The sequence below is a fragment of the Malania oleifera genome, chromosome 10 (genome assembly GCF_029873635.1).
Source record: "Malania oleifera isolate guangnan ecotype guangnan chromosome 10, ASM2987363v1, whole genome shotgun sequence".
Lineage (NCBI taxonomy): Eukaryota > Viridiplantae > Streptophyta > Magnoliopsida > Santalales > Ximeniaceae > Malania > Malania oleifera.
The window spans coordinates 50356674-50428762 of NC_080426.1; the positions used below are offsets into that span (position 1 = coordinate 50356674).

Genomic DNA, 72089 nt, shown 5'->3' on the forward strand with positions numbered 1-72089 from the left:
GACACCGGATTTTTTTGGTGTCTTGAAAAAGGCCTAGAAATGACCCTAGGACACTCACTCATGCATATATTTGAATGGTCATTTAAATAGGGTGTTTGCATGATTAAATGGGACCAAAATGCTCTAAATGGGTACTTTCGGTCGACCGTACTTCACAATACAAATACTCCCGGTCGACCGAACCCGGACCTGGTCAACCGTTTGACCATAGTACGATCGACCGAATCGTTATAGTTCAAAATCCCCGGTCGATCGAAACCTCCCTAGGTCAAACAATTTGACCATCTAGTCAACCGAGCCAATTTTGTACTCCAACTACCTAGTTGACCGAGGGTCCTCGGCAGATGCCCCAACGGTCTAGTCGATCGAACCATTTAGTTCAAAATCTCCTGATCAACCGAACCGCACTAATTTGAAAAATCGCCTATCCCGGTCGACCGACCATTTAGTTCATTTTCTCCTGGTCAACCGAACCTAGAAAAGTTGCCCTTGACACATATATATGGTCGACCGAGCCTTCAGTTCAAAATCACCCTGGTCGACCGAACCATATGAGACCTGGTCGACCGAACCTCTCGGGTTGCCCCATATTTTTTTACCGCAGTTAACTTTTTAAAATAAGGTTAATTAGGGTTAAATTGGTTTAAAATAATATTAATAATACCCTACATGTCCTAACGGCTATAACTTTTCTTATCTCTATATATAGGGCTTCATTTGCAAAAATTAGCAAGCAGATTAGAAAAATAATTAGCAAAAATCCTCTGATTCTCAAAAGCTCTATTTCTCACATCCAAGCCTTATTTCTTCATTCTTACTCATCCTCATTGCAAATCTTGCTAAGTAAGAGTGCTATTGTGAGTATCTAGTAAAGCTTACACTCTCACTAGTTTTAGATTCATTGATATATATATATTTTTATCCGAGAGTAAGCTTGAAGTTTTTCTAGGAGACTTCATTAATAAGTCTTCCGTAGGAAAACTTCGTAGAGCTTGTGAGTTTTGCATAATCATTGCAATACTCAAGAGTTCGTATTGCTTCTTGTTTGTGAAATAAATTTTTACGAACCATTCTCGAATATCCTGTGTGCTTATTTTTGAGAAATACTTTTGGGATATTTTGCTTGTGAAGATCTTTGTTATTGCACCTTTTGATTGATAATATTATTGTTAGAATTGGTGTATTCCCAAGAGGGGGGGTGAATTAGAGTTTTAAACTTTTTCTCCTAGGTTAATATATCCAACAACAGTATATGCACAACCTAGAGCCTGTCTATGCAATTTCCAAATGTGTAGTTAAATATAATGTGGAAATTAAGTCATACGCATCATTCACCCATAACGTACATGTGCGGTAAATATAAAGTGCGGAAATGTAAGTGAACACACGATATGTTATCGGGATTCGGCCAACTGTGCCTACGTCCCCGCCTTTAGCTCGCAAGCTAAAGGATTCCACTAAAGGCTCACTTAAGGGTGGAGCGACACTGTTTACAACCAAGTCAAATTAACACAGGGCTGACCTCAACCTACACCAGGTCAATTAGCGGGGCTGACCTCAACCTACACGCCTTAACAGGACGACGCACCTAACTTTCCTAACCGGGTCTAAGCAAATCCGAGACTATTCCAGGGCTAATCTCCCTCTTCAGACTCGTGCTTGGAAATACAACCAAAGTGTATTACAATCAAATGGTACAGTGATTGTGCTTTCTTGTAAAGCAGATATGTACCTAGATGCGCGCAATAACATACACCACAATATGATTCAATATGTAAGCTCAATGTGGTCTAGATGGTTCAACTCTCAAAGTATTTTCTATCAGTGTAATGCGTACGTGAGAGTGTTAAACAAACAATCTTTGTATCACAAGAAATGTTCAATAAATAAGCTTACACAAAGATGTCTAGTCTCAAGCATTTCAATTAGCAGAATAGTTCAAGCATGTGAGTATCAAATGAAGTATAAGCTCGGTTTGCAAAAGATGCGTAATCTTTGTATTCAGCAAATAATATATGAGTGAAAGAATATTGCAACAAAGATCGCTATCACACAAACAAATATCTCTTCGAATATTTTACGGGATAAAAGCGCAATAGATATTTGGAAGTGTTTGAAAGGTTTTTGCAACCAAAAACAAATATGATCTTCTTAAGATCTTGCAATAAAAATGCAAGCTCAAAAGATCAAACAAGGTCTTCTTAGGATAGGCTTATTAGCAAAACCCCCCTAAGAATCCTTAGGTTTAGCTCTCAATGAAAATAAATCAATCAAATATGAATGGGAGAGCAAACCTATTAAAGTAAAAACACTCAATCAACTTACAAGTGATGTAGGCAACAATAGAAGGCAAGTATAAGTGATTTTTGTAAGAAAATGAGTAGTATAGGGTTTTTATTTTTCAGAGAATTCTTCCCTAATCAAGGTGGCTAATCACCCCTAATTTTCTCAAATGATCTCATATATATAGACATGAGAGAAAATATGACCGTTGGGGACCAATTGGGTATTATTAGAAAAGTTTAATGATGTTTAAAATATTTTAACCCTGTTTAAAAAATATTAACTGCTGTAAAAATCAGGGCAACCCGAGAGGTCCGGTCGACCAGAACAAGTTCGGTCAACCAAGTTTCAAATGGTTCGGTCGACTAGGGGAATATTGAACTGAGGTCTTGGTCGACCAGGAGAGGTGATTTCCCAATTTTTTGAGTTTCAGTCGACCAGGGCATTTTGAACTGCTTGGTTCGGTCGACTAGATCGCTGGGAATTCTCCCGAGGACCCTTCGGTCGACCAAGTAGTTGGAGAACAAATATTCTCGGTCGACCAGATGGTCAACTATTGACCCAGGAGGGTTTCGGTCGACCAGGGCCTTTTGAACTACCAGTTTCGGTCGACCAGTTGGTCAAACTTTTGACCCTAGGGAGTTTCGGTCGACCAGGGCCTTTTGAACTACCTTCGCTGGTCGACCAGGTGGTCAAAATTTGACCCAAGGTGTCTCGGTCGACTAGGCCAAAATGAACTGGATTGGCTGGTCGACCGAAAGTGCATTGTGTGTGCATTTTGATTCTGTATTGATGCAAACAAGCCCTATTCAAGTCCCTAACAAATATATGTGAAAGTGTGTGTGTCCTAGGGTCACTTGGGGTCCAATTTTAAGACACCGAAAAAGTCCGGTGTTACACCCTAGGGTCTTTCTAAGGTCCTTTCTCATTCATGGTTTGGTTTAAGCTTACGTAGTAAATCATACATGTGATGTGTGTGAGCTTATTACAAACCAAATACCTACTTACTATTACAAACCAATATAAATATATTACAATGCTGAATTATAAATTGGTCTTCAAGCTTTTCTTGCTTTGTACACATCTTGATCTTACTACCCTTAGTTCCTGCACAAAACCTCAAACGCTCATTAGATACAATGAGTATTTGTCATCATCAAAACCGGGAGTGACCAATAAGGTCAACAATTATCTTGACACAAAGATCAAATATTTTACAAACAAATTTCAAATATCTCTTGTGATTTATCTTGAGAAAAATATTTTGAGATATTTGTTAGCATATTGAAGATCTTTGTTGCTATATCTTTTTATCTTGATACAAAGATCAAATAAAGTTTTGCAAATCATTTTTAAATATCTCTTGTGGTTTATATTGAGAAATATTATTTGTTGAGATATTTGAAGTGTGCTTGTGATCTTTGTTGGTGCATTGTGATTAAAATATTATTTTGACACAAAGATCCTATCATTTACACTCTCATGCACTGATTGCTATATTTGCATAAATATTTGAGAGTAGACACTTAGACTACATCGAGCTTATCAAATCCTATCTTTTGGTAGTGTATTGATTATACTGTGCGTAACTGGGTACATATCTGCTTTACACGAAAGCACAATCACTGTACCATTTATTGTATTTCAAATCTATTGTATATCCAGGCACGGGCCTGAAGAAGGAGACTAGCCCTGGAATAGTCCCGGATTGGCTTAGACCCGGTTAGGAAAGTTAGGTGCGTCGTCCTGTTAAGGCATGTAGGTTGAGGTCAGCCCTACTAATTAACCTGGTTAAGGTTGAGGTCAACCCTGTGTTAATTTGACTTGGTTGTTTAGGTGTCGCTCCACCCGTTAAGTGAGCCTATAGTGGTAATCCTTGTGCTTGTTGGCCAAGGTGGGGACGTAGGCAATTTGGCCGAACCTCGATAACATTTCTAGGTGTCGTCTCTTTTATTGCTTTATTGTGCATGTCTGGTTAAACGTTTATTGCAGTTTAAATTCCATTGTATATTTACATTGATTTATTTTACATACACTAGATTGACCTTAAGCTTGTGTAATACTGTTGTTAGTGGTTTGACCTAAGGCAATAAATTTTAAAATACCAATTCACCCCCCCCCCTCTTGGGATTGCACCAAAGCTAACAGTACAACATCTAGGTCTCCTCCGCCCATACTGGATGGCCCTGCATCATCACCTCCAGCCTGTGCACTACTACTCCCTGAATCCATCCTGCAAAGGATATAAAACTAGTTTAGAACTCTATCATCATAACTCACTATCACACCCAGCATACCAAAATCCACAAAATATTCTGCTATACACATTTCTCTATCCCCATTTAAAATTCAATCCTACCACACAGAAACACTATCCGACGATAGTATCTATGGTTTTCGGAAGTCGTCACCCTAGGAAAAATACAAAAACAACCACGGAACTCTTGCCTCCAAGTCGCAAGACAGAACCCTAAATTTTAATCTCATCCTCTAACAACATCTTACTCAAACCTCATCTATATCCATTCATATACTTCGGTATTGTATTCCACTGTTTACTAAAGTCTACAGAACCTAGCAAACCTAGGCTCTGATACCAAATTATAACGCCCCGATTTTGAAATCGATTTTTTTTACATTACATATATCCACATATCGGCCACGTCAAACACTGATATCAAAGTACATGCTCGACCTGCAAGTGGGTACCGGGTGTATATCATACACACATACATAATCCTTATAGCGGAAGTCATTTCATATTCATATATACATCCCATAGCAAATACATATACTAAAGTACAAAACCATCCATAAATACAAGTCTAATACAAAATCTCTAGGGAAACCAAACCTCCCTAGCTCAAAATGCTCACCCTGACTACTCAGGGTATCTGCTCCCCTCTATCTCAGAGCTTTATCACTAGATCTATCTTAGTTTCCTAAAATATTTAATTGATTAGGTGAGACACATATCAGTAACACGGAATAAATTATCTACAGTGTGTGGCAATATGAGATTTATTATATCATAACATATATGCATACTAGTGTTAGTGTTTTCTGGGAAAATATACCTTTTCACATTTATTATCATATAGATATACAAGAAAAGCTTTTAAAAGCTTTTACTTTCATTTCCAAAATCATTCAATATAACCCAAATTTACCAGCAAAACTCCTGAGAATAGGAAAGCTTACCCACCCATACAAGCAACTTCCCTCTGCCTTGATATCATTTGCAGCCTAGCCTGATTAACTTGGGTTCAACTACAATTGATACTTATCAAAGCACTCACCTTACTCAGCAAGCCCTCAGGCAGTGTGTTTTACTTTGCTTTAATTATTTATTAACTCACGCTATTCGTTTATCATTTCATTATTGTTCACATTTTCATGTTCATTTCCATTTCCATATCTAGCTCATGAGTGTCGTCATATTGAAGTATCTATGTCTGTACTCATAGCTGCCCTGAGAATCACACTCCACGTCATGCTTCCCCCCATGAATAGGATTATGCAGCCCGAAGGCTGGACCTAACTGCTGCTGGCCGACCCGATTAGGTCAAATGTCACCATATATCTTATGTCTGTAGTACGACTGGCTGGCCAAAGCCCTGATCCAAACTCAAGGGGCAAACAACGCTGCTATACAGCTCAACCTACTGTCAAGCTACATGCTCCACGAGCTACATGCTCCAAGAGCCCGTATGGTTGCACTGCTCCACTAGCAACGGTACCATGCTCTCAATATCATAACTCATCATTAGGGTTTCCATATTCATTCATCAAGGTTTTCACTACCACATACCAACAATCATTATGTGGTATTTCATCCATCACATGTCTGTATTCCCCATGCGGAATTCCACATTGCATTTCTCACAATTTAGTATTCATATTGCAGAATTAATGGTGCAATATTCATATTTCACATACTTACATTTCCCATAATCATATTTCACATTTCATATTGCAGAATTTTCAAAATCAGTATTCTCAACATATTTTATCATTTCAATGATACTTCCTCAGTTCATGATTCATTTCACCACATTCTATCATATAAATATCTCTTCTCACAAATATTCAGTATTTCTCAAAACACGTTCACATATTTCACATTTCTTCATTTTCTCAGAAAATATATTTCCCGCATATTTCACTTTCATCATTTCTCCACAATTCAATTCTCATATCATAACACATTTCAATATTACATATTTCATAGGGTAATTCGTTTAACCCAGTTTAAACATTTTTCAACATAATTCATATGCCACAAAAATTTCATCTAATATTTATATCATAAATAAATTTCAGGTAAAATATCATATACCATTTTCACGTATTTCTTAATCCATAATTTATGTAAAAATACTGATATAATTTATTCCCCTTACCTGACTTACTGAAATGCTCACAATTTAATCCAAACCTACGCTCATAGTGTTCGCAGCTCAACACCCTGAAATTTATATTTTCCCCACAAAACACCAGCATTATTCCATCTAGTACTTTTCTTCAGTTCAGAAATACCCAATAACCTATAAAACTTAAAATAACCAACTTACCCTAATTTTGGGATGGTTCCCAAATGCTCCAAATCAAAATTTTGATCTAGCAATATTGTAGAGAATCTTCCCAATAGTAACATAGCAGTTTTTGATCGTCAAACCGGTGAGAATCGAAGTCGAAATCGAAGAGAGAAGATGAGGGAGACGAATTTTTAGAGAGAGAGGGAGTTTGCATGCATTTTGTTCACCAGAAATGTGATTTGGGCATATTTATAGAGCATTGTCCATGTGGCCTCGTCGACGAGCCACAACCCCTCATCGACGAGTCTAAGAAGGGAGTTCGTCGACGAACTCATACCTTTCGTCGACGAACTTTAGGTCCTAAAATCACCCTCTTAGTATCTCTTCGTCGACGAGACATATGTCCTCGTCGACGTGCTTAAGGAGGATACTCGTCGATGAATATTCTGCACCCATCAATGAGACCCCGCTGAGCTCCCCTTGAGAAATCTTTTTTCTCTCTTTTCCTTTATTATTTAATTGCAATAATTCTCCGGGTCTCTACGGAACCGGCAAGCCGAGAGGAGGGAGAGAGGACCGGAGAGCGAGAGAGAGAGAGAGAGACCTGGGGAAGCTTAGGAGAGAGAGAGACACGTGAGGGTGTGATAAAGAAAATCCTAGGAGAGAGAAAATGTGAGTTAAAATGAAAAAATATAATAAGATTCTAACTTATAAGCCTTAGCCCCGCAAGAAACCATTGACCGTTTGGTCACTTACCAAACCATATTTCCCGTGATCACACATAGAAACTCTCAGTAGTTTAAAACCGTCGATGGTTTTCTTGAGCTCCCTGAAACCGTCGACAATTTGGTCCTATGCCAAACCTTTCTCCCTCCTTTATTTTTCTTTCTCTTTTTATTTTATTTTATTTTCTTTTTCTTTTCTTGGTTCGGGTTCCTACCAAATAATCACACAAAAATATTTATAAATCTACAGTGGAAAATAAATAAAATAAATGTTTTCATATTTTATTACAAGAATATATATATATATATATATATATTGCAATAAAGAAAACAATATAAACTTGTTTACAAGCATAGTCTTACTAAATTATTATATTTTTAACACAAATTTTATTACGCTTGGAATTTCTACTTATGATGCCCCATTTAATTACGAAAACATGGTTAGCTGTGCTTAGTATAAGGTAGTTGATCTCCTACCGTATACATTTTTCATTCCTCTTAAAATTCAAACTTTGAGACTTTCAAGCTAAGGACTTGTTCTCGGTTGTTAAAAAAATGCGTAGCTTTAAAAAGAACTTTTCATTAAGACAAATAGAAAATATGTAGTTTCATGAAATTTTTTAGAAAGAAAAAACTTCTTACCTAAATTATGGCAAACTAAAATCTTGTTTAATTGTTGAAGAAAATATTTTATGTTTTCAAAATTTTGAAATAATTATAGAAATGTACTTTGTTTTTCCTTTTTTTTTTTCCTAAGGTTTATGAAGGAAATTTGTAAAACAATAAAAAAAAAAAAGAAAATAACTTGCTACACAAGTTTGAAGACTAAATAATGTGACAATTTATAATTATTTTAAAAGCCAAAAGTTAAAATTAAAAATTAAAAGTAAAGCTTCTTTTGTAATGACCACGAAACATTTTATTTAGAATTACAATTAATGAATAGCATAGTATAAAGATGAATGAAATCATAAGTTAGTGTTGAAATCATTTTAGTTCATTTATTTTTAATTGGTGCAATTGAAGATCCGAACTTACTAATTTTAAATAATTACATTTATCATTCAAATTAAGTTCAATCAATTAATGAAACTTGTCAAAATATACATAAAAATTGACCTAACATTACCCTTTAATATATTTCTTTAATAATTTTATTTCACTTCTAACATGATCCATTCTATTGTATAAATATTGGGTTAATTATTATAAGTCTGCCTTAAATTTTTTTTTAAATAATAAGAAAAAGAATTTTCAATCATGAAGTGATAATTTAAAATATGTAAATTTAATAAATATAATTTTAAATTAATTGTACTACCTAAAAGCATAAGGCTTAAAGTGATTTTTATTATTTCACTCTTTTAAAATTAAGAAAATATATTTTCAAATTCTAACTAAACCCACAGTTGAGATTAGTTCTTAAGATTTTGAAATGACGTAAATCATGACTGTACTACTTAAAAGTGGGAGACTTATAACTAAACTATGGTTGACGTGTGACGTTAGATTTTTAAAATTTTTAATCTAAGTTTTAATTTTTGTTTTCTTTGCTTTTGCCCTTTCTATCTTGTTCACTCTCATAGAGGCCTCATGTAGGCTCTACTATTTTTAAAAATTCAATTTTATTTTTCTAGGGGAGGGTTCACATGGACCCATTAATTTTTTAAAATTCAAACTTCCTTTTTTCACTCACTCCCCAACAAAGGCAAGGGGCCCACACAAGCCCTACTAAATTTATTTAATCATTTCTAATTTATTTTTTAAATCCCTCTCTCTCTTTAGCACTCTATTGAAATTTTTAAATTTATTTGTTAAACTCTCTCTCTCTCTCCATTAATTCCATTAATTTTTTTTTAAAAAATTCTTTTATTGAATTAACTTTAAAAATCCCAACATGAATGAATTCTACTAAAATATTTTTTTTTTAAATGGTTCCAACTCAATAATTTTCCATCACTTTCTTTCTCAATATTTTTATATTGTAAAATTAATATAAATTATTAGTTCATACTTTCTTTGTCTTTAGTTTATATTTACGTCTTTTAAAATTATAGAATTAATTTTCATTTATATTATTTGAAAATATAGAAACATATATATATATATATATATATATATATATATCGTGTCACCTTTTTGTTTATATACATTACATATATTAAAATTAGTGGAAATGATTGGAATTATTTTTAAAATATTCAATATAATATATACAATACAGTATGATTTTTTTTCTCCACTAAGATTATGAAATTAATTTTAATTTATATTATTCAAAAATATATAAATATATATACCTACCGTCTTACATTTTTGTTTACATATTATTATATACATTAAAATTAGAATAAGTGATTATAATTATTTTTAAAATATTCAATTCAATATATACAATAAAATACAATTTTCTTATCTACCTTCCACCAAAAAGTTCTAATAACAAAATATTACAATTATATATAAATGCATAAATACATATTATTTACTAAGTGTTCAAATTTCTATATATTATAAAATAAAGTATTTAAATTTTTCTCAAATTTTACATTTTAAATCCTCATTCAACATTATTATGGTTTACATCTGTATTTTATTTTTTTCAATTAATTTACATTTAAATTGGTCCACCGTAAATAAATTTATATCATAGGTACATGTCTATAATTTTTTTAAAGTTTTATGTATTACATGCAATTTTTATAAAATGTTTATTATTCATATAAATTTTTTAATATTTGTCAATTATGTTGAAAAAATGATATAAATAATACATTAAATTATGACATTGTTGTTAAACTTAATTATCAAAACACATATGTATGCCTCGTGCAAAGTGCGGTCAGTTTTACTAGTTGAAGTTACAATTGAGGATAATACAATATAAAGATGAGTGAAATCATAAGCATTATTTATACTATTAATCTAAAATCATTTTAGTCCATATACTTTCAATTGGTGCAATTGAAGATCTGTACTTACGAATTTTGAATAAGTGCAGTTATCGTTCAGATTAAATTCAATGCAATTAATGAAACTTGTCAAAATATACACAAAAAATTGACCTAACATTACCCTTTAATATATTTCTTTTAATAAGTCTATTCCACTTCTAATTGTACAAATATTGGGTTAATTACTATGAGCCTACCTTTGAATTTAAAAAAAGAAAAAAAAAACAAGAAGAAGAATTTTCCATCATAATTTAAATTATATAAATTTAATAAATATAATTTTAAACCAATTGTACAACCCAAAAGTATGAGACTTAAAATAATTTTTATTATTTCACTCTATTAAAATTAAAGAAATATATTTTAAAATTTTAATTAAACCCACAATTGAGATTGACACTTGAAATTATGAAACGACATCAAATCATAACTATATGTGACAACAGATTAATTTGTTAACAATGAATTGATTTGTTATCCACCTCATAATTTAAAAATAAAAAACTTTGTGACAAGTACCCAACATGTATGATGTATTAAATTTAATATGAATATCTACTCGTTTATATTTTGTAATTTATATTTCTATGGAAAGATTATAATCAAGGAGGATTGTGACATTTATTAATTTACTGAATCAACGATTCATTAAGTAATTATTTTATTTTCACAAATTTCTTTATATATTTTTTAGAATATATTTGGGGAAATATTGACGGGACTTTCAATTTTAGTTAACAAAAAATTGTATGTGGTGATCTATCATGATAATAGTTATTTAAAATAATAATGCTTCTAGCTTGTATTTCATAGGCAAAAGATTGTTAGGAACAATTCTTTTAAATAAAAAATAAATTAATTTCTCTTGATAAATTATTTATATTTTAAAAAGGTAGTCAAGTGGTGATCTATCATGATAATAGTTTTTTAAAAGGAAATTAAATAAAAAAATATTAACATAAAACAATTTAAAATTAGTACAAATATTTTTAAATAATTATTTTTTAAAAATATTTGCATTTTTTAGAAATAATTACGTAACTTTCTTATGTTAGTTATTAACTTATTATAAAACCACATTACGTTTCTTTGAAAATAAATTAGAGCAACGTTTATTTGAAAAATATCTTATATGTTTTTCATCCTTTATATATAAATACTAGAAATTGTAATATTTAATTATTTGAGAAAAATTAAAAATATTTTTTCCAAGTAAAAAAAGTCAGTTTATGGAATATTTTATTTTCTATTTATACAGTTCATTTAATTTTCAAATAAAATTATTTAAATTAATTGTTTATATTTTTAAAAAAGGTCAAGTGGCCTATCATAATAATAGTTGTTTAGGTATATTTTTGTAGTTACATTTATTATTTTTATAAAATATTTATTTCTAAGAATAAAATACTGTAATAGAAAAGTTTGATAATTTATTAAAAAAATTTCATTACCATAAAGCAAATAATCGTACAAAAATATTTATAAATCTATGATGAAAAATAAATAAAATAATTATTTTAAAATTTTATAACAAGAATATTTTTTTTATACAGTAAATAAAATAACATAAAGTTTTATACAAGTGATGGCAAATTGGAGAATATCTACTCATGATGTACCATTTAATTACGGAAACACCGGGACTTGTGGGGCATAGTAGGGCCCACTTACAAGGGCATTTCAGTAATTACGGTAAATGAACAACGAAGGGTAAAGTTGGTAGGCCTTCGGAGTTCAGACAAACCCTTCTACAAACAAGGGAAGCGGCAGCATTCCCGGATAGAGAGCAGCGCTAGCTAGCTCTGGCAATGGCGGCGTTGGATTTCTCATCTCTTCTTTCTCTTTCTCGCCCTTAAGATCCCAACGTGAAAAAGAGAAAAGGAAAGTCTTTTATTCTTTTGGTTTGCCCAGGCAACATTGCTCTATATATCTGCAAAAATAGCGCTCTCTGTCTACTGTTTGACGATTCGAGGCGACCATTATATAGCCACGTGAATAGCCTCCATGTGAACTTGATATTTTCTCTCTCCTCCATTGCTGCTGCTGCTGCTGCTGCTCTCTCTCTCTCTCTCTCTCTCCAGTTTCCCCCTACTGCAATTCTTTATTACCCAACTGAGAGACGTTTTCTATCCTTCAATGTCAGAAAGATAATGAAATCCGTGCCTTCATTGCTATTTGTAGTAGTGTTGCGTCATGCTGCGTCTGAATACCCACAGGGCCACAGAGCACTGTGTTTGGTAATCGTCTTCCTCTGTTTTTTCGGTTCTGTGGCTGTGTATCTGAAGTCTTTCGACTCAAATTTGATGGGGTTGTAGATGGGTTCTTTAGAAAGTGCTGCGCCGTTGAAACGAGACCACTTTCATCGTTCTTCTTCAGTTGGTAGAAGCGAGAGACACCCTTTTCTGCAGAGACACAGATCGAGATTTTCGCGGGTTTTGCTGTTTAAGAAGCTAGATTACCTACAATGGATTTGCACAGTGGCCGTGTTCTTCTTCTTTGTGGTGCTTTTCCAGATGTTTCTGCCTGCTTCTGTGGTGGAGAAATCGGGGAATTCAACCGGAGAAATCGAGATTGTTTCTGGGGATTTCAAAATTTTGAAGGAGATGGGTGGGTTGGATTTTGGGGAAGATATTAGATTTGAGCCTTCAAGGCTCCTGGCGAAATTTCAGAGAGAAGCTATGGTGGTGAATCAGTCATCTGCTTCTTACAGGACACGGCACCGTTTTGGGTACAGAAAACCCCAGCTTGCTTTGGTCAGTTTTCATTTTTTGTTTTTGATTTATGTTTGCCCTTCTGTCAGTTCTGTATTAGTCGTGGTTTGCTGTTTGCTTGTTTCTTAAGTAATAGTGCGACAGGGAGCTGCTCTTATTTTTATTTCAATATGCTGCAAGTTGTTTGACATTGGTATCTATATGTAGGTTTTTACGGATCTATTGGTAGATCCACAGCAGATATTGATGGTCACTGTTGCAGCTGCTTTGCAAGACATTGGATACACAATTCAGGTATTACATTGTTTAATATACGTTTTATAATTTTTTTTTTGAATTTTGGGTGCCTGGTACCTGGAAGTATAATTTGACTACTTTAAGTTAATCTTGATGCCATTCTGGTCCTCCTCCTGCTATTTTAGTTAATCATTCTAGATCATATTTTGCTGCATTCAGATCAACCTTGCTTTCAAATTTTCTGCAGGACTGACAAATTGCTAGGATGTTGGGCTATAGTCATTTGTACTCGTGTGGCACAAGTTTTGCATTTAGTGGGAAATAAGTTTTAAATATCGACTTCTTCTTGTGGCAGTATATTTATTCAATGCTGATATTTTCATTAAAACGAGTTGGGATCAATTGATGTTTGGAGATGCTTAAACTTGGTACCTTGTGGGAGAAGAATAGAAATATTGAAATTATGGCTGACACAAGGGGATTCTGCATCTAGGATGCAGTGAGGTGCAGAGTTACTTCTTTATTTCATGATCCCTTGGCTTAAACTTTGAATAGTCCGCTTCTCTAAACGTCTTACCTCAATATATCTGAATTTTATGCATTTATGGCTTTATGTTGGCCATGTTCAGCCAACTTTTAATACTTATTTTTAGAGATACCACCAATTTTTAGACTTTGTCCAATTTATAGCAAAGTCAATTTCTCACTGATGTTTTGTTGATGCAAGAAAACGACAATGTTGACAAATTGCTTCTTTGAACCCATATCTTTTAGTTCTAGTGATTGATGAACTTATTAGGAGTAGCCAAAATGAGGCCCCATTGTGTATGTTCTTTGCAAATGATATTGTGTTGATTGATGAAACTAGGGGTGGAATAGCATCGAAGTTATAATTATGTAGAGTAGATTCAAAATCTAGAGGTTTTAGGATAAGTAGAAATAAGATAGAATATATGAAATGTAGTTCTAGTCACGGTAGGAGGAATATCGAAGCAAAGATTAAACTTGATGGTCAAAATTAATAGCACTAGTAGATTTCAATACCTTCATCTAATATGTAAGATGATGGGGAAATAAAATAAGATGTAATACATAAAGTAATAGTAGGTTGGGTAACATGGAGAAGTGCTTGCAATGTGTGTTATAATCGTAGAATACCCTTAAAATTAAAAAGAGAAGTTCCATAGAATAGCTATAAGACTAGCCATGCTATATGGATAAGAATGTTAGGCAACTAAGAGACAACATATCTGAAAAATAGAAGTTTTTGAAATGCGAATGCTGAGTTGGATAAGTGGTAAAATATTAACAAATAAATAAGGAATGAACATATTCGTGATAAGTTTAGCTTAACACTTGTAGAAGATAAGAAAGGTAGGGGCAATTTAGATGGTTTGGACTTTGGACATCTACAATACATGCCAGATAGTGCACTAGTGAAGAGGAGTGACTAAGTGAGCTAATTACTGTTGGTGGCTGCAGAAGAAGTAAGGGTAGGCCTAAATAACTTGGAATGAGATAGTGAAGAAAGATTTAATAGTTCTTAAGTTGTCCAAGGAAGATGTCCTCAATCATGTGAATAGGCACAAAATGATTCATGTAGCCGACCCTACTTAGTGGGACTTAAGGCTCGGTTTTGTTGTTGTTGTTGTACTAGTGTGTGACAAATGGCAATTAAAGGACTTGATTCTTCAATTTCCATCTTAATGACATTGTCTTTTACCTATGGTACTAGTGTACACCCACATTCATTCCCTTGTGGAGATTACAAATTTATAAGCATTTTAGTCTTAAACCATAAACTTACCAATTCATAATACTTTCTTTCTTTAGAGTGAAGAGAATGAAGTGATTTTCAAACATTGTTGCCATAATTTTAGTTCAGATATGACAATTGCTTGCTAAAACATCCTCATCGAAAGTCTCAATCATGTGTAAATGTTTCAACCTAACTTTGGCGACGTATTGCCCATTTTAGCTCATTAGGCATCATGGTTTTGCCCCATAAAAAGCGCCAGTAAGGGTTGAAGGCTGAGCCATCCTCCTATGGCCACGATCTACCTAGTATGTGCCCAATGTGGAATCTTAACACCTTAACAAATGATCTGCAAAAAATATTTGTTTCCTTATCTTCAGGATCAATTATTATTTTTAATATATTTTATTAATGTGTTTTTTGGAATTTTGTAAACTAAAATTTTATTTATGACATCATGCTTATTGTTGTGAAATCAGTTCAACTGTAGAGCAGCTGAACAAGCCAAATGAATAACAGCACAAAACAAACACTAGGATTTATGTGGTTTGTTTTTGAAGCCTATATTTATGCACGAGGAGAGAATTTCAATATGAATTAGATGTAGTTACAGTGAAGATTAGAATCACACAATGCTCAATGCAAGCCTAGATAGACCCAACTTCATAGAGATGAAAGAAAATGTCCAAACCCTATAAACATAACAAATATATATGATCTGCTATTTAGAAGATGGATGGGCAAATCGGATATGTAATGAGAATGTTTTAAAAGGTACAAGTGTAAGGCAAGGCGTTTTAATTCCTGAGAGGCAAGGCATAAGCCTTAAGGTGTTGAGTATCTTGACATGTAAGTTCTTTTGATAATTTTATTTTTAGACAATGTGCAAATAAATTACTTATTTTTAAAAATGTAGAAACAAATTAAAATAAAATTACAAATAAAATGTAAATAGAATCAAATATAACTTGTAAACTACTTGTTGGCCATCCCAAAAAGTACTAACTTGAATTCATTAAAATAAATCATGCCAAGAAATAGCTATCTCATTGCAAAGTTCAAATTATTTTCTAGATCTAAGATGCAAATCCATATTATTTTTGAAAGATTAAGGTTCAAGAGGTTTAGAAATCAACTCATATTACGACGTTCCTTTTATATAAACAAGCAGTTAAAATTTTCTAGCCAAATTTAACTTGAGATTCTCGCACTCAAAATGCGTAAGCCTCAACTGAAAAAGGTGTGCCTTTTGTACAAATGCATAAGCCTCATTATGTAATGCGATAGCCTTTTTGGGATTTGATATTTTATATTGAGCCTCAATGCATTTTAGGAATGCCTTATCTTGAGGTGAGCCTCGATTGAGCCTTTTAAAACATTGGTCAAACTGGTATAGTCAAGACGATTGGATTGGATGAACCAAAAACTGAGCAAGTCACCAGTTCAATTCCCAGTCTGGCTTCAAAACATTGCTTTCTCTAGCATTTTTTTCATTTGTACTACTTAGTCTCAATCACATTAAATATCTTTGTTCAATTACTCTTCTGTTGTTCTCAAATTATTTTCTGTATCCTTCCCCATTATTGCTTTTTGGGTTATTAATGTAATTTGAGAGTGAAACTTGCTAGGTATGTACTTCAGTATTAGCCTTCAAAATGAGGAGTTGATCCAAGGAAATGGACAAAAGATGATAGATACCGAAACGTTTAATTTGATTTGATGCATTAACTCTGTGTGCGCGCTAAATAAACAATCATTTGGATTGCTTTTTGCAACACAATAATCTGTTGGGATAACAAATTCCAGCCTGAAAACTACAGAGTTTGGAGATTGCTTGCAAGTTGCATCATGCATAGTTGTCAAATTGGATTTGGATCACGAAGCAAAATAATTTTGTGAATCAAGAATTGAGGATTCAATCAAATTGTAAGATTCAACGCAATTTCTAAAAATATTTTGCACGATAAATGTATAAATATAAAGCAAAAAAAATTAAAAATGAAATATATTAATGATAAATGATTGTGTACCCTAATATATAGACATAAACATTTATGTATGGATGAAAATGTATACTATTTATTGTGAAGTTGAAGAAGTAAAAGTAACTCACTTTTGAAATGTCAAAACAGTACAATTTCTCCATATCTAAACACTTTTAGCTTCAAAATAAACTATTCTTGAGGAGAATCAAACAAACAGAGACTTAATGGAATTGTCAAACCCTATAGGAAAAAAATTAGGAAACTAGGTAGGGTCCTGTTTACTTGTGGAAATTTTTTTCCATTTTTTGATTTTAGTTTTCCAAGGAATTATAAAAATTTCAGCTCATTTTTTTGTTTTCCATGATTCATATTAAAAAGTGAAAAAATAAAGATTTTTCTAGTTGTGCAAAACAATTTTCCGTTTTTTATTTTTAGATTTCAAAATGATTGCAAAAAAGATAAATAGGTTTTCAATTTTCCAAAAATTATGTTTGGTAGTATTTGGGATAATGGATTTTGGGGCTTGGATTTGGATTTGCTTGGATTTTGAAGAATCTCAATACAGTTGTATGCCATTTTGAGTCATTATCCAGGAAATCAAAGTTCATTCCATGTTCCAAAATGCTAAGAAATAAAAAATCTAAAAAATAATTAAAAAATGTTTTCCAACTTTGCTATTTAACTTTAGGGAATTGGAAAACAAATAGGAAAGTTGGAAAACAAGGTGACATTTTTGTTATTATTTGAAAAATTAGAAATGGAAAAAAAAAACTATTTTCTCAAGTAAATAGTGACAAAAGTTTTTTTTTTTAATACAAATGTTGTGAAACTGAAAATTTAACTAAATTTTTTTGTAAATGGAAAACTAAAATAGACATGAGAACTGATTTCAATAACTAAATGGGCCCAAAAATTTTGTAAGTTTAAAAGAGAGAGAAAAGTAGAAAGATTGTCTATTTTAAGATTTTGAAGGCCACCGGAACAGTTTTTGAAGACTTTTTATAATAGTAAGTGGTGAATTTTGGGCTTTTAAATAGTTGGACTTGATTGTAAAGTGGAAACCAACTGGATATGTTGGATTTGGGTTGTATGTGAATGCTTGCAGAACTGCAAATCATAAAATTCAAACTGTGAGTTGTAAGAATCATAAGATTTGAATGGTGAACTGTGAGAATCGTAAGATTTGAATCAAGAACTGTGAGATTAAAGGTCCATTCTTGCTTATTTCAGTTCACCTACTAGATTCAAATTGGTAGGCTAGTGAATTGAATCATATTGTATGATTTGAATCAAGAATCTTACAATTTGACAACTATGGTGTCCAGAAATAAATTAGTAAAGATGGAATTGCATATTGAACTGTCAAAGTTGAAAATCTAGACAAATGTGTGTCTGAAATAGAAAATGATTAAAGCATTACACATGATTTTTTTGAATTGAATTTATTTATTTTTATTTTTTATTTCTTGAAGTCATCTGGCCCTCCTTTAGCCTGTAATTTTTTTTTCTTCTCTCTTTATACACTTTTTTTTTGTTATTTAAGAAAATAATATTGAATCTAGTGGTATTTAATCTCTCTCTCTTTCTCTCTCTCTATCTATATGTGTGTGTGTGCGCATGTGTGTGTTGCTGATATTAAATCTGGCCAATGGAGGACACTTTTTATTATAGTTAATAGGATGAAAGGAATATAATGAGAACTGTTAATCATATTTGGTGATCCTGATCTTAATTGAGTTGTGAATGTGGTTGTGCGATCCAGATTGTGTTTCTGTGAGGTGACATTGGTACATTACAAAGTTGTGAGGTGGCCTTCACAGATTTTTATATAATGTCCAAATGAACAATATAATAATCTTGTTGCTATTTTACTTTTCCTGTTTTATTTTTTTGGAGCTTCCAATTAGTAAAGATGGAATTGCATATTGAACTGTCAAAGTTGAAAATCTAGACAAATGTGTCTGAAATAGAAAATGATTAAAGCATTACACATGATTTTTTTGAATTGAATTTTTTTTTTTTTAATTTCTTGAAGTCATCTGGCCCTCCTTTAGCTTGTAATTTTTTTTTCTTCTCTCTTTATACACTTTTTTTGTTATTGAAGAAAATAATATTGAATCTAATGGTATTTAATCTCTCTCTCTCTCTCTCTATCTCTCTATCTTTATATGCGTGTGCGTGTGTGTGTGTATTGCTGATATTAAATCTGGCCAGTGGAGGACAATTTTTATTATAGTTAATAGGATGAAAGGAATATAATGAGAACTGTCAATCATATTTGGTGATCCTGATCTTAATTGAGTTGTGAATGAGGTTGTGCGATCCAGATTATGTTTCTGTGAGGTGACATTGGTGCATTACAAAGTCGTGAGGTGGCCTTCACAGATTTTTAGATAATGTCCAAATGAACAATATAATAATCTTGTTGCTGTTTTACTTTTCCTTTTTTTTTTTTTTTTAGAGCTTCCAATTAGTTTTGTACTTGTTGCTTTTACTCATCCTTTGGTGTCCAGCTGTTAAATGCAATTTCACATTACTTGTATTATCAAATAGCATCATCCTTCTTGCTTAAGCTGTGGGATGGCCTCCCTTTTTTTTAATAAAAAAGAAGATATATTAAGAGAGGAAGAGAATACAAACAGTACAGGACAAGAAATCCTCAGAAATGTGAACTTAAAAATAGAGATTGAAAATAAAACAAACCAAATGTACTGTCCACCATCCCAAAAAAGACCTTACAAATGCTACCTAAGAAACCCCTTTTCATTCCCTTCCTATCATAGTTATAAAGCACTGAAAATTAGCTAATTTCGCTGCCCCTTTAGCCTTACTTCTACCACAATCCAAACAGGCTTCCTTTCCCTCTGGGTCAGCTAACCACAAACCCTTTTCATCTAGCAACTGTTGAAAAAGACCCAGGGGCAACTCCCTCCATTTTGCTCTCTGTTTTCCAGCACCCTTTTTTGGGGCCCCGTACATGACAACCTTTCTAGTCAGACGGTTAAACTGCTAAGAGCCATCACATGTAGTGAAATGTTTCAGTTAGTTTTTCTGGTGAATATGCTTAAGATGTTGAGGGAGACAAATACAACCATTGTAGCACCATATGGGTTCTAATTTTAATTTTTTTTGCAGGTTTATTCACTTGAAGATGGTCCTGTTCATGCTGTTTGGAGAAATATGGGAATTCCAGTCACGGTTATTCAAACCATTGAAAACGGGAATGCTACTGTAGATTGGCTAAGGTGTGTACTATGTATGCTATGTTAATTTTGCAAGATTATGAAACCTCATGATTAAAATTTTTCTGATAGTATAAAAAAAGAGTTACAAAAAACAACCTATTAGTTTAGCAAGATCCGACAAGTGACAACAGGTTTGTTCCATCATTTTGGGAATTACATCTTATGTTCTTGTGGTCCTCTCATGACACATCAGCTGCCATCTGTGGTCTCCCTCATCTCAATCAAGGCTCACTTCTCTCAAGTGAACTGTTTGGTTTTAAGCCTACGATTTTTAAATTTTCAGGATTTATGTTGCATACAAAGTTCTTAATTTGTCATGCTACTTAGTTTATGGTTCAATTATTTCTTCTGAATTGGTTTTCCATGCAATATGCCACCCAAATGATGTCAATGGCTGTATTGTTTATGCATAGTTTATATGTACAAACAAATTAAGTGCTTTAAGCTATTTGATATGTGCGTGGTACCTACAGCTGCTCTCTTTGGCTTATAATGAATGGGCTTTATTTTGTTTATAGAAATCAACATGTTGTGATTATCTCTAATTAAGGTATGTACTTTGGCAGCTATGATGGCATACTTGTAAACTCTCTTGAAGCCCGGGGTGTCTGTTTTCGGTAAGCTTTACCAATTTGTCTATTTATTACTTTAAATTAACTGTGCTTGCAACTGTTCTCATTTTCCTTTACTTTGCATTCTGTCTTTCACATTAACTGATCTCTGAAGAGAGGTTTCAAGACTTCTGGTATGTACTCTTGGATGGCAGTGTAGTTGACTTCTTGATTAAATCCTTGCACCTTTTCATGCAACAGTTTGAATTTGGTGTACTACAGAACTAGTGGTTTTCTTCGTAGTTGGCATGAATTTAGTTATCTTCTTGTCTATGGTTTCTGTGAAGCTTATCTCTTTGACCATTTATCTTTATTCTAACATATTATTCTGTCTCCCAAATATATGGCAAGTTATTTTAGATGATATATACATTAAAGTATCAAATGTTTTATATATTTATATGCAACTTTCTCCATAAACATGTAGTGGGGAGCCAGGAGGTAGTGCAGGTGACATGGGCACACATCAGAAACAACAACAAACCAAGCCCTATGTCCCACTTGGTGGGCTTGGCCACATGACTCCTTTCTGCCAAATTACCCAACCATGGGAAATTTCTTTTGACAATTTGAGGGCTATTAAATCCTTACTCATTATATTATTCCAAGTTATTTTAGGTTTACCCATACCTTTCTATTGCCACTAACAATAACTAGCTCATTCCTCCTTACTAGTACACTATTTGGCCTGCATTGCAAATGCTCAAATGACGCACCTTCCTTGTCTTCTATAAGTGTTATGCATAACTTGCTGAAAACATGGACACCCATATTGTAGCTAAATGAAAATATTATTGAAAAAATATTGTAGATGGTAAATTTACAATAAAAACTTTTATGGAGGAGTTGTTGGTCGAACGACTCAATAAAATTATGTAAAAGTAGAAAAGGCATGGACCAATCTTTTAAAATTGATTTATTATGCTTTATGTCGGAGAAAATGAAAATAAAAATAGAAAATTAAATATGATGATAAAATAATCTAATAGCAAATAAATAAAATACTCTTAATGGACTAATTGTGATTGTGGACCAGTTGTTGATCTCACTTCCTTAGGGCAATTCGTGACGCATAGGGGAGTTATCTACTCAAATACTACAAAACTTCAATAGTACATTGCTCAACTATTCACATCTGCGCTCTTGCACAAAGGAGACAAGAGTCCTAGCACCCAACACCTTTCTTTGCCATATTGTAGTAAAGCATGTCATACCCTTGGCAATATATTATCAAACTAACATGTAAAAAAAAAATGAGTAGAAGACAATCTGTCGTACGTGATCTCCTATGAACTAATATATGTAAGAAAAATATGCAGCACACAATTAACATAAATTAAAATACATAGTATTAAGTAAAATGCAACCATCAAATTGGTTTGCATGAATATGAAGAATATGTATATGGAGGCCCTACTCTTGGTGCCATGAAAACATATTTCTAAGTCTCATTAACAGGACTCGTGCACTATATATATATATATTGATGAACAAAATACCATTATGGCCTAATGGCTAGAAAATAAACACCCACACTCTTTTTAACTGATATAAACTATATATTGTATGTGTAATTCATGGTCTTACTTTAGAATGAAATTTTAATAAATGTGGAGGGAGACACTTGGGCTGAATGAATCTACAACGGCTTGAAAGTCAGCAACTTTTGGCCAGGGCATTAATATGCCTATGGCTATGAGTACTTAAAAGGTAGTGAAACCACCATGGATAAATAGAATATTTTACTGAAATATTTTAACAGCATTTATCAGCATGATTCAGCCCTCTAGAAGAGATTACACTCTGTAAAATATGAATACTCTCTTTTGAATGCACGAGCCAAATAACATCTCCGGGGGTGTTACTGATTGTTCTATCTGTTGCAGTATATGTGTGCTTATTGGGAGACAGTTTGCTTTGAATTTTTTGTTCCTGATCTCAGTGATAATAGTTCATGCCATTGACATTCTTCTTAGCACTAGAAATGAATTATTTTACTTGTTACAGTCTTGTGCAGGAACCTTTCAAGTCTTTACCTCTTATATGGACCATCCATGAAAAAACACTAGCCACTCGTTTAAGACTATACAATTCAAGTGGGCTGTTTGATCTCATCAATGATTGGAAAAAAATCTTCAACCGTGCAACAGTGGTTGTCTTCCCAAGTTATGTGCTGCCGGTAATGTTTGTAAGAAATTGTTTTGGTCATATAGGCTGTGGTTACCATCTAATTAGTACTTCAGTTTATGTCCACAAGAGGGTAAAAGGTGTAGATGCATCCAAGTTGATGATATTCTTTACAAAGATCAGCATTATTTGATATTCTTTACAAAGATCAACACGACTGGAGGATTATTATTTTCTTATATGTCAGACTCTTCTTCAATTAGGGTACCAAGGCCCAACCACAAAAAATAAAATAAAATAAAATAAAATAATAAAAACAAAAAATGTGGATTGCATGTGACTATTCTATGATGCTGATCTTTTGCCAAAGAAATTTCCCTGATATAAATTCTTAGCTTTTTGCCACTCTTCATTAAACTTTCTTATCTCCATACTCTTGATGTGGTGAGTTTGGACCTTATATCTAGCTTTTGGACATCTTTCTGTGCTTCTCCAGATGATTTACTCCACATTTGATGCTGGGAATTATTTTGTAATTCCGGGTTCTCCTGCTGAAGCATGGGAAGCAGATAATTTTGTGGCTTTGCAGAAAGATCTACATGTCAAGATGAGTTCTGGGCCTGATGACTTTGTTATCGCCATTGTAGGGAGCCAATTTTTGTACAGAGGTTTGTGGCTGGAGCATGCCCTCATTTTACAGGCTTTAATGCCACTATTATCGGACTTGTCATCTGATAATAATTCGAATTATCACCTCAAAATCATTATTTTAAGTGGGGATTCAACCAGTAACTACAGCATGGCTGTGGAGGTATTACCGTATTATTAGTTATATCTTTGCAAACTGTGGTTAAACTAAATTATTTCTAAGTTTTCATTTGTTAAAAATATTATCTTTTTCACAGGCCATTACTCTTAGTTTAGGATATCCAAGGGGCATTGTGAAGCATTTCTCTGTAGATGGGGATGCAGACAGTATATTGAGCATGGTTGATCTTGTGATATATGGATCATTCCTTGAAGAGCAATCTTTTCCTAAAGTTCTGTTAAAAGCCATGTGCTTTGGGAAACTAATCATTGCTCCAGATCTCTCGGTGATCGGGAAATATGTAAGCTTCCGAATGCTGTTTCTTTGTCTCACATTGTACAAAGATGTGTTAATTAGTAGAAAATTATTTTTGTTTCAAGGATGTGAAATAGTTCAAATTCGAGGCCAACATAGCCTTGTCAGAACCATAGTCTTAAATTTCCACGAAATTGTTGAAATTTCTGTCGAAATTTCCGATTTCCGTCACCCTCGAAATCGAAATGGCATTCGATTTCTGTCTTGTATAATTTCGGTCAAAATCTCAATGAATCATCTGAAATTTATCGAAATCTCGAAATTTTAGCGAAACTTGCCGAAATTTTAACTATACAATAAAATTTCCTTAGAATTCAAATGAGAAATTTAGGAGTGAAGTGAAATTCTATCATTATTTATTTTATTTATTTTGTCAGAACAAAAGATTATTACAAGTGCTTTTGAAATTATATGAAAAAATAAACTTACGGTAACATTTTATTTAACCATTCATGTCTAAATTATCATTATTTGTATAATAAATAATATTTAAATGATCTATGAATTTCATTTGTATTAACTGAATATTTTTAATGTATATTTTATTAAATATATTTGATACACACACTATTTTACAACTTTTCCACCTCATACAAAACATAGATGCATATAATTTGTAATATATTAGTCCTAAAACTTATATTATTATGTTTGTTAATCATTTTTAAAGCTTCACAAAGAATTCCATGCTTTATTACTGAATTCCGTTACTTTTTCAAATCGAAATCGAAATTTCCGTCGAAATTTCCGTACTTTTGGAGCTTCGAAGTTTGAGTCAAAATCGAAATTTAAGACCTTGGTCAGAACTGCCTAGGGCTGGCTACCCATGTCCTTCTCATTAACTGTTGGGTTGTCTGTGGGTCATCATGTGTTGGATGTTATGCCATAATGTTTACTCTTGCAGTTTTAACTGCATTGTTGGCCACCTTCTTCTTGTTGCATTAGTGTCTTACACCAAAACAAATTGCTCTTTACCACTGTAATGGTTTCTTACAGAATGCATTCATGCCATAGTCCATCATCCCTTCCAATGTTATCTTTTCAGCAATGTTTATTTTATGCATGCATTTGTTCTTGATTGCTCAGCATTTGGCATTATAAATAATTGTTGATCTTGTGTCATGTAAAACAGTATCTTTATCATCTTGGAGACCTTAGAAAAGTAACTGTCAGATACTGAGATCCCATTTTTGCCTAAAAATTAAAATTATACTTCTTTAAAATGGTTTTCTAATTGACTCTGAAATGTCGTTATTCTCAAATTTACTTGAATAGGGAACTACCTTGAATGAACTTTCTGCTGCTCAAATGGCTAGAACTGGTATATGCATTTGGCTAAAGGGATCTATTCTACAGGAACTAATATAAATTGGTCTGAAATTTAAAGGCATTCTCTATCCTTGTCTATTTTAATATTTCCAGGATAATATATATCATTATGCACTTGTTGAATTGCTAATAGATTGCATAATTATGTCTCAGTCAAACTACTGACTGCATTCCCATTTCAATAGGTTGATAACAGGGTGAATGGTTATCTTTTCCCAAAAGAGAATGTCAGTGCTCTGACACAAATTGTTTTGCAAGTGATCTCAAAAGGAACTTTATCGCCTCTGGCTCGCAATATAGCTTCAATTGGAAAAAGTACTGCTAAAAACCTGATGGTTTTGGAAACTGTTGAAGGTTATGCTTTACTACTTGAAAATGTCCTCAAGTTCCCATCAGAAGTCGCTCCTCCCAAGGCTGCTTCAGAGATCCATCCCAAACTGAAAAAGGAATGGCAATGGCATCTCTTTGAAGAATTTACAGTTTCAAATGTGAATAGAACCTTACAAACTATTAGATTTTTGGACAAGGTCGAGAAGCAGTGGAATGGAAGTAGAGCAAAAAGTTCTGGTGATTTAACTACTAAAGATGAAACGTTCTTTTATAGCATATGGGAGGAAGAAAATTTTATTGAGATGGCCAAAGCTAGAAAGAGAAGAGAGGAAGAGCTGGTAATAGCTTCAGAATATTTTAAAGTTTTTGTCATACAGTTCATGATTCCTCTTTATTTGTCTTGTCCTTTTCAGAAAATCATGTTCTTTGAAATTTAATGCAGTTAAAGGATAGAACTGATCAACCGCATGGAACATGGGACGATGTATATCGAAATGCCCGAAGGGCTGTTCGGTTGAAGAATGATTTGCATGAGAGGGATGATGGGGAGCTTGAAAGGACAGGCCAACCATTGTGCATCTATGAACCTTATTTTGGGGAAGGAGTCTGGCCATTTTTACACCATACTTCGCTTTATCGTGGAATTGGACTGGTGAGTTGCAAACCAACTGTCAATTTTCTGTCTTGTTTTTTGCAATGTTTTTTTTTTATAAATGATAGGTAAAGAACCCAAAAAAAAATCATTGAAAGGCACCAAGAGGGCACCAACCCATCTACATGAATCACTTATTTGTGAGGTTGCAATTCAATGAAGCCTGTTATAGCCCGCAACTCTGTTTATCCAAAGAGTTATATCCAGTAAACCAAAATCTTGAAATTTGAACTCCATCTATCTTCAAGAACCGGAGATGCTTTGTCTTAAAAATTATACTATAGTATTTTCCACTGCTATCTTCCTATTTTACTGTGAGTTCTGTGCTGTAAACTGAACCAAAACTAAAGTTACATTTCACCTTTGAGGTCAAAGCATAAGCTGGTTATTTTAATGTTTGTTCTGTGTCTTTTCCTTTCCTATGAAAAAAAATACAAATTTCTAATAGCCACATATTTTAGTTCTGATATTTGTATTTATAAAGGTTCATGTTGTAGACATTGCCTGCTGAACATGCCTCATTTCTCTATTAGTAGATGTTTATTTGCTTTATATAAATTTGGAACTTCCTAAAATAAGCAATCCTGAGTCTGAAGTGGTTATATGGACTGAATGAATGTAGTCCACAAAAGGTCGAAGGCCTGGGGCAGACGATATTGATGCACCTTCTCGTCTTCCCATTCTCAACAACCCCTACTACAGAGATGCCCTTGATGAATATGGAGCCTTTTTTGCTATGGCCAATCGGACAGACCGTGTACACAAGAATGCTTGGATAGGGTTTCAGTCTTGGAGGGCAACAGCAAGGAAGGTATGTGGTTGCTCTAGGTTTATTCTCCAAATTAGCAATATATTTCTAGCCGTACTGAAAATGTGTTCTTATTTGAAGACCAACAAGTAGTCTTTCCTGCATTTTTTGAGTCGGTCAGATTAATAATGTATGTATAAATGGGATAAGATAGAACTTCAAATTTCTGGAGGATTGATGAGCTTTTGAAACTAAGAATTGAAAGAAGCCAATCAAGTTTTTTTTCCCCATAACCAATGATTTTGAAGGCCTGACTAATCCATGGGGCTGAGGGGCTTTCCTTAATTCCCACATTTCTCTAGGTAAGTAAATGGAAGATTTGAACCTGTGACCAACAATAGACATTGTCCATGCCTTTGCCAATATAGTCACTCAAGGGGGTTTGAAATAAATCAAAAAAATTATATATATATATATATATATATATATATTTTTTTCGTGATATCCTTTTCAAAAACTGGAAAAATAAATCCAGCAAACTTATAGAGGCTTGTGTTATTCCTAATTTTTTGGACCACAAATTAAGTATATTGTGGCTTGAATGCATGGAAGTCCAACTCAAAATAGATAAATATACGTTTATGTTTTTACTTGCTGGGAATTGGCGTAGCATCTAATATGGTGACTTAACAGGCATCTTTGTCTAAGATTGCTGAATATGCACTGTTAGAGGATATCCAGGCACGGAGGCATGGAGATACACTTTATTTTTGGGTTCGCATGGACATGGATCCTAGAAACCCTTTGCAACAGGATTTTTGGTCATTCTGTGATGCTATAAATTCTGGAAACTGCAAGTAAGAACCCTGCGCCCATTTTTCATTAATATTATTATTTTACTCTAGCTACTCTTGTCAACTTTGTGCATTTATCTGTATTTTATTGACATGGTTCTAGCCTTACTTTTTCCCCTTTTCATCGATTGAAGATTTGCTTTTTCCAAGGCTCTTAGAAAAACTTATGGCATAGCACATGATCGAGAATATTTACCACCTATGCCTGTAGATGGTGGCACATGGTCTGTCATGCACAGTTGGGTTTTGCCTACAAGATCATTTCTCGAGTTTGTAATGTTTTCGAGGTATGAAAGACTGGAATTATATTTCCTATGTTTGAAAATTGATGTTTATTTTGTTGTGCAAGAGGTATTAATATTTAAGATTACCTTTACTCATGATGCCATCCTATTTCAGGATGTTTGTGGATGCATTGGATGCAGAGTTTTATGATGAGCATCATGGAAATGGGCACTGCTATTTGAGTATATCGAAAGTAACTTCCGTTTACTTTTTTACAAGATAACAATTTCTGTTTGTCTTTTTTGTTGTCCTAGTCAATGCAAATGAAAAATAACCCCTAATCCCAACTACAGTTGGATACATGTCTTTTGTGGATCTCATTGTTCATCTGAAGATTTTTTCTATACACATCATGCCTAATGATGTCCTCAGTGATGTTTCTGGATTTAATTTAGCTCTATTGATATTTGTAACTTATTAATAAGTAAACTCCCCTCGAAACATTTATTTTTCTGTGCAGCCTTTTTCCCTATTCTGTTTTTCTCGTCTCCCAAGTTTAAATAATTTTTCCAAGGAGGTGATTGGGCTATCATTTTGTTTGATGGGAATTGCAATGATGTTATGCTACTGTGCAGGACAAGCATTGCTACTCTCGATTGCTAGAGTTGCTGATAAACGTCTGGGCATACCATAGTGCAAGGCGGATGATATATGTGAACCCTGAGACTGGTGTTATGCAGGAACAGCACAGGTTAAATGATCGGAGAGGTAAAATGTGGGCCAAATGGTTTTCATACATCACCCTTAAGAGCATGGATGAGGAGCTGGCTGAGGAATCAGACACCGATCATCCCTCAAGACGGCGGTTATGGCCCTCAACAGGTGAGGTGTTTTGGCAAGGGGTATATGAAAGGGAGAGGAATCTACGGTACAAGCAGAAGGAGAAGAGGCGGCAAAAAAGCAAGGATAAGATTGCCAGGATAAGAAACCGCCCACACCAAAAGGTAATAGGAAAGTATGTGAAGCCCCCGCAAGAAGAGATGGAAAATTTGAACTCAACGATGGTTAAGGCAAGAAGGCTTTCAAGATAGATTTAGTCTTAGCACAGTGTAATTCGATGATTCTTTTTTAGTTTTCTTTACTTATATTCTTTTTGTTCTTTGTATTTGCGAGAAAAGGTGCGTAGGTTTGTATACTATTAATGAGGGTTCTGTATGTAAAACAGTTGACGCTGGTGACTAGTGCAATTGTATTGTAGTTTTCTTTTCATCTTTTAAGGTGAAGAAAAAGGAGGAAAAGAGAGGGCTTTGGATTGGCGTTTCTTAACTTTTGGCTTGCCTCTTACCCGACATCTTCACTCAACACTATCTCCTTGGATGAATTGAGGGACTTGCCTGTCGAGAAACATGCTGAGCATTGCTTAGTCCGCTTTCCCTTGCGATTGCTGTGAGACGTTGACCCTCCTCACTGGCTTCAACTTCCTTTTCTTCCCTTTCCTCTTCAAGGCTCTGGAGGCCGAAATGAAGACGTTTAATAAGAAAAATCTTATAGCTAGGATTAAATTCTCTTGGGAGGCTTTTATTTTTTTAGGGTGAAAACATCTCACTGCATGCTTATTTTATAATTAATTTTAGTAACAAAATTTGCAACATATTGACCATAAATAAATTAGTTACGATAGATTTGCTACTTTTAGTTGCACATGAAACTTTTTATGAGTTCATAATAAGGAATAATTATTTTCAAATTTTAGCATTCATTTTTTTCATTCCATGTTGAATGGAACATAAAAGGATAGTCATTGCTTCTATTTTAATTTTACGTTATGCTCTTTTATTTCAAGAGTAGCTATTCTTTTGAACCAAACGTAACACAACATAAATTGTTAAAACTTTATATGCATTGTTGGCTCACAACTTAACAGCTTAAGCCTTTAGGTAAAGTGGTAATCTAACATAATATTAGAACTTTGGTTATCAGGAGGTCTTGGGTTTTAATCTTGTCGTCCTTCTTTATTCTATGACATTATTTGTCATTTGTTCACGTGCGGGAGAGTATTAAAACTTGATATACATTGTTGACCCATAACCTAACAACTTAAACTTTTAGGTAAAGTGGTAATCTAACATAAATATTGAGTGTGGTTTGTAAAGGTTCATTTAGAGGTTAATAAACAATGGGTTTGTAACGAATAATTATCATTCAAGTACAAAAGAAAATTGAATATATGGAAGATACTAAAATGAGTACCTAAAATACAAAACCTAAGCAAACTCTTCAAAAGAAAATGGGCATACACCAAGAAGATCAAATCATTACAAAATTAGTTTTATACTCTTCTCCCATATTTCACTATGTTATGTTCTCTTATTAATGCGTGCTTAAATCATTTTCTTTGCACTCAGGTTGTTAATTTCATAAAGCACAATTTTATAGTATCACCCAAATTTCCGTCCATAGTAATTTAGTATCCCAACCAACTAATCTTGTCAAATGGTACAAATTACACGTTGCTAGTCGCATCTCTTGTTGCCAATCATGCACCAAGATTGTGGACGCTAAGAAAAGCATCCAAGTAGGAAAAAAATAGAACAAAATGTCACAAGTGAATGCAAAAAGCAATGTATTTGTATGATTGCGCTTCTGATTTTATTAAATTTGATAGAAGTTTTCATTACAAATCTGAAAAGGAAATTTTGAACAAACTGGAGATTACACAACTTATGCCACACAAATGATGCCAAAAATTGTCTTGTATAGTTAAAAAGCAATTAAACATCCCCTACAGTTCATTTCCCCAAATGTGTACTGCAAGAAAAAGAAAATTCAAACTCATCCCAAACCCTTCCCCTCCCAGGGAAGAAAATAAAATACAATAAAATTAGCATATGTTACACACTAGTGAGCTTACACGCATGCCTACAAAATTTCATCAATCCCCACTGGAGAATGTACTGCACTGGCACCAAGCCTCCCGGATCTCCATTATCTAGCTCTAGAGCACCATCATGGATCAGATCCCACCTCCTTCCCATGGTATCAAAATCTTGGAGCTGCATCAATACATATTAAAGAGTTGTATCAGCAAAATAGATGGAAAATATGCAGACAAATGAATGATCCCTGCAGCCACAGCCGCTAGCCTACCTCCACCAATTGTCGCTTCAGGCAAGCGCTCAATTGAATATTTGTGCTGAGTAATGTACATGATTGGCACACCTGGGATCTGTTTGTCAACATCATATATCATGTGTCGCAATCTAATTTCAAATTTTATAAATCAATGTCAACCATACTAAACCATTTTACCTTGCGGATCCTCCGCTTTAAGTCTCGATCACATGTAGCAACAATGTAGCATTTATGCTGTTTCCACAATAGTTCACATATTATCAACATAGTCAAAGATACAACAAAGCAATTTCAGCAATAACAATGACATTTCATCTTGATATAAGGGACAAACATGGATAGGATGATGGAGAACATGCATACAGCAGCTAGGATGCAAAGTACACCAACATAAATCCAGATGTATGCTACTGTGTAATTACAATGCAACACCACCAGAGCCTAATAACGCATTATGCATGTTAATCAAAAGCATCCACGAGAGACCCAAACTCTAATAATCTCAATTCCATTGTCATAATAACAATGAAAAATTGGGGCTGGACAAAAGGGGCATAACATACAGCCCCCAAAAAGATGAAAAATGAAAATTAATTAGGAACTTCTCGAGGATACTATATTTGTGAAATTTCCAACATTTAAAAATAAATAAAATTTTGAATATTGGTTTGTTTTAGTCAAAATAGTCAACAGCACAGAAAATAAAACATTATAACAAATGGTTGAATTTAAAGAATACCTGTGTAACTCTATCAACAATACAGTCATCAGCATAGGTTCCTTTATGAGTACAGAGTAGCCTTTCAAATCGAGGATCCTTGGCAATCCTGTCAAAAAAGAACATAAACGGAGAAAAGGGGACAGGGCCCGAGGGTGGAGGGAGAAGGAAGAGATAACCTTAGATACTAATCTGAGACTGAAATTTAAAATAAAAAAAATTACAATCTCAGTGTACAAAGAAGATATTAATTGGCCAAAATCCTAATGATGCGCATCGAGTAAGAAGAAATATTTAATAATCAATCAAGCAAAATGCAAAACCATAATAGAATTATACAATGATTTTAGCATAAAGTTTCTACAGTATAAACATACATATTAGACGATTTTTTAATTAGCTGACTAAAAAAACACTGATCACCACAAAAGCTTTGCCATCTGTACATCCGCATAGATCAAACCAAATAGAATCCATGCTTTATATGATGAAATGCGGCGTTGCAAACTAAATTTGTTCCAAAACATATACTTATTTCTAATCCTTGTTAAACCATCCTCCTTTCTTCCTCTTTTCTGTGCTGCCTTTATTTTATGCATAGGGATCAGATAATTTTGATTCTAAAATATGCTCGACTAAAAAAAAAAAAACAAAAAACTTACTTGAGTGTATATTATTGGAAAATAGGAGATTCACAAAGCAAAAACATAACTGACAACATACCTGAGAGCTACACGGTATTTCTGACCCAACTTCTCAAGCTCTGCCATCACACAATCCGTGATACAAGGAGTGCCTTAAGAACCAAAAACACCAGTAAACATTACAAATACAAATAAGGGAATGTAATTTTAAAGGGAAAAAAAATTGTGGACCAGAAGTGATTAAGCATGACAGCTTACGCCAACAAGAGCAGATGCGTAGGCTTCATCTAATTAAAACCTTTAGAATCAAAATCATGCACGTGATTGAAACTTTATACTACATGCTCCAAACTCTCATGCATCAAACACATGCAATTAAATGACTGTCCGTGTCAAGCTTGTAATAAACTCAACACAATGTTTGTGACAGAATTCTTTCGGAACCATGAGTTGTGGAAACATTTTACAAAACATCTTCTTATTGTTTTCTAAATTTCTGAATTCTTACCTTAAGTTTGGCAGCATGAACAGGTCTTGGATTCGAATTATTGCAGCTTTAGACAAAATATAGGTATAAAACTGTATCGAGTTTCTTCCAAATCCACACATTCAAATCCAAGCCCCAAAATCCATGCTCCCAAACTACCTCATATAATTTTTAGGAAATTTAAAAACAAGTTGTCTTTTTTTTTTGCACAACTTAACAAACACTTTACCTTCTACCTTCTTAATACGAATCGTGAAAAACTAAAAAAATAAGTTGGAAGTTCCATAATTCTTTGAAAACCAAAAATGGAATATGGAAACTGTTTTCCACAACTAAACGAACCCTTCATATCTCATAGAAAATGATGCAGGAGCATTCAAGTCCAAATGGAAGGGCAAATACAGCAGATTCATCGCCCAGTTACCGACTTACTGTGGCAATTCGGTTCACACAACCGTAGCAGCATTGTTTCTGATGCTCAGGCAGTTCAGTCATTTTAGGGACCTTTATGCCTTTTGAGACTTGTAGTTTGGACTCTTTCTGTCCCAAGCTTCCATAAATAAATAGAGGGCTGAGATTAAAAATCTTATAGAAGATTCAATGGCTGGGATTTTAAGCTTTGTGTAAGTTTGCATAAAACCCTCTTCAAAAGGCTGTAGTTTCTGTTTTTTCTCAGCATTTAGTAATAAAATTTTAGATACAATTTACTCTTGTGGTTACGAACCAGACTGGTCTATTCGTCTTCAATTTTCCAGTGTTCTTTGGCTATTTTTCTGTTTGTGGGAACCATAGCAGTTAAAAGCACGCCCCCCAAGGTGCAAGGCGCAGTGAGGCGAAGAGGCTTGCACCACAAACCAGGTGGGGCGAGACGACCTGCAAGAGGCGATGCTAGGTGTCACGGGCTAAGCTTGTTCAGGGCATTATGCTTGCCTATGACCGCTTATCTCGTGTGTTTGGGATGGGTTTCCATCATGTAAATACTAGTGTAGGGTTATTTTCTAGTATTTATTTCATTGTAAGCCAAATAAGGCAGTATGACTCCTCGGTCACTTTGATGTTTCCTAGTGCTAGAGTGAGAATGGCCTAGAAAGCTCTTTAGGGGAGGGTGAGTGTTCATCAATCATTGTAAAACTCACTAGCAATTGTCAACGTGCTTAACCTACTTGCCTCCCTCGCTAAGTACAACATGTCAACGGAGGATTTGTTAATGAATTACGTTTGCTTCAATATTTACTGCTTGGTTGCCACGGCTTTCATGAATTGATTATTATTTCCGCTGCTATCTGATTGAATGTTAATGAAAGTGCTTCGTGGATGAATGTTGGTAAACAAAAAGGCTGGCTAGTTAAGCAAGAGTGCTTTAGCTAGCGCCGCACGGCCCTTCACAACGGTGTGAAAAAGGCGGACCGTGACACTAGGCGAGACTAGGCACAGTGGGGCGACAAGCGCAGTGAGTCGTGCCTTGTGAATTTTTAGTCATTTAAAGGAGAGAAATAACCATAGCCAGACCCGTAGCCCTCATTCAACTCGAACGAACATAGCCCTAGCCCCTTTCGGCCCTTCAAAGCCCTTCATGAGTTCGCCTTGCACATTTGAACCAGCAGGAGCCTTCGCGATCCTTTGAACCAGCAGCGTGAGCTCGTCTGCAAGCCTTCGAACCAGCCGGAAGCCTTCGCGACTTCGTCTTCAAGCTTCGAACCAGGATCGTGAGTTCGTCTTGGACATTTTGAAGAAGCACGACCCTTCGCAACTTCATTTCGAACCAGCAAGAGCCCTTGCGAGTTCATCTGCCTACCTTCGAACCTTCGTAAGTCTTCTTCTTCTTCTTCTTGCGTCCTGCTGCCTGCTGCCTGCTGCTTCTTCTGCTTCTTCCTGCTGCTTGCTTGTTGCGTGCTGCCTGCTGCTTCTCTTTTTCTTCTTTTTCTTTATATGTAAGCTTATAAATTAAATATTTTGTTTAATTCATGTAAGCTTATAAATTATAACTAATATATAATATTTATTCTTTTTGCTGAAATTTAGCTACTGTTTATTAATTTGTAATATTTAGTTTAATTAATGTAAGTTTATAAATTATAACTAATACATAATATTTATTCTTTTTATTGAAATTTAGCTACTCTTTTTCTTCTTCTTACTTATATGTAATTACTAATTAAATATTTAGTTTAATTAATGTAAGTTTATAAATTATAACTGATACATAATATTTATTCCTTTTACTGAAATTTAGCTACTGTTTTTTAATTTTTAATATTTAGTTTAATTAATGTAAGTTTATAAATTATAACTAATACATAATATTTATTCTTTTTATTGAAATTTAGCTACTATTTTTTTATTTGCACTCTTTTCTTTTGATGTTGAACTATGTTGAATTGTTGATGCTTTTGGGCTTTGTACCGGCAATTTTATTAAATTTTCAATTTTGTTATTGAATGTTTTGGCTTTTAAATTCTAAATAGGTATTCATATGTTCATATATGAATTACCCCAAATAGACATTTTACACCATTTTAATAATTGTGCGCCTCACCTTCATGAGGCACGCGCCTTCGCCTCGCGTCTCGGCTTCAAAGACCCTTTGCGCCTCAGCACGCCTTGCACCTTTGACTACTATGGTGGGAACACAGTTCAGCTGCAAAAAGCAGCTTCAAACAGCCCAACTCTGCATTAATTGTGAGATGGTTGATTGTGCAAGAGGTCACATAATAAGAGGAAATTCAAACCAACAAGCAGATGTACAAGATGTGATGTATGATGGAAGATTTATCACAAGCAATACTGGTGCTCCAGCAAAGGGAATGTACAGAAACCTGTATGGAGATTCCGGAGGGTGATTGCAAATCCTTGGACATACCTGAAGGTAGTCTTGATGATGAAGATTTTTAGGCAGAGGAAAATCCCTATCATAATCCTGTTCATCAAGAAATGAGCAAAAGCAACAGCCAGCTTATTAGCTTTTTGCTTGATTGAATCAATCCGTTAGATATGAGACAGGAGTGGTCCATTTGTTCAGCATAAAAGATACTTGACTATCGTGCCTTAATGGTGGAGAAGTAGGTTGTGTGGCATTATGAAGCAAGGAGACCACCTTCCCAATGTTCCCCAGGTGCATGGAAGCAAAGTTCAGCAGCTGTTTGGGGGTGATTAGAGGATAGAAACAGCCCTAAAAGTGATTGAGAAGCTGTTAGTAATGCTCAGACAGGTAATCTAACAAGAGTAAGAATGGGAAAGAAACATTGGTCATTAAATAATTCTAGTGCAAGTCATTCAAAGAAGGCAGTGGGTTTCTTACTAGATGTTTCACTTCTGCAGAGAGGGACACATCGTATGTTTGCCTGAAGGGCTGAACCTTGTAGAAATTGAAGGTAAAGATAAAGAGCTATAAGGGCACAAGTACAATAACTACCATGACAAGGAAGACTGTGAGTTCTTTGTGATGGTAATAATTCTAGGTGGGGGTAGCAGCAACAGCATTATCTCACCCTTGACAAGCTAAATTGAAAACGGAGAAGCATCCTCACCCATACAAGGTTGCTTGGTTTTAAGAGGGAAATGAGGTACGTATCACATCCCGTAGCCCAGAGAAAATTGAAGATGAGGCTTCTTGTAGTGTCGTCCCTGTAGTTGCTCATCATATTCTACCATGAGGACTGTGACTGTATAGGCATTTAGCCACTGGGAAGGAGGGTAATGGTTTACACACAATACAATTGGTGCTAAACAACTATGACAAACAAAGTTGGTGCCGCTTCAAACGACAAGAAATAAACTGGGAATTTCATCCCAAATTTCACCATGGGAATGCCTATTTTTAAGTTATTCCATTAGAGTATCACACCAACCATTGGGTGGGCATTTGCTCTAGTCGCCTTTTTTTCGTAATATTAGATTCCCATACAATTTTAATTCCATTCCACCAACAAAGGATAGCTGTACTCTTTCTGGAAGGATGGCAAAAGATTTGGTTTCACAGCCACTTGACCTCAGCATTAGGAAGGCAAACAATTTCCTTTTTTTTAATAACAAAAGAAATTTCATTAAAAGGGAAAGAATTCACAAGGAGGGAGAACAAGATATCTCTGGAAGAAAATATGGGTCAAGCCAGAAAAAACTAAAATAACAAGAAGTGAAAGACATAAACCAACCTATTCCTCCAATCCCTATGTAAATCCTGAAAGCTAATTTCCCTACAAATTCAAGATACGATACACCATTAAGAAGCCATATACTGAATCTTATCCCACACCAATGACCAACTAAGCTTCTTCCCAGAAATATTTGTGCATTACACTCCATCCATATACCCCATAAGATTGCAAATATACCACTCTTCCACAGAGCTGCCCTATCCTTTCTTCTACCAAAGACAATGAATGAAATGGCTAATAAGTCTTCCACTGAACAGGGGCAAACCCAACTTTCTTCCATAATACCAAACAGATTGCTCCATATCCTCCATGCAAAATCACAATCCAAAAAGAAGTGAGATGCTGTCTAGGAATTCCTAGACCAAAGCATGCCAACATCTGGAGAGAGTGATGTCTGACACGAAACAAGGCCTTGGGAAGATCCTTGTTGGTGAATACTTAAGAAGAATTTGATTGAGGATTGTTGGGTTTAATTAGTAGTATATTATGCAGTTAGTATTAATAGCATAGGATAAAGAGTATTTGGGGGTTGTTTGTAATATTTGTGTAATGTAGGGCCTTGTTTGTAATTCATATTGTTTCAAGGGTATGCATAATTTCATGTGTAGTGAGTTTCCCCCTGGTATCTCCTCTCTCCTATTTTTACATTTACAATTTAGAAAAAATAGAAAAAATAAAAATATAATAATTTATTCGTTTTTTTTTTATTTAAATCAAAAACAAAAAATACAAAATAAATAATGTGGATGTAGATATGGTTGAATTGTAAAATTTCTCTTTGCCAAGGAGAAGACGCAGGTTCGAACCCGCTAACCACCCAGGGTGAAGTAATTCCTCTCTTCAATTTCTTCATATTTCTCCCAACCCCTGCATCATTTGGCATTAGAGCCCAAACATGATCTCCATTCTTCCATTTCAATCCACTATTCCCCCCTCGCTCTTTTCCTGTTCTATCCTTTCCCCTCTCTTCATCTCCTCTTCTTCTTCTCTGATCTGTTTCTGATTCTGTCTTCCTCTCAGTTCTTATTCTCTTCATGCTGTTCTCCAATTGCTGCCTTTTCTACTGGCAGCAATTTTCTCACTTCTAAATTCTTCTTCTCTTCCTTCTCAGTTTCTCAATTCTTCTCTGATTTCTTATTTCTTCCACTCCAGGTCTTGTCCCTTCTCCCTTACTCTTCCTTCTTCTTCTTCTTCTTCTTCTTATCTCTATTTCTCTTCTTTCATTCTTAGTCTCCGACTCTAATTCCTGGTTCCCTGTTCTGAAGGTTTTCAGTATTCAAAAAAAAAAATACTGAAAATGCAGCTCTGGGCAAATTCAAAAAATTTCAGTTATATCGCCATTTTTCAAAAACCACCTTCCTGCAACACCACCCATCCCAATGAAAACAAAAATGATTTAGGGGCAGCATCAAGGTTCTGCAGCCATGGAGAAATTAGAAGAGAGGAAGGGGAAGGGAGGAGAGAGGAGATACCGGGGGAAAATTCACGTTCAATTCAATTCACATTCAACAATAACTACCTACATCATGGGATTCACACACTAATTATAAGAAAGCTTCTAAACACATGGAATTACACACATACCCTTAAAACTATATTACATTAATAACATATCCCTAGAATAAACAATTACTACAAACAAGCCCCCAACATATATAATCCTAATACAAGCAAACTACACACATAAAAAACTAAATAACAAAGCATAGCTGGATTTCAGACCCAATAAACCATTCACCCTATTCTTTGACATAGGCCTCCTAATTGGATCAAAATGATCCATCCAAATAGCCGCTTCTCGTCCTACATCAGTTCCCTCTTTCCGGAAAGAACTCGACTGGGGAAAGTACCAAGGTGTCCATCACCATGAATAGAGTCATCTTGTTTCATAAGAAAGAAACCAGCAGTACGCTTCAACTTGGTGAGTGGAAAAATTTGTGATGGCATCAACTTATACTTCTTTTTGTCAATGGAGAGTAAGAATTCCCATATCCAAAATGCTTCACCTTCCTATCAAATTACCATGGTCGGCCCAAAATAATGTGACAAATTTAGAGAGGAAGAATATCACATTGCACTCTCCATAATGGAACCAATCTTGAAGGTAAGTAAGCAGCAATCATGAACCTTCAACTTGGTATTATTCACCCAAGAAATTTTGTGTGGTTCAGGATAAGGCTCAACTTCCAAATTTAACTTCTTCACAGCTTCTTCAGAAACTACATTTGTGCAACTGCTAGGATCAATAACCTAAGTACAAAGATGTTTTTGGCACATCACTTGAGTTTGAAAGACGTTGGTCCGCCTCCAATCCTCTGTCTCTTTAACCTTGTGGGAAGAGAGCACATGTTGAAGCACCAAACAGGTTCTCAAATTGCCAACATCATCCAAGTCACTTGGAATTTCTGTTTCAGCTTCAACTACTCGAGTATCATCATCCTCTTCTTCTTCCTTTTCTGCAACAGCCATGAATTGGTTAGGACATTGTGCAGCTCAATGTCCAAAACCTTGACAATTAAAGCATTTGAGTGATGATTGGCTCTTAGAAGTTGTTCCAAAATGCTCAACAGTCTTCCAAGAGGTATTAGTCTGAACAACTTTACCCAATTGCTCAACTGTCCTCTCATACCATTCCACTAGTACTCTTCTCAAACCGAACGGCTGATGTAGCAGTACAGGCTGCAAGATGGTTACCTATTTAAAGGCAACCAGCATTTCAATGAGTTCCTTGATATTGCAAATTTTGTGAGGGAAATGGCTTGGGCAATCATTTTGGATGGGAGAATACATTGGCAATGATGTGCATAAAGATGCGCACGAATGTAGACATAATTGTGAAAAGGTGCCAAAAATGTCAGTTTGGTAAAAGAAGATCTCAAAACACCAGCTTCTAAACCCCACTACCAATTCCAGCGATGCCTTGGATCCATCTTACTAGGGATTTCCTGTTGGGTCTACCACAAGCAGCAAAGGAGCATGATTTTTCTGTTATCGAACTATTTTTCCAAAATGACCCACTTTCTTGTTCCAAGGTAGCAAAAGCTACACATATTGGCGAAGTTATTTTCCAGAAGGTGGTAAGGCTGCATGGTGTTCTGAATTCCAGTGTTTATAAATGAAGATGAAAAATTTATGGCCCATTTTTCAGAGGACCTGCAGACAGATGGTCAAATGGAAGTAGTTAATCACGTGTGTGGGCAACATGTTGTGGGCAACACATTGAGATGCCTTTTTGGCAATCTCAACTTGGGATGCTAGTTCGGTGACAACAAACAGAATACCCTAACTGTTGCAGCCTATGACTAAAACCATGACATATGATTGACTAGTCTAGTAGTCCCATAATCAGATGAAAATCAACACAGGCGAGCTAAAGAAATTGAGGGAGAAATGGTTTTAGGGCCACTTGAAGTGAGCCAAATTTCCTAAAGGCACCTACCACAAGCTGAAGTCAAAAAAAAGTTAGGTCCTTGTAGGGAGCTCAAGAAAATCAGCTCAAATGCTTACTTAATTGAGCTATGGTTATTATTCAGATTTGTGTTACATTTAAGGGAACTGATGGGAAGAAGGCGTGGATGAATTACAAGTTGAACAACCAAGGGAGCACGGGGATGTGATTGAGGATGTGTAAGACATCAAGTGAAGTCTAGAAATTTTAATTGATAAAAGGGCACTCTAGTGAAGTGGATGGGCAAACCAGTCTGTGAAAGTACTATGCCTGCAGAAGAAGAGTTGAAGAATAATATGGAAATCCATGGTGAGTTTATGAAGATATTGCTCCTGAATTGGGCTCTTTCCTACTAGGGAGGATTGATGCACGAGCATCCAAGGCGAAACAGGCCAGATTTTATTGACCAGTTATTGTAGCAATAACCTGTTGCATCCCTGTAGCAGCAGTGCTAATGCTACTGTAATAGTCCATTCTTTTAGGGGCTTCTATGTCTTTTGAATCTTTTATTTGGGGTTATTTTTGTCTTAATCTTTCATAAATCAATAAAGGAGCAAGATTAAAAGCTCTCTTAGGGCAATAGAAGATTAAGTGCAAGGATCAGGGTTTTCTTAGTATAAACTGACTCTTAAAGGTGGTTCATTCAGTTTTTTCTCATAATTTTGAAATAAAATTTCATACATCCTGTCTCGTACTCATAAACTCACAAATCTAAGGATTCATTTATTTCTGTTCCCTGTTCAACTTCCTAGCAATCTTTGGTTAATATTCTGTCTATATTGCTGCTAGAACTCTGCATTTAACCACAGGAAAACAACTTCCACAGTCCAACACAACATCAGAAAAGGCTATGAGAATGCATAGAAAGCAATGTGAACATTGATTCATCATGCAGAAAAAGGCAAGGCAAGGAAACACATGAAGATTTCAGGACTCACATTTTGCGTATAAGCAATCCATCATTGCTTTCTCCAGGTCCAACTACATCAGAGTTTAAAATAAAAAAGAATTCAATTACAATAGTCAACATTTAATCCTTAGTTATCGGTTACCCAATGGAGGAAAAACAATAAAGCAAGTATGAATGGTAAGTATATATAAACCAGCAAGAATAGTAATTGCAACATAGAGATTACAATTAATATTTTGCTTCCAACAAAAAATGAATGTAAATGTGTCTCACGGGGCAGCTATATATAAAGATTAAAGAAGCCTTTCAGATAAAACAATTATGCTTTTATGAATCTACTTATCTCCATGACACATGCATCAAAATGAAAATACAAAACACTCACTTTGTTCTGTATTGAGAAATTGATAAAGTTGGTATCCACCAAAACCCGGTATGGTGGTCCCAATGCAGTGTTGTATTTGAAGAAAAGTGCAGGTGATACATTAGGCCTGCATCACAAATATTATTAAATAAAACATATGATTATACAGCTTTATGAGAAACAGACCCAGATAAATTGTAGTAACCATATATACAAAAAACTTACACGTTTCTTGGGAGTTTTTCCTTGTGGAGATCTTTCTTGTTTGGGTTCAAAACCTCTTGTTTGTGCCTAAAATGCAACAAAAGTCATAGAGACATAAGAAATCATAGATATGCATAGAAAAAGAATATAAGATATCGTGAGAGAGACTGGCTCACTTTTTAAGTGTTTTTGAGGTCACAAGTTTCTTCATGACGGCAAATTTAGGTCCTTTCTTTGCTTTCCCCATCTCTTTTATTGGCGACCCAAAGGAAGTTCAAGCAATTAGGATTTATAAAATCCTAAAAATCCCTAAAACAAGATTTCCCCTGAGCCAAGCCAACAAGTCCTTGCACCAGTTAATTGGCGTTTCCACAGAAATCATGCATGCAAACTACATAAAGAGAGAAGGTGGGATAGAGAGACATTGTAGAGATGCAAACAGATTTGGGCTGACGGATATCCCACCATGAACCACCCCTATGGGGGCGAATTTGGAATTTCCCTAGACAGATTAGGGGCAGCAATTGGGATGCATTTTGTTATCCGAGGCAGATTTGGACAACAAGAAGGAAATGTATTCTGCAGCCCCAAATAAAAATAAATAAACAAACAAATTATCCATGCCCATGTGTGTATAGATGTAAAATTTTCATTCAATTGTCCATAGCTTTCCAATGTGTTACGGTCATTTAATTTTATATTACTCTACTAGTAAGGTTAGGATTTATCAACAACATAATTATATTAAAGTAGGATAATTTATTATATTTCAATGATGTAAAGACATATTTTTTTTAAAAAATTTCATATGATTTTTTTGGTAGTTGGCAGGGCAGATTATTATTACTGGCAGGAGCCAGATCCCCTAACGAGGCAAGGATTGGGACATACAATGATCCAGGCAAGTTCAGGGCAGTAGATAAGGCATATCATTTTTGGCAAGGCAAGTCAGGGTTATGCCCTTCCCCTCCAAATCTGCACCTCCACATCCCAGAGAAAGGGAGATAAGCAGCACAAGAAGTACGGTGGCCGGAGGAACAGCAGGCTATTCAAGTTGGCAAGAGAAATTGAGTAAGATAGATTCCTCCGTGTCATGAGCTGTACTAATCTCACCGCCCAACATGACTTCTATGTCTACATGACTTCTATGTCTCTTTTAATCTTAAGAAGCTTCTACTAATTTGTCACTCCCAAGCCTCACAACTTTGTGGGGTTCAATATTGTCACACCCTTAATTGAGTTAAAGGTCAAATTACGAGTTAAATATAACATTGTGTTTGGGAATATAAAGTTTGACTCTTAGTTTGATGATAGATGGAATTACAAATTTATCACAATTGTTCTTTCAATTCTAAAAAAAAATTCTGTTTTATTAAAAAGAAAATGTATACACAAATATGTATCACATTTAGGCGTATCACATTTTGTCCAAATCCACACAACTCCAAATCCAAGTGTCAAACTCCATGGGAAAATCAAATATCTATCGAAGAGAAACAAATGAAATGCTTTCATAAAATTCTCGTAGAATTGAAAATGAAGTTTTCATTCTATACATACTAGATCATGAATTAGCAACTGCACCCAATCTCCAAAAAAAAATCCCAATTGTTTCAAATTTTCTATTTTTGGAATGGAATATTAATGGAATCTCCATGAATAGGATCAAACCTTATTCCACGTTTTTACAAAAGATTCCTCTTGACTTATTCTTAAGCAAGTTCCTGGGAGGGCTTAGTTGATCCATGATTTATGTTTCATCACTCTACATTTAGAAGCATGGACATTATACTATGGAATGAGCATTAGTAATCTCATGAAAGATCTCCAAATCCAGGTCCATGATGTCTAGATCACCAAATCCTGGTCCATGATGTCTTAGCTGTATTAGTTATTCTTAGCACTGGCTTCCAACAATACATAGTGTCATAAGCCATGCTTGTTTAGGGTGTTATGACTGCCTATAAAAGCTTTTGTGCAATTCGGAAGCAAACTGATTCCACTTCCAACAAGGAGGGGATCCCAATATAATCCCAACAATTTTTTTGAGAGAAGCAACCTTTTTCTTTTTAATTAGGGAGCAATATTGATGGTTTGAACCCAAATGTGGGTCATCCCACACAAAAAATTCGGTGTTTGTTAGAAAAAAGATAAAACTTACAGCTGTTCTGAAGGGTGGTAGTGTGGTACCTTAGGTCCTCAGCTGCTTGAGAGTTGAGAATTGAGACGAGAGGACAGGGGAGGGAGGCAGAGCCGCAGAGGTGGTGCAGCAAAGCTGCACTGCGTGCGCAGATCGAGCAGAGGCGAGAACTGAGAAGGTGACCGGTAAGCTTCTCGGCTTCTCGCGAGTCGCGAAGACTGAGAGAGCGAGAGTCGAGAGACGGAGAGTCCGAGAGAGACTGAGAGCCTGAGAGAGGCAGTCTGCCAGTGACGAGTGATGAGGGAGAGACCTAGATCGGATCCGAGAGTCTGATCTGAGGGAGAGGGCCGAGAGGCAGAGACTCAGCGTGGCGTGACTGGCGTCGGCAACTCGCAGAGTCGCAGTGCAGAGGAAAGAATTCGAGTGAAAGTGTGAAACCCTACTCCCCCGGGACTCGGCCACTCCCCAGCCCATATATATGTTATATAAATTCCTCGCCCACATATATATTAAGTAGTTATATTAATTTATGCATTTAATTTTTATTTTTTTCAATTTTTCAGTTTTTCAGGTCAATTATATTTTGAAACCGAAATCGAAATTGAAACCAACAGTTTATGTTTTTGGAAACCAAAACTAGAAATCGAAAAACTGAATTGCTTGTGCTTTCAGTGTGATTTTGATCCAATTTTTGATTTTTTGGTAATTTTTGTACACTCTTACCATAGACAACTCCCCATTTTAGAGATTATCTACTGACACTAGGTACTCTCTAGCATTTTTTCCTGATGAGATTTCAAATCTCTTTGACAATGATTGTAACTCCTATGGAAAACCGTCAACGGTTTTCATTAGGCCACCTTCTTAGTTTTATTCAGTCTACTTTCTTTGTACATGTGTTCCACTCGATATGAGTCATATATTAGAACAATATCCACCTTGACAAATATTCACTTCTTAGGAGAAAAAAAAAAAAAAAAAAACATAACGTGAAACTCTGCCCAGGACAATAGGTTGGGATGCCTCCCATTTAATATCTGGAGACGTTAATCAAGTCCAAGTAGTGCTTGAACTTATATGTGGTACATGTTTTGTTAACATGTCTACTGCATCCTCAAAAATGTGAAATTTCTCAAGCAATAGTTCACCAAAAGAAACCAATTCCCTAATCCTATGAAGCCTCATTTTTATGTGCTTGGTCCTCGCATGGTACAACTCGTTCTTTGCCAAATAAATGGCACTCTGATTTTTACGATGCAACTGAACTCCACCTTATTGAATACCCAACTCCTTGACCAACCTTGTAAGCTACAAAACTTCCTCGGTAGCCTCAACCGCAGTCATATCTCTTACTCAGTAGTAGATAGTGCAATTAGAGACTAAACCATGGATCTCCAACAAATAGCCCCCCCCCCCCCCCAAAAGAGTGAATACATAACCTGTGGTAGAACTCTTGTCATCCAAGTCCCCTGCATAGTCCGCATCCACATATCCCACAACTGAAGGATCACCATGTTTTCTACCAAACACGAAGCCATAGTTTGTAGTACCCCTCAAGTAAATGAAAATTCACTTGACTGCATTCCAATACTATCATCCTGGGTTTGATAGAAACTTGTTCACCATACTGATAGCTTGTGCCAAATCTAGTATTGTACAAACCATAGCATATATCAAGCACCCCACTGCACCGACATATGGGACCTTTGACATGTCTCGAACTCCATCATCTATCTTCGAACACTGGGCAGTAGACAATCTAAAATGATTCGCCAAAGGTATACTCACTGGTTTTACATTATCCATGTTGAACATCTCCAACACCCTCTCAACATAGCTACGTTAAGATAACCATAATCTCCTAGAAGCTCTATCCCTGCGAATCTTCATTCGAAGAATCTTCTTGGCCACACCTAAATCATTAATGTCAAATTCTTTGCTCACCAAAGTTTTTAACTTGTTGACCTCACTTATACTCTTTGCAGCAATCAACATATCATCCACATAAAGTAACAGGAAAAATAAATGAATCATCATCAAAACTCTTCACATAAACACAACAATCATACTCACATCTCTTGTAGCCAATCTGGATCATGTAGGAGTCAAATCGTTTGTACCACTGCCTTAGAGATTGCTTCAACTCATAAAGTGATTTCCTCAATTCATAGAGCAAGTGTTCCCGTCCAAGCTAACTGAACCCTTCTGATTATACCATATAAATCAACTCCTCCAAATCACCATGAAGAAAAGATGTCTTTACATCCATCTGCTCCAAGTGCATATCAAAATGCGCTACCGAACCCAACACTGCCCTGATGGAAGTGTATTGGACCACAGGGGATAAGATCTCATCATAGTCAACCCCTTTCCTCTATGAGTAACCCTTTGCTACTAGACGAGCCTTTAATTTTTTCTCCCTATTTTTCCGATACTGCTTCTTTCTTCTTATACACCTGTAACAACCCCAAAAAAGATAATATGCATGGAAGTGTAAAGAAAAGAAAAAAATATTATTATTAAAAAAATTGAGTAATAAATTAATTAAATAATATAATATAAGAATATTATATATATATATAATAAAGGATATATGAGAATGAAATCATCCTCATCATTCAATCTGAAATTTCATATTGAATCAAAGCAGATTAAAGCAACGCCCCCCCCCCCCTTTTCGTCTCTCTCTCTCTCCTCAAGTTCTCTCTCTTCAATTTCTCTCTATCTCTCCGTCGAATTAAAAAACAAACACCATTTATGGGTCCCAGCTCCGCTCCTGAACATTTTAACCGAAGTGGATTCGTCGTTGGGATGTCATAGGCACCACTCAACGACTAAGGTAAGGGGAATAGATTATGTCAGGTTTTATATTAAAAAAAATATTCCTAATTAAATTTGAGTATGTGAATTTAATTAGATTTGTATTATTTAAAATATGCCTGATTTAAATTGAGTATGTGAAATTAATTATATCTATGTTTAGATTTTATTTTATAATATGTCTGAGTTAAATTAAACTGCAAGGATTTGGTTATATCAGATTTTTGTGAATATTTTGGAATTAAATTAAACTGTAGGGATTTGGCTATATCAGATTTTTGTGAATATTTTGGAATTAAGTTAAACTGCAAGGATTTGATTATACCAGATATTGGGGAATAATTTGGAATTAAATTAAACTGTAGGGATTTGAGTATAAAGGGTTTTCTTGGAATATAATGGAATTAAATTAAACAAGTGAAATTAATCATATTCTTGTTTTCAGCAAAATATATTTTTCCAGGATAATTATTATATTATGATTTATCAATCAAATTGTGTGGCATGAGGATAATTATTATTGTATGATTAAACATGATGGTTTTTATATAGTTATGAAATGACAGTTTAGATGACTTTATGCCGAGTTCAGACAACTTTATGTTAAGTTCAGACGAATTATGCCGAGTTATGAAATGACAGTTTTATATAGAGATATGATATGACAAATTTTATATAGAATTGTGAACATGTCAGATTTTATACAGACTTGTGAAAATGAGATCATGTTACAAATTTATTATATGAATTGTATTATATGGTAGTAGAACCCTGATGGACTAGTTATGATTGAGAACACAATACCGTAGCTAGTATTACATGTAGTGCGGCCACACTATCAGGAAAGTGTAGGAATATGGCAGTCTATTGGCCCTTGAAGTGATGTATTGCAAGAGTGGGTTACCCACTGGATCTGAACCAGCTTGGGTGGGCAATCGTACTTTAGACATAACAGTTTCGACTTAGCCTAATAGGTCAGTCATGGCTAAGTCCAGCCTTTGGGTCGCACAACCCAATCATGGGGGATTATACATGATGTTATATGATAGTTCCATCAGGAAAATTCTTTTATGTATATATACGTAAATTTATGAAAACATGATTATCTATTAAGTTAAAGTATGTTTGAGTAGAAAATATGTATTTAAAATTATATAAGTGTGAGTTATAGTATATAAATGCCTTTTTCAATTAAAGTTAAATTAATGGTTATGTTTTACTTATATAAAAACTCATCTGCCACACACTAATGATAATTTATTCCATCTTACTGAGAGGTATCTCACCCTATTATTATCTAATATTTTTAAAATGTCATGAGGAGCATAATAGTAATCAGAGTAGCGCAATGGAAGCGTGAGTGGGATAGAAGGTTTTATTTAGAATAGATTTTTATTAAATTATGTTTTATGTAATTAGAATTTTAGGGGTGCTAATTGTGATATTAGAAATGATATTGTTATATTGGGATTATTAGTACTCTAGTAATTTGTATTGGAGGTCTTCCCCTGTATGAAATATTCAGGTCACTACAGGTGGTATTAGAGAATTTTAAATGAAATTTTATGGGTCGCTATAGTTGGTATCAAAGCCTAGGAAATAGGTTCTGTAGGCTCTAGGGATGATTATTACTAGAGTATAGGTATGAAGTAGGATGAGGATAGGAATGGGTAGGCTATGTGTTGTAAGAGTGATCGGGTATAGGATGCATAATGGAGTAAAATACAACATGTAAATTGGAATTTTGGAGTTTTGTCTCGTAGCTGAAAGCAAAAATTCATCGAGGGTTTTCTATGATTTTTCTGAAACAGTCAACAGTTCCAAAAAAGTCACGGTAAACTATTGACATTTTTCTCTTAGAATGTTGCACTATGATCTTGTCTTGTGTAAATAGTCACTACAAGGGATGAGCTACCATTTGCAATATTGGAATATGTGAAATAGAATTTTGTACATTTTTTGAATGTGCACCCCTTTGCACATTAGAGTGTACTTCTAGTTCTCTGTGGTTTCTTATGATTTAGTGCACGTGGATTTGAGAGCAACTGAAAGAATGTTACTTATCCTCGGATTTAGATGCTTAGAAATCCTAGGGGATTCTTTAATGGTGAAATCCTTGGGGATATTGATTATCTTAAGGTTTTATGAAGAGTTAGAGTTCTTTGGTATATGTTATTCTCTCTCGTGTTCCTTGTGCTTAAAGAAAATATTCAATCTTTCTATATTTCCATAACTTAGTCATGGGTCTTTAGATCACTTTCTAAGGAGAGCATAGGGTCAAAATTCAATTTCGATCTGCAATAAAAATGTCACGAAAGTAAAGTGTAGATTTTGTTCGAACAAAATAGGAAAAGACAATATTTGTACAGCCCATGAGTCAAGCATCCAATGAATTTAGAATTTCAAAGAGTGAGTATCTTTTTAATTGGTTAAAGAAAATGAGGCAAAAATAATGGGATAAATTCAAATTAAATGGGGCCACACACAAAAGGATATGAGAATAATTAATTCAGGTGAGTGTGAGAAGTTCTTGCAATAATAAATCATATTACTAGCCCCTATAAATGCATGCAACACCCAAGGGAATATCAACATGTAAAAGAGACTGCGATGCATAAGGTGTCTTAAGACTCCTCCTATGATTAGTCGGACAGTCATCTCAAATTTGGAAGTTACAATTCTTATATTTGTTTAATAAGATAATCTAGTATATTAAGTTGATAAGCTAAGGACAAATTTAGTTGGAAACCATCAAAGTTCTTTAATGTATGGAATTAGAATTCAAATAAACTAGCGCATATATATAGTATGGAAGCGAAACTTCCACAAAATAGTGTCAGATTGAAAGAGAACCCTTCAATTTGCAAGTGAAAAAGTTTGGATAGGGTATTTTGTTTGCTTGGAGGAGAAAACCCAGATTTGCAGCTAATGAAGTTAGATTCCCTTATTTGGTGGTTAGATGGATTTGGGAATGGTTGTCTTTGCTTTTGAAAATTTAAGAAAAGTACTCATTACAAAAAGTTAGCGAGATAAAGATTTGGTTGGGAATAAAAGAAAATTAGAATGGTAAGCTTATAGAGTTGGGTTTACAAATGAATAACAAACGTTCTTACAAGAGTCGTAGGTGATTTTGGGTTTGGATAAGAGGTGTGTAGTTGTGGCTTAATTTGCAAACGGTCATCCTGAGGTTGGAAGGAGGTCATATCCGGTTGTTCAAGATTTGGTGAGCAATGTGGAAAATTCAGTGGTTCTAAATGGGTATCGTTTTATACTGAAGCATTGCTAGTTAGAAGGGAAGCCTTCCTTTTGGGTTCATTCAAAAAAGGTTAATCAGTGAGAAAAGGTGGTTGAGGAAGTTGCTATTGAAATTGTTGCACCACTGCATTTTCAACCCACAACATGTTGAGTTAGTTGAAGAAGAAAAATAGTTGTGGTCTTTGTTATTCATCTCTTATGTTTGAGGTTGAATTCTTTCTGATAGTAGAAAAATAATGCAGTTTGTTATCAAGAGATTATTATTAACTTCCTAATGTTAATGGTATATTCAGTTATTTATTTATGGTGATTTCATTGGGGGCAAATCTTCAGAATTCTAGGATACCTTTGCTTAGGAAGCAAGTTTTAGGTTATTTAGGAAATTGATATTTTTGTTTAATTGAGTTTCTTAATTTAGTTTCCTATCTTCCAAGTATAGGTCTATGAAGGTCCGCATACATTAGTTTCGAGGGATGGTAATTGAGAATCAAAGTTGTTGGATATTGATCTTGTATCATTGTATGTAGGAATATTGCCCTGTCTTGCAGTTATGTTTTTGTACTTGGGGTTTCCACAAATTTTGTGGAGGTGATGTAGCATAAAGGAAGTCTAGGATGCACTAGTCTTGGTAAGTTTTCTCATATTTCTTTAAATCCATAGTTTTGAAATGAAGCAATTATTATGGAGGTTATGGAGGTTCATCATTTCCTTTTGTTTCATAAGTTGAATTGGAAGTCGATGATAAGGTCTCGGTTAAGAGTCATTTTGCAGATCAACCAATTGTACTAGGAAAATATTTGACAACTTTTGTTTAAGTTTTGGAGGTCACTTAACTTGGGTTTGGCCTATTGTATAAGGCTTCTATAATGCCCCAAACCCGAAACTAGGGTCCAGAGTGTTATTTGAAAAACACCTCTCATACCACCTCATGACACCCCGAACCTGCTAAGTGGGGCACAGGTGCCACGTGTTCCATTTACCTGAACCTGGCTCTATATCAATTACGCAGTGAAAATAACAACATATTCTCAATAAAATATACTAGAATTTCTATACCTACATATATCTTAAAAACATAATCCAACATCTAGTATTCCCAAATATTCACAACACTGAAAACATAAATATATTATAACCCCAAAATTAAAACCGTAGTTTATACCCTCTATTTCAATAGTGCTAACACACCCTTGAGCTCTCTAAGCTCAATCCCACGAAGGTCCTAAAAAGATGAAATTCAACTATCGGGTGGGACACATCTCAGTAAGGATGGAATACATTAAGCAGTGTGTGGCCAACATGAGATTTGTGTACAATATACATACATATTCATTATTCTCAAATGAAACCATAATTATAAAATCATTCTCTATTCCTAGTCAAACACATGTAAGGTATTTTACCAATGAGACTTACCAAGGATTGGGGTGATTACTTGCCCATACAAGTAACACCCTTCTGCTATGATACTTTAAGCAACCTATGGTCACATTTGAAGCATATTAGGGCACTTACCTTACTCAGCAAGCCCTCAAGTGATTAGTTTATCTTGTACTCACACATTCATACAAAATTTTACCAGCAGAAGTTCCCGAGAATAGGGAAGATTACCTGCTATACAAGTAGCTTTCCTCTACCCTAATACGTTATGCAGTCCATAGTTACATCTAATATCTATCAAGGCATTCGCCTTTCTCAGCAAGCCCTCGGGCGAAGAGTATACCCTGTCCTAAATACATGTAATAATACCATATATAATACATTTCTTTCTTTACTCTGTATCCGTTATTTCCGTATCATTTATTACATTCATATTCATATTCCATATTTCTTATAATCTGTTTCCATATCATTCTTGTCCATATCATGTTCTGTGATCTCCATATCATTCTTGTCCATATCATTTCTATTTGCCAATTTCCTTATAATCCATTTCCATGTTTCCATATCTTTCTTTACTATGATTTTCTTGAAATAGTCACCCCAGGAAAAACACAGAAACAACCACGAAATCCTGTATCTAGATCACAAAACAAAACTTCAAATATTTTTTTTTTCCTATATTCTGGTATTGTTTCCCGTTGCACTCTAGAGTCTACAGAACCTAGCAACCTAGACTCTGATACCAAATTGTAACGATCTCAAAAATTATATCATTTTTCATTTTTTTTATATATCAATATATATATTACTTAAATATCCCTACTATAGACTCTCAGGCCTCAAATAGGCACTGAAGTATTTCTCTAGATAGTGGGCACACCAATGCAACGGAAAACATAAATCACATAACCACAAATGTATATACAATACCAGAATCCAGTAATTTTCCATGTTATATTTACATATACTAGTATCGTTTTCCCAAAACTCACCAACTTACCCTAAGCACAGAGCAACCAAGGGACTCTCTAACCACGAGCCTGATCTGCTCGCCTAGTTGGCTCACCTGAAAAATGTTAAAATGATGGGATAAGTCGACGCTCAATAAGTGGAAATATGCTATTACTAGTGTGTGACGACCAAGTTGCATATTGATAATAATAACATTTGAAACTGTAAAGCTGGTAAATCGGTATAAATAAATTTTACATTAATCATAGCTTAAAATATAACTATATCATCTGAACTTTCTATCTTTTGTACTGCTAATATCATACTATATACATTAAATGCTATAAAACTGTATACACATATATAACTATGCTTTTCCTTGGAAATCTGTATGTCATGATTTGACCCCTCATGACAGGGTTGTGTGGCCCGTAGGAGAGACTTAACGCTAGTCGACCCTCCAGGTAAGTCACTATACTCTACACTACCTCAGTCCGGCCAAACTACAACCACTCCTAAGCACGGAACTAGAACTACTACCTCGTCAAACCAGGCCCCTCAACCCAACTAGGGAGCGCCATCCTCTCCGAGCATGGTTTGACTGTACCCACACACTATCTGAGATATGTGGTTGCACTCTATTCTGTATGTAGCAACGGTACCGTGCTCTCTAGACTGTCAAGTCTATAATATCTCATAAGGGATTTGATACTATATAAATATATATACTATAATTATCTTTGCTGTTTTATCATGTTTCCAAATTAACCATAACATTATAATTCTGTACTGTAAATACTGTAATATCTAAACAACATGTCTGTAGCATCTTGATGCTATAACTATATATTATGTCTGTATAAACTGTCTGTATAAACTGAGTGTTATGGCATTAGGAAAACATGACATTTTGTAAATACTGTATATACTGATTTGAGTAAACATCTGTGTACATGTATATACATCTGTCTGTGTAAATATTTGAATATATACTGATATGAATAAAATTGTAGATGTACATATGCTCGTATATACTATATAACATGATATTTTGAGAAAAAACTACATAAGATTCTATATCAGATAATATCTACTCAAGCCACACATTCTTTAATACTCTTATTCTATAAAACTACATAATAACTGGTATACATGCATATAAAATCTCTAATAATATAAGTAAAATCTCCTAACATAGCATATTTCTCTTACATAGTTTATGAAAAGCCCTCACTGAAATCTGACACTACATCCGCAGGGTTCTTCATTCAACACCCTGAAAACGACATCCCCCAGAACAAAACATCAATGTTTTCCTACATACAACATTTCCTATAACTATAGGGAAAACATATTGTGAATAAAACACCTTACCCTGAATTTGGGATGAATTTCAAACCAGTTCCACCGATGATCTGATTCGGCAGACTTGCAGAGAACTTCGCCAGGAGCGTCGTGGTGGTTCTAGATCGTCGATCCGATGAGAGACGGGGCCAGGATCGAAGAGAGAAGGAGAGGGGTGCATTTTAGAGAGAGAGAAAGGAAAGATTTGCGCTAAATTTCTATCAAAAATACGAGTTTTAGAAATTTATAGAGCTAGATTCGTCGACGAGACATGTCATCTCATCGACGAGTCCTTAAGGAATTTTGTCAACGAACTTCCTTCCTCATCAATGAATTTCAGACTGCTCCAAGAACCTCTCTTGGTACTTTCTCGTTGACAAAACCTGTCCTCGTCGATGAGCTCCTCTTATATCCTCGTCGACGAATCCCTTGTGTTCGTCGACGAGGACCCTTCTAATTTTTTCGAGTTATTACATCCAAAATGCAATGTCGTCGATGAAGTCTGCTACCTCCTTCTATTTCGCTTTCCATTTCCCTCCCTCTTTATTATTTAAATACCATTATTTTTCGGGTCATTACAACCCTTTCCAGCACAATCAACCTTCCCATCTCCACACTATATCTAAGACGTGTGGGTGCACTAGTTCCACCAAATATATCCGCAACAGTATTGTGCCCATTTTCCAATTTGCCAGTTTCTAGTTTACCAGAGTTCTCAAACCATACATTGTCATTTAACAATCCCAAACACATGCATAATAAACCATATCCCATTTTGATTATCAATACATTTCCAGTATTTCTTGCATCACGTACATATATCATAGTTCAACACAGAAATTTCCTTTTACTTATGCCACACAATTTAACAACATATAATCATACGTTTACTGAAAATAAGTCAACCATAATCATCGTTAATACACTAAAAATATACATTTAATTTCTTACATAATTAACTAGAAATTTTTCCATTTTATCTTTCCTTTTTCGCAAATATAACTAGTAATACAGCCCTAAGCTCAGAAATTTACCATTTAAACAGTTGGCTTTTCATAACTCACATAAAAATCATATACATATATCAATAAATTTTCCATTTTTACTGATTAATTTCATAAAACCCTGATTTAATATATTCCCCTTACCTTCTTGAACTACGCCGGTAGGGACCCCGAAACGATACCTGTGGCACCCACCCAAATCCTAATTAAAAAACCCTAATTTATCAACTTAAATCCCCAAACAACACTCATTAAATACTTCCTAAGCTTCATATACCTCAATCTAACAATAAACTCTAAAATAACTCACTTACCCTGATTTTGGGATGGTACCCCAAAATCTCAAATCAACGATCTGCTCTAGTAACCTTACAGAGAATGATCTCATGAACCTCATGGTGGTTCTGGATTATCAAAATAGACCTTAATGGAGTAAGGATCGAAGAAATACGAGGGAAGAACCGTAGGGTTTCGTGAGAGGGAGAGAAAGAAAGAAAATTTTGATTTCATATAAGAAACACTTGCAGGACTTTTCTTTATATCACCTCTGCAAAGGTTTTCTTAGCCTTTCAGAAAATCGTCGCCGATTTTCTCTTTGACTGACCCTATTTTTACCGTTTAACCCATTACTGACTCGTGGTAACTCCACAAAACCGTCGCTGGTCTTCTCTTCATTCCAGAAAATCGCCGTCGATTTTCTTTTCTCTCTCTCTCTCTCTTTTTCCCGAGTCTCTACAGCTTCCACCCATAACAGGGTCAAGAAAAGTGGATGTACAGAGCTTATGGATGTTTGAGGTTTGGACTAATGTAGTGGGTGTAATGAGATTTTGGTGATGTATTTCAGTGAGTAGTAGAGTCAAGGATGCATGTGCGTAGAATAAATGAAAACGTCCATGTTAGGTAGTGAATTAAATTTTAATAAACTTATGTTTGGATCTATAGGCGTGTGTGCACACAGGAATATAATATCTCGGTATAGGACAATAATAAATTAAGTTTGAGTGCTGCTTATGATGATGAGTTTCCTATTGTCTTCATGGATAATACAAGAGTTTTTCAAGATTGGTACCCACCTTTGTTTTTTTTTTTTTTTTTATATGAAAATTATAATTATATAGATCAAAATGGATATGTACATCAACACTGGGCATACCCAGGATTAAGAAGCATACAGCTCCATCCACAGCATTGACCAATTACATCAAACCTGGGCATATCCAGGGGCCTTTAGGCCATAATCAAATTTCTCTTCCCTTACATTAAGTAACTACCACTCAATGATACATCAAACAACCTCTCAAGGGCAAAGGAAGGGAAATTTATCATATATTACTCTAAACATGTGTGATTTGATCACTTTTATAATGGCATACAGATGAGTGATAATCCCCTCAAATCTCCTTTTGTTCCAAAAATGCCAAATCCAATACAGTGTAATGGCGAGACATGCTTTCTTTGCTGTAGCTTGCACACTTGTGCCTCTATTGTCCTTTTGGATCCACTTAAGACTGGCTTGAATGGTTGTCATAGCTCTAGTGAAACCCATCCAACCCTTTATCATACATCAGAGGATACTTTACATTTAAAAAATAGATGATCTAAATTCTCCTCTATCACACCACACAAACCACACACTCCATCATATGCCCCTTCTTTGAGTTTATCGCTGATCAATAACTTGCCCTTTGTAGCTAACTAGAGAATAAAAACATATTTAGGATCACAAATATTCTTCCAGATTATTTGATGCCATGGTACATTGCAGTTCTTCACTCTCCAGAAATTGTAGGCTTTAAAGCATTGAAATTTTCCCTCCACTACTATAACAACTCAACCCTCTATGTGGGCCCGGAGTGCTACTAATCCATTCATTTACTTGATAATCCACATTCTAATATCATGTACGCAGCAGAAAACATAAATATAATCTCCACAAATATAGTCTATTTCTATCTATAATCCAAAATAACAATTCATCATTTGTATTCTCATATATACACATGTCTCCAAAAACATTCAGTATTCACAAACACCAGTATATTTCACAACCATCCATATCTTAAAAGACTTAACACTTTAAACATAAAACATAACTTACATACAACCCAAAATATCAGCTAAGTATATGCCCTTTCTTTTCTATATCCCAAAAATGCTATATCCAACTCGAACTCTCTAAACTCAACCTCGTGGAGGTCCTGAAAAAGATTAGTTCATATTCGGGTGAGACACATCTCAATAAGTGAAGAAACATTATATTAAAACAATGTGTGGCTGACATGAAGTTTGTAAATAACATAAGTATACATTTTCATCATTTGCAAATCATTAGCATAATTTCCGAAAGCATTTCCTGTTCCTAATCAAACACATGCAAGACATTTTACCCACGAGATACCCAAGGATAGGGGTGATTACCCACCCATACAAGTAGCACCCATTTGCTCTGATACTTTAGGTAACCCAAATGTCACAACTGAAGCATACCAGAGCACTCACCTTACTCAGTAAGCCCCTAGGTAGTGATGTAAGCTCGTACTCACATAATTCATACAAAGGTTTACCGGCAAAGACCCCGAGAATAAGGAAATCTACCCGCCCATACAAATAGTTTCCCTCTACCCTAGCACGTTATGCAACCTAGTGCCACACTTGATACTTACCAGAGCACTCGCCTTTCTCAACAAGCCCTCGGGCGAAGAGTTTGCCCCAACCAAACGTAACATGCTCTACTAGCATACATACAGATAATACCATAATACATTATTCTGCTTGTCGTTATCCTATAATTCTTGAATGTTCATGTTCTTAGCTTAAACATTTCATAGCATTTCACTTTACGTGGCTCATTCCATTTCACATTGTTCACATTTCATATTTCCTTATCATTCTCATTGTCTTTTAATTACAACAACTCCCTTTTGGCTATTATTTCTACAGCTCCCTTTTGGCTGTCATTAACATGATCTACAGTTCCCTTTTGGCTGTCATTAGCATAATCCACAACACCCTTTTGGCTGTCATAAGTATAATCCACAACACCCTTTTGGTTATCATAAATGTGATCCACAGCTCTCTTTTGGCTGGCGTAAACATGATTTACATTAACAAACACATGCGTCATATTCCATATAACATTCATTTCAGTGCATTTTCTATATAACATGCATCTCATACATATAAAATAGTCCCATACAAGGTTCAATTTACTCATGCCACACTATTCAGCAGTAAAACTCATTTATATGTATTCCCCGTAAAATAAGCCAACTTGCATTTAACATTGATATACTCAAAATATACCTTTATTATCTTACATAATTATCTTGAAAATATCTTTCACTTTTATCAGTTCATTTTCGCATATACGTATCTAATAAACAGCCATAAATTCGGAAAACATAATTTAAAAGGTTGACATTTTAAACCCATACCAAAACATATACACGTATATATAGCACAATTCAATTTTCATTAAATTTATAAAAATTTTAATTTAATATATATTTTCCCCCTTACCTAGTTTCTTGAACTACACCAACAGGGACCCCAAAAAGATGCCTGCAGCGCTCATCTAGACCCTAAAATAAAAATCCTAGTTCCATTAAATAAACTTTAAATAAAATACTATTTTAATATTTCCTAAGCCCATAAATTTCAAATAAATAATTATACCCTCAAATATAACCAATTTACTTAATTTCCCAAATCCCACTCTCGCTTTGGAGTGAGGTTTAGGAAACCCAAATTGGAAATTTACTCCAACCAAAATGACGACGATCGCGACAAGGACCCCGTGGTGGTGTTTGATCGTTGATTTAATAGAAAATTTAAGGAGAAATTGAGAAAATAGGGAAAAGTTAGTGGTGCCGAAGCCATTCCTACGACAAATATGCTCTGGTAGAAATGTCGGTGGTGGAGCTAGGAACCCAATAGTACCTTCTGTTTCCCAATCGACCGAATATCCATCGATAAATAGAGGAGAAAGAGGAGGAAGATGAAGGAGAGAGACGAAGAGTGAGAGACTGAAGAGAGGCGCAGGGGCGAGAGTTCTAGAGAAACAGAAAGATGAAATTGAAATTTCAGTTGCAATCTGACTTTGGATTGCATTAGGATTGCATTTAATACACTTTAAATATTATATTCGTATTATATTATTACATTAGTATTATATATCCCATCTTCTAATTCACATATCTTAATTGAACTATTACTTCATTATCTTATTTAATTAATTTAGTTTAACGATATATAATTAATTAATTAATTAATTTTTTTTCATACTATTCCTTTTTATTTGTTTAATTAATTAATTAATTCAATATTGTTTAATTAATTAATTTATTAATAGAATTATTGTTTTCCTAATTATTTAAATCATTTTAATTTTCCAAGTCTTTACAACTACCCATTTATTAAGCTGGATTTCTATCAAGCTTTTACCACCAATTTGATCCAGCAGTTTGTCCTTGATCTCGATCAGTTTCTTGATTAATGGGGAGTCTTCATGCTTGGCCGAAGCATCCTAGAAGCAGCCCCCTCTAAGACAAACATGATTTATCCATTTGGACCACAAAGAGTCCTTTTTGTCCTGTAGATTCCATAAAGTTCTGGTGAGCAGTGCAGCATTCCAGCTTTTAATGTCCATAACTCCAAGCCCTCCTTCCTTCTTTGGTAAACAAACCTCCCTCCAGGCAACAAGGGGTCTTCTCCTACCAACCCAAAGAGAGGCTCTACATAGTTTAACCACTTGATTGATCACTGCTTTATGGATGGGAAAGATAAACAGCCAGAAACACTCTACTCCCTGAACTAGTGAATTTAGTAGCTCCAATTTCCCAGCATATGACAGAGTCTATCTTGGCCAAGAGCTAATCATATTACCAATCTTACAAATAAGGGGAGAAAAATGTGCTACATTCAACCTTGTCAAGGCCAATGGAATGCCCAGGCAATGGAAAGGAAGGTCCCCACATGGAAAACTAAACAACCTCAAAATCTCATCACGATCACTGTCTGTTATACCTGCACACTAAATATTAGACTTCAACATACTAGCCTTCAGCCTAGAGCACTCTAAAAATAAATCAATGCACTTCATTATCTTATTAACAGATAAGACGTCTCCCTTGGAAAATAGAATCAGATCATCTGCAAATGCTAGATGGGAAATCTTTAGTTCAACACATTTCAGGTGGAATTTGAAATTAGGATTGTTTTTCAGAGATTTCAGAATTATAGATAGGTACTCCATACATATTACAAACAAAAGTGGAGATAAAGGGTCCCCCTGTCTAAGACCCTCCCTACCCTCAAAGAAACCATACAACCCTCCATTGATGGATATAGAATATAATGTGGTGCCAATACATTGCATGATCCATCTTATCATAATCTTTGGGAATTTCAACTGTTCTAGCATATCCCTAAGGAAATCCCATGACACTGAATTGTAGGCCTTCTTTAAATCAATCTTGATCATACATTTAGGGGAAATCCTCTTCCTCGTATATTTCCTCACCAGTTACTGGACTAGGAAGATGTTTTCAATCATGTACCCACCTTCGTTTTTATTGTAGGATAAGATTGTTGCCGAGGTTTCCTTGTGGAGTTCTATGTTGGGAGGTTTTAAAAGCGATCACAAAGGTATTGGGGATTTAGGCTTAACAAATATGTCAAGAATTATTGGATTCTTAGTTGTCGTGGTATTGCTAATATAATTCCCTACTGTGAAGTCTAATGTACTGCTTGAGCATTCCTTTCTTTTAAAGTTTATAGTTACATTCTAGATGAAGGACCTTATTTAATTGGCCAAAATGCAAAACTGAGTATGCGTTTATTGTGAGTACTCAGTAGGAATATGTTCTGTGGTGATTCCAATAAATAAATAATGATAATTATTAGTTAAATAATATAATATAATATAATAATATAATATTATAATAATAATATATTTCGTCTTACTGAAAGGTGTCTCACCCCATCGAAATATCAACTTTTTAGGGCCTTTAGAGAGTTGAGCCTAGGAGCTCTAGGGCGGGACTTAGACAATCTCGCCAAGGGTGAGTGTGGGCAGGATAATGTTTTGTTTATGTTAGATGTTTTTTGGACATTTTGGGGTGGACACATGTTTATTTTGGGACTTGTTGATGCCAAGGTTGGGTTAGCTCTCTGGTAGTTATGGCTGTAGAAAAATACTTTGCTTCCGTTGTTTATCAATTAAATTATAGACAATGATATTTTGGACCCCATTGGGTCCTTAATAATTTTACAAATAAGTTTTAAGGGCATGTGTTTGTGAATGATGTGGATATGATATAGGATTTTATGAATCTTATGTATTTGTTTTCGGAGCATTACAATTCTAGTATTAGAGCCTAGGTTGCTAGGTTCTACAGACTATAGTAGAATATACTACCAGAGTATAGGCATGGGTTAAGGAAAGGATAGGAAAGGGGTATTAGGTTTTGTCTTACAGTCTGGAGGCAAGAATTTCATGACGATTTTTTGTGATTTTCCTAAGGCGACGGTTTCACGAAAATTATGACATACCATCAATGGTTCTATTTCTGACCAGTAAGATTGAAACCTGAGATTGGGAATTTGGAGGGTTATTAGTTTATTATTTGGAGAAAGTCTAAGTATTTTAGTATGAGAGTGTAGTGAATTTTATGATTGTAGTGAATTGATGGTATGGGTCTTGTTCCAGTAGTAGGGTTCTAATAAAAGTATTTATTGTACTATTTTTAGAATGGATCACTGAGATAAGAACATGGACGCTGGAGGGGATAATGACTTAGGGGCTTCTAGTGAGGATGACATTGATACCTCCACATTGCTGTGAGGTTTAACTCGATAGGTTAGAGCAGAGATGAGGTGAGACTTTAGAGGTCAAGATGGGCCACCCGCAGACCAGGGCTACTCTATTGAGCAGTTTATTTGGATAAATCCCCCGACATTTGCGGGATGAGCTGACCCGATAGCTATAGAGGACTAGGAGCAGGAGTTGGAGGAGATATTGATTGTCCTACGCTGCACAGAGGAACAGAGGGTACAGTATGCCACTTTTAAGTTAGTTGAAGAGGCTAAGCGATGGTAGCGAGTCGTAAAGCTAGTCGAGAAATAGAGGCTAGGACATGTAGCTCTGACTTGGGGTCATTTTAAAGAAATATTCTTTGATAGATACTTCCCCACTTCCGCCGGGGATGCGAAATCAGAGGAGTTCATGAATTTGACTCAGGGTCACTTGATCGTACAACAGTACGCAGCCAAGTTCGTGGAGTTGTCTTGCTTTGCCCCCTACATGGTCCTAGATAAGCCAAAGAAAGCACAGAGGTTTGAGATAAGGGATCTACAAGCATATAGTGGCATTCCAAGTTCAGGTTTTCTCAAAGCTGGTGGATAAAGCCACGGTTTTGGAGACCAGTCTGTAGGGGAGTGTGGGGATGGCAAATTAGAGGAAGAGGCCCATGCCTCCAGGTTTTCAAGCCGGTCTAAGTCAGGGTCCGTGGAGGAAGAACAATAATAGTGTGGGCTAGAGACCAGCAATGGGGAATTAAGTGGGACCAGGTGATCTGTCATGCCCTCCATGCCCCAAGTGTAACAGAAGGCATGAGGGGAGATGCCAAAGGGAAATGAGGACTTGCTATTTGTGTAGCAAACCCGGCCACCTTGCACAGGAATGTCGGGCACCGCCAATCAATGCTATCCCCATTAGCCAGTTTTGGGGAGATGGTCAAGCATCCCGAGGCGGGCAGCAGAGGAACATTGCCCCGGCACGGGTCTATTCTCTGACGTTGGGAGAGGCAGAAAAGGCAAATGACGTGGTGATAGGTAATATTTCAATTATGTCAAATAAAGTCGTTGTTTTGTTTGATTCAGGGGTACACATTCCTTCATAGCACGAGAGTTTATCAAAATATGTGGGATGGAAACACATCCTTTGGATGTTGATCTATCGGTGGCCATAGCGAAGAGGACCGTGGTAGTGTGTATAAGGATTCTTAAAGGTTATCTAATCAATATACTGGGGAGAACACTGCTGGCCAATCTAGTGGTTTTTGACATGCACAATTTTGATATAATTCTAGGGATGGACTGGATAACATCCAACTATGCCAATTTTGATTGTTATAAGAAAAAAGTAGTGTTCAAACCTCCCGAGGAGGTGGAGTACATATTCGTAGGGATGTATGTGCATGCTTCGCCACCAATTCTATTAGCTATACAAGCTAAAAGGCTACTCCTGGATGGATATCAGGGGTACCTAGCTTGTGTAAAAGAAGCACTAGAGAGAGAATCAAGATTTGAGGATATCCCGATAGTAAGGGAATTTCCTTATGTGTTTTTGGAGGATTTGCCGGGGTTACCTCCCGAGCATGAGGTGGAGTTTGCTATCGACTTATCCCAGAGGACAACGCCGATTTCTAAGGCTTCATACAAAATGACTCTAGTAGAGTTGAAAGAATTAAAAGAACAGTTACAAAAGTTGTTGAACAAGGGGTTTATCAGGCCAAGTGTATCACCCTGGGGCGCATCAGTGTTGTTCGTTAAAAAGAAGGACGGGTCGATGAGGATGTGCATTGACTATCAAGAAATAAATAAAGTAACAGTTATGAACAAGTATCCACTTCCTCGTATAGATGATATGTTTGACCAACTTCAGGGATCACAGGTGTTCTCTAAGATTGATCTTTGATCCAGGTACCATCAGGTGAGAGTTAAGGCAGAGGATGTACCTAAACTGCGTTCTGAACTCGGTATGGCCATTATAAATTTTTAGTTATGCCCTTTGGATTGACTAATGCCCCTGTTGCATTTATGGACCTCATGGACAGAGTATTTCATGAATATTTGGATCAGTTCGTAGTGGTGTTTATTGACAATATTCTAGTATATTCAAAGAGTCATGAGAAGCACGAGGATAATTTGAGGGATGGTACTTTAGGTGTTGAGAGAAAGGAGGTTGTACTCTAAATTCAAGAAGTGTGAGTTGTAGTTAGAGCAAGTTGCATTCCTCTAGCACATGATATCTAGGGGTGGTATTTCTATGGACCTGAGTAAGATAAAGGTAGTGGTGGACTGGGTAAGATGTCCACAAGATCATGAGTTTCTTGGGATTGACAGGATATTACGTAGAGGGTTTTTCCAAGTTGTCTGGCCCTATGACAAAGTTGACCAGGAAGAATATAAGATATGAGTGGATAGATGAATGCGAGTAAAGTTTTCAGGAATTAAAGCAGCGACTCGTCACTGCACCGGTATTGACCATTCCTTTAGGAGAAGGGGGTTTTGTTACTTATAGTGATGCGTCCAGGAAAGGGCTTGGGTCCGTGCTAATGCAACGAGAGAAAGTAATTGCGTATGCTTCTCGGCAACTCAAGGAGTACGAGCAGAATTACCCAATGCATGATTCAAAGTTAGCAACGATGGTTTTTGCATTAAAAATTTGGAGACATTATTTATATAAGGAAAGATGTAAAATATTCACAGACCACAAAAGCCTGAAATACTTCTTCACCCAAAAGGAATTGAATATGAGACAAAGGAGATGACTTGAATTAATTAAATACTATGACTGCACCATTAATTACCACCCAGGAAAAGCTAATGTGGTAGCTGATGCTTTGAGTCGGAAGTTAGGGAACACGTTAGTCTCGGTGATAGTAGCTCAATATCAAATCAGAATGGATTTGGAAATATTTGGTGTGGAGATAGTAGAAGGAAATCACCAGGTGATCATTTTTAGTTTGGTAATCCAACTGACCCTACTGGAATAGATTAAAGTGGCACAAATGACAGATGCAGAACTAGTGAAAATTAAGGGTAAGGTATAGAGGGGATCGGAAACAGATTTTAATATCTCAGATGATGTGATTCTCATATTTCAAACCAAGCTTTGTGTACCAAATGACGTGACTCACTCTAAAAATGAGCAGCTCGGAAGCTATCCCAAGTATAGGAGTTCTATCATGTAATATTTAGCCCAAAGGCTAGATTGTCTCCTTAGGGAATGCAATTTAATCTCAAATTTTATGTAATTCCAATTAGAAAATAAGAAACAAAAAGGGCATTGAACACAGTTCCAATTTGGGTTTTCTGGATTTTTGAGATTTCTTTTGATAAATTAGACAAACATGCAATTTAAATTCTAATTCCTAACATGCCATGAAATTAACAACGAGAAACGGAAAACCTATGTTAACAACCGAACAAGAATTGAAACATGCGTTGAACTTCGAAATAAAAACTAAAGCTAATAATTTTTCTATGTAATTAAAACAAGAAATAATAAAAAAGACTCAATCAAACACAAACGCAAACAATAATCGAACTTTTAACAAAATCAAGAACTTGAATCAATATCAAAATTTAAATGCAAACAAGAACTTGAAAAAAAATTTAAAGTTTTAACAACTTAAACAATAACTAAACACGATAAAAATGGGAATTTTAATAAGATTAACCCTAAACTAAATCGAACTTCAACAAACAAAATTCAAAATTTAAGGAAAACTACTAATTTAACTTCTAAAAAAATATTTTTTTTTTCTTTTTGTATTTTATTAATTTTCTTTTCAAGAACTAAATCAGACTTTAATCAATTAAATAAATAACTCAAGCAATAATTAAATCTAATGCTAAATTTAATTGAGAGAAAAAAAAAACATAAAAAAGCTTTAATAATAATAATAATACCCAAACAAAAATTCACAAATTTAAAACTTTAACTAAACTCAATTGAAAAATAACAATACTTATTTAAATATTTAAAGCAAGAATAAAATAAAAACTAAAGAAGATGAAAGGAAAGAAAAAAGAGAAAGAAGGGAAAAGAGAATGAGATACAAAGCTGCCCGTGGTAGCTCGGGTTGCTACTATAAAGGAGTTGCAGGAGAGCAGCGGCTGTGGCACAGGAGGCTCTCGAGTTGCTGGGCTTGCAGACAGCAGCAATGGAGATTCTCGGGTTGGCTTTGGATGGCAGCACACAATAGAGCAGGAGTAGCAATGAGGCTCTCGGGTTGCTGGGCTTGCAGATAGCAGCAAGCAGGCAGGGGGTCTCAAGTTGGGAGGGAACACAACAGCAGCAAAAGGGAAGGCTCAGGTACAGCAAGGAGGGGACTGCAGCTGGCCGTGAAGTTCAGACAGTAGTAGGGGCTGCCATAATGGCTGAACGTGTGGAGGGAGCTCAAGCTTCGGGTAGCTGTAGGGGCTAGTCGTGGTGACTAAAGGAACAACAACAAGGAGAGGTCTTCTGGAGTGGTCTGGCTGAAGCAGCCACACGCAGCCGGGTAGTAGCTATAGAGGATAAGGGAAGTAAGGGAGAAAGAGATGGAAGGAGAAGGAGAAGGAAAAGAGAAAGGGAGAAGAGAGAAAGGAAGAGAGGAGAGGAGTTGGGGCTGAGAGAAAAGGAAAAAGAGAAGAGAAAGGAAGAGGGAAGAGAAGAGAGGGAGAAGAAAGAAGGGTCCGAGGGGAGCTAGGGGCTCTTGTTGCTGGAAAAAGAAAAGAAAGAATATAAAGGGGGATGGGGAGGCTGCCCTACGCCCACAGATGGGGGATCCAGACCTGGCTGCATGGCTGGGTCACATCAGGTAAGGTTTAATTTTTTTTTTCTATTTCTCATTTTTGCTTTTTTTTTTTTCAGCGAACGAGGCCAATTTTGACTCTTTTGGAGCCTGTATCTCTTGAAACTTAAAACACAAAAGTCGTAAAACACTTTCTTGGTTTTCCATAGAATTTTGAATCATCTTTATCAAAGCTCGAATGAGAAAATTATGAACGGATTGCGAAGTAGCATCGATTTTAGCTTCCAATAATTGCCCTGCAATAAAAAAATACCAAAAATTCATAAATTACCCAATAAAACCAAAATATTATAAATAAGACATGATGTTGAAATATTGACAATAATTAGGTATTTAATTAAAAATATAAGCCTCAATGCATGAATTAAACCACCTAATTATACAATTTAAGCGTGTAATCACACCCCCCAACTAACGTTTCGCTAGTCTCTAGCAAATAATGTGAATGAATTCCAGGGCGGTATCCACAAATACTAACTCCAACAAACATGAAATGAATGCACATGCGACACAACCATACCATTTCACACACAAGAATATAACCAAATTTCACACCAACTCATTTATATTCAATGCACACAACTCTGAAGCATGTCACTCATGCAAGTTTCATCATTATATAGCAATTAAGAACAATATACTCATATGAAGTTAACCAGCGTACAATTCAGAGTTAATGCGGTCATATAAATTCGAGTATAAACAGGTGAAATCTCGAGAAATGTGTGATGTGTGTGCTCGTTACACCTAGGATACTAGTGGACACCTACAGAATGATCGTTTTGACTCGGCCTAACTGGTATACTCTAAAAAACACTCAAAAGGATAGGTTCACTCATCATATGTGAGGAGTGTCGCGATCAAACATCCCACATATTGCAAGGAACAAATGCTAAATGTATGGAGTGGACTAGTCTGAAAAGGATCTAACCTATTTGTGAGGTGTCAAGTCCTTCACCCTAACATCTTCTCACCTACTCGACATATCCAACCAAGACCACCCTAGATCAACTTATTCACAAACTTGGCGTGATTACATCTGAGGCATTAAGCGTTTGAAGAGTCTTCATATATGGAAAACATGTGTCGTGTCCATGACTCTTTATGCATTTCTATGGAGCAGGTATTAATCTTTCATTTCATGTGCATTTCTAATTTTCTTATTCTTTCTTCTGCTCTTTTTCAATTTTTGTCTTTTATCGATCAATTAGGACAATCATTACACTTCTTTTATTGTCTTCATGCCACCAATGGGAATTAAGCTCAAATAGTAATGCATGAACTAAGTCTATCTCTAGGGGTGGTTCAGCCTTCACATCTTGAGTAAGCTACAAGACCTAGGTTTCCATCTCCCTACTAGCTGTCACCTCTAGGCCAGTAAGTCAAAAACATAGACTAGTGTACAAAGAATATCTAGAAAAAAAAAAAAAGGAAAGTTGAGTTTCATGAACTCTGAGCTGACGTCAAAAACTCAAAAGAACGATAAGTGACTCAACAATAGCTTACAAGGTGTCATAGTCGCCACAGGCGCTCTCTAAGTGCTCACAAGGAAACCTAAGTACAATAAATCATGTGAATGTGTCTGTTCAGCCTTATGAGATACCATATAAATACAGGAGTTTATATAGCCAAATTAACACGAGTGTACTACCAATCAATTCTTCGTGGAGTTACAAAATCATATAAAGAGAAACTACACATAAATGACCCTAAGTGTGTAATTCTTAGGTTATATGCAAGTATATGAAGGGTATATCTCAGTGTTAATCATGGCATAATCGTTTATCCTCAATACTCTTAATTTTTTTTATTTTTTTATTTTTTTTATTAATTAATATAAAACCTAGTAAGTAGACATACACACATACAAATTCTCACCCCCCCCCCCAACGAAAGTGGAACATTGTCCTCAATGTGAAAGTATAGGGGAAATAAAAAAACTGTGCACGAGTGAATAAACTAATAGAAAATCACTACCAATTAATGCAACACAAAAAAGAAAAGAAAGATGCAAATAAGAACAAATAAAACGAAAAGAAAAATAAAAAAATGAAAAATAAAAACAATAAAATAGAAAGGTCAGAGGACTCCCCTAGGGTATTGTAGAAGTAAGATCTCTTCATGTGGATCGAATGGAGTCATGAAGGGCTTTAGACGCTATCCATTGACTGTGAAGCGGTTGCCACTCTTTGGATCTACAATCTCTATCGCGCCATGAGAATGAACTTTTTCAACGATGTATGGGCCACCCCATCGGGACTTCAGTATCCTAGGAAACACATGCAATTGGGAGTCACAGAGAAGCACTTGCTGAGAAGGGAAAAGTTGTTTGTCTTTGATTTTCTTGTCATGCAGCAACTTCATCCGCTCCTTAGCTAAGCGGGCATTGTCGTAAGCTTCCCTCCTAGATTCTTCAAGCTTACATACCTGCAATTTCCTTAAACTTTTGGCATCATCAAGTGAAAATTTAATCTGTTTTATAGCCATAAAGCACGATGCTGAATTTCAATAGGTAAATGACATGTCTTACCATAAACTAACCTGTAGTGAGACATCCCTAAGTTTGTCTTGAAAGCAGTTTGGTAGGCCTAGAGTGCATCAACAAGTTTTTCTGACCAGTCTTTTCGATTAGGACGCATGGTTTTCTCAAGTATGATTTTGATCTCTCTGTTAGCCAATTTAGCTTGACCATTTGTCTAAGAGTGGTAGGGAGCATAGACTTTATGGGTCACTCCATACTTTTGCATGAGTTTTTCAAAAGTTTTGTTACAAAAATGCAACCCTCCATCACTAATGATCGCCTTGGGCATGCCAAAACGTGCAAATAACTCCTTGAGAAAACGGATGACAACCTTGTGGTCATTTGTTTTACAAGGTATAGCTTCCACCCATTTTGAAACATAGTCCACAACAACTAAAATGTAAGAATGCCCAAAAAAGTTCGGGAATGGTCCCATAAAGTTGATTCCCCAATAGTCAAAAATTTCAAGAGTCAAAATAGGAGACATAGGCATTTCATTCTTTGCTGTAATTTTCCCTAATTTTTGACAATCCTCACAGGTTTTACAAAAATTCTCTACATCTTTGAACATAGTAGGCCAGTAAAGGCCACTTTGCAAAATTTTTGAAATAGTTTTCTTTGAGGTAAAGTGACCTTCACATGCTCCACTATGACAAAAATGCATCACAGAAGTGAATTCATCATCAGACACACATCTACGAACCAACTAGTCAAAGCAGTATTAAATAGATATGGATTGTCAAAATAATAATGTCCTACCTCTGCAAGGAAGTTACGCTTATCCTGAGTTAACCACTGTTCTGGCATTCAGTCGATGACAAGGTAATTCACAATATCAGCAAACCACGGAGTGCGTGACACTGCAAAAAGATGCTCATCAATAAAATCATCATTTAAGGGAGAGGGAGATACAAATACATCAGCTAGCTGCAAATGAGAGACATGGTCAACTACAACATTCTCCACGCCCTTTTTATCTCGAATAGTGATGTCAAATTCCTGGAGAAGTAGAATCTATCTGATCAACCTAGGTTTAGCATTCTTCTTTGCTAACAAATATTTTAGAGCAGAGTAATTAGTAAAAATAATAACAGGTGATCAAATGACATAAGAATGAAATTATTTTAAGGCAAATACAACAGCTAACAATTTCTTCTCAGTGGTGGTATAATTTTTCTGAGCATCATTCAAAGTTCGACTTGCATAATAAATGAAAGACGACTTGTTGTCAATTCTTTAACCCAGAACGGCACCAAAGGCGTAGTCACTAGCATCAGTCATGATTTTAAATGGCAAGTCCCACTGAGGAGGTTGCATGATAGGCGCAATATTCAAATGTTTCTTTAGCATTTCAAAAGCCTATTGACATTCATCAGTCCATAAGAATTCAGTCTCATTCTGTAATAAAGTATATAATGGTTTAGCAATACTACTAAAGCCTGGAATGAATCGCCTATAGAAGCCGGTATGACCAAGGAAAGAACGAATATCCCTAACTATCTTAGGGATAGGTAACTGGGAAATCAGCTGTACCTTAGCCCTATCAACCTCTATACCATGCTCAGAAACCAAATGACCAAGTACTAAACCACTACTTACCATAAATTGACATTTTTCCTAGTTCAAAAGCAAATTCTTTTCCTTACATCTTTTCAAAAAAGTAGTCAAATTTTTCAAAAAAATATCAAAGGATTTACCAAACACAAAAAAGTCATCCATAAAATTTTACACATATCATCTAACATATTTGAGAAAATACTCATCATGCAGCGTTGGAAAGTAGCAGGTGCATTGCATAGACCGAATGGCATTCTGCGAAAGGAGAAAGTACCGAAGGGACAAGTGAAAGTAGTCTTCTCTTGATCCTCAGGTGCTATAGCAATTTGATAATAACCAGAAAATCCATCCAAGAAACAATAAAAGGAATTACCAACTACATTTTCGAGTATCTGATCTAAAAAAGGTAACGGGAAGTGATCTTTTCGGCTAACCAAATTCAATTTATGATAATCAATGAACATTCTCCAACTCGTTACTTTCCTAGATGCGATCAATTCTCCATTAGCATTTTCAATGACAGTCAAATTAGATTTTTTTGGAACTACCTATGTCGGGCTTACCCATTTACTATCGAAGATCGGATAAATGATGTTTGCAGCTAATAATTTCAGTACTTCGTTCTTTACCACCTCCTTCATGGTTGGATTCAGCCTCCATTGCACATCACGAACTGGTTTAGCATCTCCTTCCAGGAAGATGTTGTGAGTACAAATCGAAGGGTCGATACCCTTGATGTCTGCAATAGTCTATCCTATCGCTCCTCGATGTTTCCATAGTACCTGCAATAACTCAGTTTCTTGTTTAAGAGTAAGGTGAGAAGAAATTACCACAGGGAATGTGCCTTCTGCTGGACCGAGGAAAACATATTTCAACTCTTCAGGCAATGGTTTTAGCTCAAGTGTTAGGATTTCTTCTTCGAATGACTTCATAATCTCGGGTAGGTCAATAGCCTCAAACACTGTCTTATGCAAACTGCTCGTGTAACTTGCATCCAACAGGTGAGGGAAACCATATATCTCTGGAAATTGT

At 35.3% G+C, this 72089-nt stretch overlaps 2 protein-coding genes across 3 annotated transcripts; one reads left to right on the forward strand and one right to left on the reverse strand.

Annotated features, from left to right (window-relative positions):
- Positions 1-12239: 12239 nt before the first annotated feature.
- LOC131166364 (uncharacterized) lies at positions 12240-29762 on the forward strand. Its single transcript, XM_058124846.1, has 14 exons — positions 12240-13256; positions 13422-13508; positions 20328-20437; positions 21004-21054; positions 23056-23227; positions 23672-23986; positions 24081-24284; positions 25813-26295; positions 26400-26609; positions 27232-27420; positions 28051-28214; positions 28346-28498; positions 28611-28689; positions 29072-29762. The coding sequence occupies exons 1-14, from the start codon at positions 12819-12821 to the stop codon at positions 29525-29527; spliced, it is 3111 nt and encodes a 1036-aa protein (XP_057980829.1). The 5' UTR covers positions 12240-12818; the 3' UTR covers positions 29528-29762.
- Positions 29763-31060: 1298 nt separating this feature from the next.
- LOC131166096 (uncharacterized) lies at positions 31061-45117 on the reverse strand. 2 transcript variants are annotated; one of them, XM_058124371.1, is made up of 11 exons: positions 44688-45115; positions 42963-43076; positions 42674-42823; positions 42519-42584; positions 42315-42420; positions 41958-42000; positions 33010-33082; positions 32308-32395; positions 31746-31802; positions 31584-31662; positions 31061-31489 (listed from the first exon to the last, which is right to left on the reverse strand). In XM_058124371.1, the coding sequence occupies exons 3-11, from the start codon at positions 42742-42744 to the stop codon at positions 31476-31478; spliced, it is 597 nt and encodes a 198-aa protein (XP_057980354.1). In that variant the 5' UTR covers positions 42745-42823; positions 42963-43076; positions 44688-45115; the 3' UTR covers positions 31061-31475. The 2 variants fall into 2 exon arrangements, with proteins under 2 accessions (XP_057980354.1, XP_057980353.1); XM_058124370.1 differs by lacking the exon at positions 42963-43076 and having other exon boundaries at positions 44688-45117.
- Positions 45118-72089: the final 26972 nt, after the last annotated feature.

What these genes read in the sequence shown, in the direction of transcription:
- LOC131166364 (XM_058124846.1), top strand. Translation starts at nt 12,819, where the DNA reads ATGGGTTCTTTAGAAAGTGCTGCGCCGTTGAAACGAGACCACTTTCAT. An exon ending in GCCCGGGGTGTCTGTTTTCG is followed by an intron (nt 21,055 to 23,055) that starts GTAAGCTTTACC and finishes TACTTGTTACAG; the next exon opens with TCTTGTGCAGGAACCTTTCA. An exon ending in GAGTTTGTAATGTTTTCGAG is followed by an intron (nt 28,499 to 28,610) that starts GTATGAAAGACT and finishes ATCCTATTTCAG; the next exon opens with GATGTTTGTGGATGCATTGG.
- LOC131166096 (XM_058124370.1), bottom strand. Translation starts at nt 42,744, where the DNA reads ATGGGGAAAGCAAAGAAAGGACCTAAATTTGCCGTCATGAAGAAACTT. An exon ending in GAAAAACTCCCAAGAAACGT is followed by an intron (nt 42,421 to 42,518) that starts GTAAGTTTTTTG and finishes TTTGTGATGCAG; the next exon opens with GCCTAATGTATCACCTGCAC. An exon ending in TAAAGCGGAGGATCCGCAAG is followed by an intron (nt 31,663 to 31,745) that starts GTAAAATGGTTT and finishes GTTGACAAACAG; the next exon opens with ATCCCAGGTGTGCCAATCAT.